The sequence below is a fragment of the Eretmochelys imbricata genome, chromosome 14 (assembly GCF_965152235.1).
Source record: "Eretmochelys imbricata isolate rEreImb1 chromosome 14, rEreImb1.hap1, whole genome shotgun sequence".
In the NCBI taxonomy this organism is placed as follows: Eukaryota; Metazoa; Chordata; order Testudines; family Cheloniidae; genus Eretmochelys; species Eretmochelys imbricata.
In genome coordinates, this window is record NC_135585.1 from 43,330,954 (window position 1) to 43,402,230 (window position 71,277).

A 71,277-nucleotide genomic window follows, 5' to 3' on the forward strand; every position below is an offset into this window, starting at 1 on the left:
ACCTCATAACAGTTTTGTTTGTTTGCTTGTTTGAAATCCCAAACCCAATTTTTTGGGGTCAAAGTCTGCCAAAAACTTTAGAAAAACTCTCTCTTTTTTTGCTCAAAATTTTTGGTTTTTAGGATTTCAGTTTTCCAGTGAAAAATCAGTTCTCAAGAGAAAATTAGACATTTTCTGAAAAAAAAAATCATTTAGTAAAAAGTCCAATTTTCCACCATAAATCTTTTGATGGAAAATGTTTAACCAGCCATAGCTGCTACTGGTTTTCAGGTACTGACTGTTCTCTTTACTGAGCACTGAGTGTAAATGGTGTACAGCGTACAGTGCTGTGATGCTGTGAATATGTATCTCTTTTTATCTACTAACCAACAGAGTCTGACACCATTATTCACACTGAGAATTCCCTTTTCCATGGGCAGTCCCATTAAAATCCATAGAGCTACTCAACATGAAGAAAGGTGGTAAAATCTGTCCCAAAGTGTATACTCAGTGTCATTCATACCTATTGAATTTAATTTCCCTTACTCCTGCAGAGACAACACCACCCTGGAGAGTCAACTGCAGTTCTCAAAAAGAAAAGGAGTACTTGTGGCACCTTAGAGACTAACCAATTTATTTGAGCATGAGCTTTTGTGAGCTACAGCTCATGCTGTAGCTCACGAAAGCTCATTCTCAAATAAATTGGTTAGTCTCTAAGGTGCCACAAGTCCTCCTTTTCTTTTTGCGAATACAGACTAACACGGCTGTTACTCTAAAAACTGCAGTTCTGTCAACTATGACCTAATGCCAGTTGTAAATTGCATCTTCAATTACACTTGAGCAATGCGGGTAGTTTGTATTGTGCCATTTCCATTAAAGCACGATTTGCCAGGACCCCTCCCTCATGCAGGACACAACATTGATGCATGGGGGGTTGTGTAAGCAACCACAAATCGGGCATATTCCAACTTTCACCATATATATATATATGTATAATAACAGGGTTTTGGATGCAATTTAAATATATTGTGAAAGCAATCAGTGGCAGATTACCTCACGGGCCAACGTGGCCTGTGCCCTGGCCCCCGGCCAATTTGGAGCCCATGGAAAAATCTCCCCCACTGTGGCCCCTGGGAGCTCTCGCTCCCCATCTTGGCACTGGCACAGAGCTTCTCCAGTCTCGTGGCTGCAGTGGGGGAGCCCCCGAAAAGGAGCAAGCAGGGGTTGTAGCCATGGGGGAAGGGGTGGAACAGGGTGGGGCCATGGGTTGAAGGGGCGGAACAGGGCCATGGTTCCAGCTCCAGGGCCCCCCACTTGCTCCGGCCCAGGGCCCCAGGCAACCTTAAGTCATCTCTGAAAGCAATGATCCAGTGTTCATAGCTTCATAGTGTTCAAGGCCAGAATGGACGGACAGATAATCCACTTTGACCTCCTGTATGCCATAGCCCACTAATCTTCACCCACATACCCCTGCATTGAGTCAAATGACTTAGTTAAACTCAGCATTTCAGTCTTTGGGAGACTAAACCATTGTGTTCCACAGGCAAAGAACAGGAGTGACCAAGGTGCCACTAGAGAATATTCTCATGGAAAATTTTGATTTTGTGAAAGAGAATTTCACATTAGAAAATTGTTCCAGTGGAAAATTCCCAACCAGCTGTACCCAGAACTCATGGAGAGCCTATGGACTCCAGTGGGAAGAAGATTGGGACATTGCTGGGGTATAGCATCTAGGCTTACTCAGGCTGAAAGAAGAAATATTCCCCTAAGCAAGAATGCATTCACATGACAGAAAAGCAGAGATGGGTCCAAATCAAGACTCTAATCCATGCTGGGATCCCAAATTCCTCAACATTCAAGAGAGGAGCTTTTGGATCTGAGGTCATGGATCTGCCGTGTCACTACAAAACCCACCACTAGCTGGATGGACAGACAATGTCCCCATTGCATGTTGGCACAATCTCTTTGAAGATGCAGGTCATGAGTGTGTTCTGGAGACTGAACTCCCCTTTGCACTGTCCAGATGGGCTTCAAAGGTCCGAGCTGGCTTACTGGTCCTTCAGAAGACTGCCCAGTTGGAGATAATTAGTGACAGCTCAGATGAGTGGAAATCATGAAATCAATGGGAGTTAGGCACATCTGAGGACCCCAGTAGGAACCCAGCTGAGTATTTAGGTTTCTAAATACCTAAAACTTTAGATAGTTTTCCACATCTGACTCCTCATCTCCTCCATTGACCCAGTGGAGGTTTATATCAGGACGTGTCATCATTCCTCAGGACACTTTATCAGGCACAATCTCTTCCCATTCATGTCTCCGTGTTTAAATTCTGCAGAGTGTGTAAAGGCTCAGGGATTCAGGTGTCAATAGAATAGAGGACACAGGCCATGTGGAGAATTCCCTGGGCGCAACGCCGACTGGGAGTGCAGAGCTGTGATTATCCTCAGTGGGCATTGCAGAGGATTCAGTAGTAAAACACTTGAGATTGGGTCAAATTCATCTGGTGAGAGCCCACTGGATTCCAGGGAGTTACACCAGGAATGGATTTTGCTCTGTGGGCTTATGGAGGAAATTGTATGCAGCATGTTGTACACTCAGGGCTGAAACAAGATGTTTTATTGGCTGAAGACTATACACTGATAACACTGAATGACCTGCTTTTTGGACAAAGGGCTTTCTTCCTTGTCCCCTCCCCTGCCTGTTCTGTTTTCCTTCTTCATCAAACAGCCAGATCAGCAGCCCATTGAAGAGGCAGAAAGCTGTAATTTTCAAAGGTGCCTAAAGGAGTCAGGAGTGCACAACTCCAGCTGAAACACTGTGGGACTTGGGTACCTAAATCCCTTAGGCTCCTTTGAAAACCTCAGTCTGAAGTCGATTTTTCAAAAGAACATGTAGAAGCAGAGATTGTGGCTAGATACACTTCCTCCACATCCTGCCCCTTGCCAATGTGCACCAGTCCTGCCCTGCAGGAACCCCTTTTGTGGGTGACAGGAGAATCCATTCTTATAGATTCACAGATTCATAGATACTAAGGTCAGAAGGGACCATTATGTTCATCCAGTCCGACCTCCTGCACAACGCAGGCCACAGAATCTCACCCACCCACTCCTGCGAAAAACCTCTCCCCTGTGTCTGAGCTATTGAAGTCCTCAGATTGTGGTTTAAAGACTTCAAGGAGCAGAGAATCCCCCAGCAAGTGACCCGTGCCCCATGCTACAGAGGAAGACGAAAAACCTCCAGGGCCTCTTCCAATCTGCCCTGGAGGAAAATTCCTTTCCAACTCCAAATATGGTGATCAGCTAAACCCTGAGTATTTGGGCAAGATTCACCAGCCAGATACCCAAGAAAGATTTTCTGTAGTAACTCAGATCCCACCCCATCTAACATCCCATTACAGGCCATTGGGGCTATTTACCATGAATAGGTAAAGATCAATTAATTACCAAAATCATCTTATCCCATCATACCATCTCCTCCATAAACTTATCGAGTTTAATCTTAAAGCCAGATAGGTCTTTTGCCCCCACTGCTTCCCTTGGAAGGCTATTCCAAAACTTCACTCCTCTGATGGTTAGAAACCTTCGTCTAATTTCAAGTCTAAACTCCCCGATGACCAGTTTATATCCATTTGTTCTTGTGTCCACATTGGTACTGAGCTTAAATAATTCCTCTCTCTCTCCGGTATTTATCCCTCTGATATATTTATAGAGAGCAATCATATCTCCCCTCAACCTTCTTTTAGTTAGGCTAAACATGCCAAGCTCCTTGAGTCTCCTTTCATAAGACAGGTTTTCCATTCCTCGGATCACCCTAGTAGCCCTTCTCTGTACCTGTTCCAGTTTGAATTCATCCTTCTTAAACATGGGAGACCAGAACTGCACACAGTATTCCAGGTGAGGTCTCACCAGTGCCTTGTATAATGGTACTAAAACCTCCTTATCTCTACTGGAAATACCTCGCCTGGTGCATCCCAAGACCGCATTAGCTTTTTTCATGGCCATATCACATTGGCGGCTCATAGTCATCCTATGATCAACCAATACTCCAAGGTCCTTCTCCTCCTCCGTTACTTCTAATTGATGCGTCCCCAGCTTATAACTAAAATTCTTGTTATTAATCCCTATATACATAACCTTACACTTCTCACTGTGAAATTTCATCCTATTACTAAAAAGAAAAGGAGTACTTGTGGCACCTTAGAGACTAACCAATTTATTTGAGCATGAGCTTTCGTGAGCTACAGCTCACTTCATCGGATGCATACCGTGGAAACTGCAGAAGACATTATATACACACAGAGACCATGAAACAATACCTCCTCCCACCCCACTCTCCTGCTGGTAATAGCTTATCTAAAGTGATCATCAAGTTGGGCCATTTCCAGCACAAATCCAGGTTTTCTCACCCTCCGCCCCCCCCCCCCCCCACCTCACTCTCCTGCTGGTAATAGCCCATCCAAAGTGACCACTCTCTTTAAAATGTGTATGATAATCAAGGTGGGCCATTTCCAGCACAAATCCAGGTTTTCTCACCCCCCCCCACCCCCCTCCAAAAACCACACACACAAACTCACTCTCCTGCTCTCATACACATTTTAAAGAGAGTGGTCACTTTGGATGGGCTATTACCAGCAGGAGAGTGAGGTTGGGGGGGGGGGCGAAAGGTGAGCTGGGCCCATCTCAAATTAATTTGCAATTTCCTGATAGAAATAGTCTTCTTCTGTCAGCCACACAACCCTCAGCTCTTACATAGCAGGGAAGGCCCGGTCCTGATCCCACTGCCGTCACTAGCAATAATCCCGCTGACTGCAGCAGTTCCAGGGGTTGATCATAGAGGTGCACGCCGTGTGTTCAGCAGAGCAAATTTCTCCAAGGAAATTTCTTCACTTCACAGGTTTTTGTTTCATTTTTTCCCCATTCCATGGAGAGGTGGCCACATCAAGCAAAGGACATTTGTATGGATGGAAATGTAGGTGGGGAAGGAAATGAAGTCCAGTGTTGCACAGTTAGGAACGGAGAGAGCTACAAACATGGGCTGGGGCTTCCAAGCTGTCTTACCCCAGTTCAAACAGAGAGACGTTAATGGCATCCCTGTGTGTTCCCCCACTGGTCATTGGTGCGGATACACTCCCCCCATGGAAACCAGGAGGCACCCAAATTTCAAAGCTATCCGAGTAACCATTCAGCTTCTAGTGCACTTCCAGAAACTGAGCTTTAAACCATACGAAATGGCGGGAATGGAAATCCTCTAGCCCTCCTTCTGTATTGGCACAAGCGCACAATCCAACACGCAGACTTTCTTAAATTCCATTCTCATTTCGGGTCCCCCAAGATTTCGTGGGGGCCGTGCACTACCTTGGGTAAAATGAGACAGATTGAAACCAGTTTGACCTGCCTCACATCAATAGTTTGATCTCTAGCTTTGAGCAAAATAAACAAAACCTAGAAACTTGTAACGGGGCTCATATCTCCACAACCCTCTCTCAGATGACCCCACATTTAGGTCACTAATCCTACCCTGCACCCTCCTAAGGCACATTAAATTTCAAAAGAATCTGACTAAGCATGTCTTCTGTTTTTTCCTTTTCTTTTTTTTTAGGAAAGGAGGACCTTTAAACAGAAATCATGGTGCAACCTCAACTAGAAGGGCGTTGCTGTGATGGTAATAATATTCATCAGTTCATTTACTGGTTGGGTACCCATCTTGCAGGTTTCTATGAACCCTGCTATTGGAATATTCCAGGAGCATTGAGATGGGATTGTGATGTTCAGCAATGAGAATCTCAGAGACAGGAACAAACAAAAGACTCAACATCACGGCACTGATATTTAGCTCATGTAACCTGGCCTAGTTCCATAGCACTCTGCCAATTTACATTCACTGAGGAACTGGTCTAATTGACTTCAGTGGGGCTGGGGCTGGGGCTGACTTACACAACAGCTGTTTGGGGATCTGGATCCTTTGAGTCCAAGGCAGCTAGAGGTGATTTACAGAAACTGGGGCACTGACCCATTCACTTCAGTGGAGCTACCCTGATTTGAACTTGCTGAGGATCAGAACCACTGATTCCAATTGGTCTCGGGCTGATTTCTACTCTCTGGCTCTTTGTATTTCATCAGTTTCTCTGACATGAATGTCTCGTGTAAAGTACACATTTTTAAACAGTGCATCTGTAGCCAAAGGAGCCTTTTATTTTAATGTTGTCTGCCGGAAGGAAAACAATGTTACTACTGCGAAAGAAAGAAAGAAAGTAAAAGACCTGGGCTATTCATCCCAATAAAAATTGAAGATCAGATGCAGAAAATCTCCACAACACTGTCCCCAGTTCTGTCCCAAGTGGGAATGAATCGCTCTGTCACCCTTACAAGTTATACTTGTAATTCATCTGAGTGGACAAAGAGCTAGGAAAGAGGAGCCTGGTTACGAATGTTTGACTCTTCTTTGGTTCAGTTTCACAGGCAAAGGATATGGGTTGGAAACTGCATCATGGGTCAGATCCCCAGCTGGTGTAAATGGATGTAGCTCCCTGGAAGTCAATGAGTCAGATCCCCAAGTGGTGTAAATAGCCCTCACTACTCTGAAGTCAGTGGAAGTGTATCAAATTACACCAGCCCAGGACCTGGTCCTTAGTTTTTAGTGTTTGTCTCTTAGTGAGGAACTTGAAGCAGCCAGGGCAGCCTGAGCTGTGGGTTCCTCTGGTGGCTGCATCCCAAGAGCTGGTGGTGCAATGCAGGAGAAAAACATCTCTGCTCCCCTAGAGGTGACTATGTGGAGTTAATGAAGGAACAGGCTATTCCAGGCCAGCTGAGACTCTGGTGCCAAGAGGCTCTTAGCTATTGTAGATCCCATGTCTGTGCTACAAATATATGTTTTATTTTGCCATCCTGTGGGGACCCCCTTTGTGATCCAGCCCTGCCTTGTTTTTAGCTAAAGGTCCTTCAAGAGATGCTGTCATCATGTGAGATGCAGGGCAGGTGCTGTTCCCCCTCTGGGGAGTTAGGGTCAACTAGGGCAGGTTGTCAGGATGCTTTGCTCCTGAGGTGAGAGCAGAGCTGGCCTCACAGCCCTGGAGACCAGATTCAGCTATTTAGCCCCAGAGCAGGGATATCTTGGGCTGTGACCTTATTTGAAGATGGCACAAACCAGGATCAGCTCGAGAGCTGGGAGTGTCTTTCAGTCCCTGATCCCATTTAGTCCATCACCTTTCACCCAAGCCTGCCCTAGGAGGGAAGCAGGGAGCGCCCATCTGTGCTAGGAACTGCAGAGAGACCCCTGCAACTCAGGACATCCAGCGAAGGGATCTGACAACAGCTGGTGAATACGACAGTGTTGGGGGCAGGAGAGAGAGAGAGAGAACCAAACAATCCTGGCAGTGGGTGAATAGATAGATAGATAGATAGATAGATAGATAGATAGATAGATAGATAGATAGATAGATAGATAGATAGATAGATAATGAGCAATGATTCCTAACACAGTCGGATCAAATGCATCGCAAATTGGAATAAAGACCAACAAAGTAAGTTTTCTATTTCAATTAAATATGTTAGAGTATTAATATATGGGGCAAATTTAATATCAGAAATATGAATTGCAATTAGAACTCTTGAAGACTTTTACTAACAAATTATGCAGATATCTAGAGATGATCAGATTTTTTTTTCCACCAGAAAAAATTGACTTTTCATTGAGGTTGTGAGAACCAAACAGTTTCAGCTGAAGACTGTTGGAACCTGAAAATTTTTAGGCATAATCAAAAAAAGTTTTCATTGTTATGGATATCAGAGACATTCCATGAAAATATATTCAGCTGAAAACTGAATTTTCCTTTGAAATAAAGTAGAAATTGTCTGACTACTCCTACCTGGAAACTTAGCTTTTTGCCAGGGTGGGGAACATGAATATTGTCCAATAACACCATAATTTCCAACCCCATTCCCTCTATTGCAAACGTGTTTGTCTGTTTCAAAGGGGTAGCTGCAGGATGGTAAAACTGAGTAAGTAGCAAAGTTGGTAGCCCAGAGAATGTGTTTTAAACATACTAACCTCTCTAAACTAAAGCTCTGAGAGTCGAAGCTCCCAGACAAAGCCTGTCTCTCTTTATCCTACCCAAGGACAGGCAGCAGGTTGATGGAACTAGAACCCAGATCTCCACTTCTACCATCATAGCCTCTGTCCCACACTGCTGCCTGCTAAACAAAAATACTGTCAATATGTGCACAGAACATGCACATAGGAAGACACAATCCATCCCCAAAAGAGTTCACATTCAAAGTACACAAGACAGACAAAGGGAAGGGGAGGAAAGAGAGGCAGCGGTGACTGCTCCATGGTCACAAAGTGACAGAGGCAAGACTAGAACAGAAGTCTCCTGACTCACACAGCACAGAAATAAAGTCACAGAGGGGAACCACACAACCTAGCAGTAACTGAGCAATGCGACCAGCCCATCATCACCCAGCAATGGGAGTGCAGCTGGGATCTGGTGCCATAAATCAACATGTAAGTAGACATCAGGCAGTATGTGGGATGTTGGGGTGGAATCATCACAGAAAAGCTGCCATGCGGGAAGCTGGGTGATTCTGTGCTGTATTTCTCAGTTAAGTGGGAATCAGACTGTGCTGACATTTTAGTATTTTAGTTGAGTTGGCCAAGTTGTGAGCCTGCTGTCTGTAGCAATAGGGGCATAATTTTGGCTCAAATTGTTGGATTTGGATTGTACTTCGTTCCATCTTTCATCCTGCATTTGATCAAGCCACATCTTGGGCCAGATCCTCAGATGGTGTAAACTGACCCAGCTCCAGTGACTTTAAGGGAGCGATGCCAATTTACACTCCTGTCATAACGCACCAGAGTAGTGCTCTGGTTGTGAGCGGTGAGGAGCCCTCACTACTCCAGACAATGGAAGTGACAAGTGCTGTACACCTTTGACATTCACATCATGAGACATCATGGAGAGGGGAATCAGAGTCATTCCCTCTCTCACTATAACCCTGACCATTGCTTTTCTCCTTTCCTCCACAGCCATCACACGAACTAAGAAAGAAAATGTCCAACCAAACCACCGTGACCGAGTTCCTTCTCCTGGGATTCTCTGATGTTCGAGAGCTGCAGATTTTGCACTTCATTGTGTTTCTAGTGCTTTATCTGGCAGCCCTGACAGGGAATCTTCTCATCATCACAGCCATAGCTCTTGACCACCACCTTCACACCCCCATGTACTTCTTCCTGATGAGTTTGTCCATCCTAGACCTCGGCTCGATCTCTGTCACCATCCCCAAATCTATGGCCAATTCCCTTATGAACACCAGGTCCATTTCCTATTCTGGATGTGTCGCCCAAGTCTTTTTCCTCATCTTCTTTGCTGAGGCCGACTTTGTCTTACTCACCATCATGGCGTACGATCGATACATCGCCATCTGCAAACCACTGCACTATGAGACTATAATGAACAGGAGAGCTTGTGTCCAAATGACAGCCATTGCCTGGATCAGTGTAATCCTCTATTCTTCATTGCATACCGGGAACACGTTTTCGATAACCTTCTGTGGAGGCAACATGGTTGATCAGTTCTTCTGTGAAATCCCCCAGCTATTCAAGATCGCCTGCTCTAACTCGTACTTCAATGAAGTTGGGGTTATTGAATTTAGTGTGTGTTTAACTCTAAGTTGCTTTGTTTTTATAATTGTGACATATGTTCAGATCTTGACCACGGTATTGAGAATCCCCTCTGAGCAGGGCCGACATAAAACCTTCTCCACATGCCTTCCTCACCTCATTGTAATTTCCATGTTTCTTTCCACTGGTGTCTTTGCCTACGTGAAACCCATCTCCAGCTCTCCGTCAACTCTGGATCTCGTGGTGGCTGTTCTCTATTCCGTGCTGCCGCCAGTGATGAATCCGATCATCTACAGCATAAAGAACAAGGAAATCAAAGCTTCCCTGAGGAAACTGACTGGGTGGAGGTTATTCAACAAGAATAAAATGTCTGCGTTTCTCTGATGAACGTGGTTTTATCTGTGTTGTTTTAGCAAATACAATCAACTGATGACATTACTGTCCCCATAAGAATATGGTGTGTGATTTTTTTTATGCAAAATGCTGTCTGTATAGTGGTAAATCCACACTAACTCCACTAAGTCAGTGGAGTTCTTCCAGGTTTATAGCAGTATAAGTAAGATGAAAATCTATCGATCTCATGCTTTTATACTGCCACCCCTCACCATGTTATCTGAGTACCTTCCACATAAAATCATTAGCCATTAGATTTCATGGAGTCTCTGGTTCTTCTCCTTTTTGGGGGTCAAAACTTTGCTTGGGGTATGATGGCTTTTGGGTTTCTGTTTGCTGGTGTGACAGAGTGGGATACGGCAGCATCAGATCATGAACTCTGTGTTTTGCTGTCTGGGTAAATATTGACATGGTGACTGCAGAACTCTGGCCTTGCTCAATAGCCGTCTATCGCTCTTTGTTCATGGCAGCTCTCCTACCTGAGAAAGGTGCATGTTACTTTACTGAAGAAAGAAGAGAAATCACTCAGAGAAATCAAAACTGAAGGATGGGGCCTTTGATTTTTGTTGCCTTTCACCTACAGGCCCTGCTGCATGGAACAAGTCTTTTGCTGTATAGGGAGTCTGGAAGTGATGGGTGGGGGGGAGGAGCATGGCTGGTGGGTCTGGAAGTCTTAATTTTAGCACATGACAAAGAGACAGGGACCTATTTAAGTGCAGAGTCCTACTCTGTGTCAGGTGCCAGCCATAATCCCATGTAAGAAGGACTTGCAGGAGTTTGTTCTATCTAATCTAATCTATCTGTCTATTGTAGGATTTCACACTGTCACCCACCACCATGCTATCTGAGTACCTTCCACATAAAATCGGGAGCCATAGCAAAGCCCCTAGTAGACCCTAAGGAGCCAGAGACTCCATTCCTTTTTTTGTTCTTCCCCTCAGGGTAAAAGATATGATTGTGGTATCAGTGCAGTTGTTTGGTTCTTGCTTCTTTCTCAGATTTTTTAAATTTTATTTTAGGGTTTTTTTTTTTTGTTTTTTTTTTACTGGTGGATTGATTTGTTTCTTTATGAGGTGGGAGTGCCTGGGGACAGGAGCGCTGGAAGCTCCTAGAAGTGGTCGGGGGGCACCGATACCTGAACCAAGGCCCCACCCCCACACGGCCTCTTCCCCCGAGGCCCCACCCTCGTGCCACCTCTCCCCCCCAAGGCCCTTCCCCACGCTTGCTCCTCTCTGCCCCCTCCCCACCATCGGTCTCCCTTAAGGCCAGTAAAAAGTGGGAGAACATACCCTTCCCACTTTTAAAAGTGATGGGGCCATGGCCCCCTGCCCCCCCACCCCCATCTCCATTCTGGTTCCTCTGCCTGGGGAGAGGCTGAGTGTTTGGGTAGACAGTGTTGTCAGTGTTTTCTCCTTTATTGGGCGTGCCCGTATCTCATCTCCTTGCTGGGGTTTTCCGAGCAATGGGTGAAGTAACATCCTGTATTGGCCCAATTTCTGTTGTTGGGAAAGACAAATTTCCAAGCTTACACAGAGCTCTTCCTCGGGTTTGGGAAAGGTGTCACAGCTAAATACAAGTTTCAGAGTGGTAGCCGTATTAGTCTGTATCAGCACGTTTTAAATTTTCATCCAGATTTGGGATAAAAACCAATTTCAAAATATTGGAACTTCCTCTACAATGAAAATTCCAACCAGCTCTAATTAGGGCTGGGACTTCCAAAGATGCCAAAGGGACATAGGTGCAAAAATTCTATTGAAACTCTCTCAGGTTCCTTTGGTAAACCCAGCCTACGTCTTTACGCTCCTTTGAAATCCCCAGCCTTAATAAGTAAAACACTTTCCAAAAGGTAGGGGGATACAAAGGTAAAAGTTAAAGTTTATTTACACTTTGATGATAAGACTGGTCTAGATATAAATATACAAAAATAGAAATAAGTCAGGCATCAAGGGCAAGATATGTAAAGGTATTTAGGAACCTAGTGGGATTCTCAAAAGCATCTAGGCGTCTATCACCCATTAAAATCAATAGGTCCCATCAACAGATGATGACACTAAACTGGGAGGAGTGGTAGATACGCTGGAGGGTAGGGATAGGATACAGAGGGACATAGACAAATTGGAGGATTGGGCCAAAAGAAATCTGATGAGGTTCAACAAGGACAAGTGCGGAGTCCTGCACTTAGGACAGAAGAATCCAATGCACCGCTACAGACTAGGGACCGAATGGCTCAGCAGCAGTACTGCAGAGAAGGACCTAGGGGTGACAGTGGACGAGAAGCTGGATATGAGTCAACAGTGTGCCCTTGTTGCCAAGAAGGCCAATGGCATTTTGGGGTGTATAAGGAGGGGCATTGCCAGCAGATCGAGGGATGTGATCGTTCCCCTCTATTCGACATTGGTGACATCTGGAGTACTGTGTCCAGTTTTGGGCCCCACACTACAAGATGGATGTGGAAAAGCTGGAGAGAGTCCAGCGAAGGGCAACAAAAATGATTAGGGGGCTGGAATACATGACTTATGAGGAGAGGCTGAGGGAACTGGGATTGTTTAGTCTACGGAAGAGAAGAATGAGGGGGCATTTGATAGCTGCTTTTAACTACCTGAAAGGTGGATCTAAAGAGGATGGATCTAGACTATTCTCAGTGATAGCAGATGACAGGACAAGGAGTAATGGTCTCAAGTTTCAGGGGGGAGATTTAGGTTGGATATTAGGAAAAACTTTTTCACTAGGAGGGTGGTGAAACACTGGAATGCGTTACCTAGGAAGGTGGTGGAATCCCCTTCCTTAGAAGTTTTTAAGGTCAGGCTTGACAAAGCCCTGGCTGGGATGATTTAGTTGGGGATTGGTCCTGCTCTGGGCAGGGGGTTGGACTAGATGACCTCCAGAGGTCCCTTCCAACTCTGATATTTTATGATTCTATGAACAGTTATGTTTTGAGAACTATCAGTTAGCCAGTTTTTAATCAATTTACTGTTGTTTTTGTGTAGTGTTATTTTTTTAAATAGTGTGATGTTACCCTGAATCAAACCTTTAGAAAAATGCAAGTCTATTACATAAACACCATTGCCTTTATCAATCAGAAATGTCACAGTTAAATCAAGTTCATTTGATAAAAAACATTCTGTGAAAACATATTGATCACCATTAATTGAACTTCTTTCTCCCTTGTAATTCCTTTTGGTTGAAAAATGACCATTTTCAAAAACGAAATTGTTTGTAAAGAACTGTTGATTTAGTGAATTTTTGTTTTCTTTTTTTAATTAAATTTTTCATTTCAATTTTCGACAACATTTAAATGGAAAACTTTATAAAAAACATTATTGACTTGTTTCAATTAACCAACATGTAGGATCCCCAAACTTAGAACCTTTAAAAAGGGAAATAAATTTGATTTTTTGAAATTCTTCACTAATTAAAAAAAAAAATCCACCATCGTTGTTCATCATTCTGTATTTCCTGCATGTTGTTCTTTAGTCTGCTGTTTAATAATTTTTCAGCTATTGAACAAGGGAACAGACACAATGTTGTGTGAGTTGGCCAACCAGTCATACATCACAGATAATGAAAATTCTGGAGTTGCTACAAATTTAAACTTAGAACAAACTTCTGAGTGCAGATTCAGTGTCACTAAGGTCTTGATCCTGCACACGCTTTATGCCCAAGCTTTCTTTCCTAGTGTGAGTAGTCCCGTTAGAGTCAACTGGACGACTCAAAATAATATAATTTAGCACTTGAGTAAGGATCTCAGGATGGGGGCCTAAATGTGAATTGCTAAAAGTAATGTCCACATAGGGCCTGATCAAAAGGCCATTTAATTCAGCTGAAAGATGTTCGTTGATGCCAATGGGCTGTTGATGAGACCTCTCAAGAGATTTTAAGGGACAGATTTTCAAAAGTATTTGTAGCTACCACTGAAATCAATGGGATTTTGGTGCCTCATCTGCTGAAGTGCTTTGGAAAAGCCCACTAAACAACTATCTGCATCTTTAGACACCTAAATATCTTCAAAAATATGCCCCTTAGGAGCTCACGTCTGATAGATTTTCAATAAAAATTAGGCTCCTAGAAGCTAGATCTTTAATGGTATTTAGGGGTCTATCTGAATCTTTAGGTGCCTAAATTCCTTTGCAAATCTGGCCCTTAGGCACTTCTGAACATTTTACCCAAATACCAAAGTTGTAAATGTAAAATTGGAACCAGGATTAAAAGAACAACAACAAGGACAGTTACTACCAAAGGGAACATGAACACAGGCTGAGAATCAGACCCAGTAACATCTAAGCCATTCAAAAACAACTTCATGGCCCACTGAATACCTTCCATAAAGTCTCCTTCACCTCTTCGTTTCTCAGACTGTCAATGAAGAGGTTTAACAGCGGAGTTACAATAGTATTCAAAGTGTTGACAGTCTTGTTCATGTCCAAGGCATTCTGTTTGGAAGTCCTGACATACAGGAAGATGGTGGAGCTGTACCATATAATCACAAGAGTGAGACAGGAAGAGCAAGTGGAAAAGGCCTTTTGCTGGCCTTGGGCTGACGGGATTCTCAGTATGGTGGAGAGGGTGTAAATGTAGGAGACCAGAATTATTGAACATAATCCCAGGATGACGATGATCGAGATGATAAAAGCTGCCATCTCAAACACATAGGTGTCTGTGCAGGAGAGAATGATTGAGGAATCTATGCTGCAGGAGAAATGAGTAATGACATTAGTGCCACAGAAGGACAACCTAACTCTCAGAGATTCTGGGATAGAAATAGCCAGGAAACTACACACCCAGGAGCCAAGGGCCAGCTGAGCAGACAAGAGGTGCTGTTCATGATGGTGCTATAGTGCAATGGGTAGCAAATAGCCAGATAGCAGTCATAGGCCATGGCAGAGAAGAGGAAATATTCTGTGCCGCCCAGGGAGAAAATGAAGTATATCTACAGGATGCAGCTACTAAAGGGGATGGTTCTGCTTTTCCCCAGGAAAATCGCAATGGTCTTGGGAACACAGGCTCTGGTGTATCATATCTCCAGCAAGGAGAGGTAGCAAAGGAAGAAGTACATGCGGGTGCGGAGTTGATAGCTGGCCCTCACTAGGACTAGGATGGCAACATTTTCTGCAACTGTCAGGACATACATCATGGCAAACACCACAAAAAGAGAGATCCGCAAATATTGACTACCGGGGAAGCCCAGAAGGATAAATTCCTGTATCCTGGACTGGTTTGCCTTCTCTTTTCCAGTCACAGGCTCCATCTGTCAAGATACAAGAGACCATAATTCAGGAGAAGCTTTGTTACCTGGATTGTTAGACATCACAGATACAGTTTTCAAGGGTGCCTGTCAAGGTTCCTTCCCCACTCTGAACTCTAGGGTACAGATGTGGGGACCTGCGTGAAAGACCCCCTAAGCTTATTCTTACCAGCTTAGGTTAAAAACTTCCCCAAGGTACAAACTTTGCCTTGTCCTTGAACCCTATGCTGCCACCACCAAGCGTGTTACACAAAGAACAGGGAAAGAGCCCACTTGGAGACATCTTCCCCCAAAATATCCCCCCAAGCCCTACATCCCCTTTCCTGGGGAAGGCTTGATGAAAAACCTCATCAATTTGTACAGGTGAACACAGACCCAAACCCTTGGAACTTAAGAACAATGAAAAAGCAATCAGGTTCTTAAAAGAAGAATTTTAATGAAAGAAAAGGTAAAAGAATCACCTCTGTAAAATCAGGATGGTAAATACCTTACAGGGTAATCAGATTCAAAACATAGAGAATCCCTCTAGGCAAAACCTTAAGTTACAAAAAGACACAAAAACAGGAATATACATTCCATTCAGCACAGACTATTTTACCCACCGTTAAACAAAAGGAAACCTAATGTATTTCTAGCTAGATTACTGACCAACTTTTTACAGGAGTTCTGAGCTGCATTCCTGATCTGTTCCCGGCAAAAGCATCACGCAGACAGACAGACCCTTTGTTCCTCCCCCTCCAGCTTTGAAAGTATCTTGTCTCCTCATTGGTCATTTTGGTCAGGTGCCAGTGAGGTTATCCTAGCATCTTAGCCCTTTACAAGTGAAAGGGTTTTGCCTCTGGCCAGGAGGGATTTTATAGCACTGTACACAGAAAGGTGGTTACCCTTCCCTTTGTGTTTATGACAGTTCCTAAATGATATAGAAGCCTAAATCCCATTACAAAATCATGTAAGTTGCTTAGGAGCCAAAAAGCTAGAGTTTCAAAAGTGTTTAGATGTCAACGTTGCAGACTGACAAAAATGCTTAAGCAGGTTAGGCACCTAATGTGGTTAGGTGTTTTTGAAAATCCCACTGAGCATCTATCTGAAGCTTTAGACATCTTCATACTTTTGAAAATCTATCTCTGAAAGATTAAAGCTCTTTTGAAAATTGGATTTAGGCTCTCTTGTCACCCAGGGCCAGATTTTAAATGGCATTTAGGCATGTAGTGAGATTTTCAAAAACACCAAGGCACCTAAACACGTTGAATTCATTGATGCATAGATTCCAAAGTCAGAAGGGACTATTGTGATCATCTGACCTTCTGTATAACACAGGACATAGACCTTCTCCAAAATAATTTATAGAGCAGATCTTTTGAAAAAACATCCAATCCTGATTGAAAAATTCTCAGTGATGGAGAATCCACTGTGACCGTTAGTAAATTGCTCCAAAAGTTAATTACTCTCACTGTACGCCATATTTCCAGTCTGATTTTGCCTAGCTTAAACTTCCAGCCATTGTATGGTGTTATCCCTTTCTATGCTAGACTGAAGAGACCATGAAGGAATTTATTAACCTTCTTTTTGTTAAGCTAAATAGATTGAGCTCCTTGGGTCTGTCACTATAAGGCGTGCTTCCTAAACTTTTAATCATTCTCATGGCTCTTCTCTGAACCCTCTCCAATTGCTCAACGTCCTTTTTGAACTGTTGACACGAGAACTGGACATAGTCTTTTTCCTGTTTATGCATCCAAGAATTGCATTAGTCCTTTTGGCACAGCATCACACTGGGAGCTCATGTTCAGCTGATTATCCACCATGACCGCCAAATCTTTTTCCGAATCACTGTTACCCACAATAGAGTTCCACATCCTGCAAGTATGTCCTACATGCTTTGTTCCTAGATGTAGACATTCACATTTAGCCATAGTAAAATCATATTGTTTGCTTGCGCCCAGCTTACCAAGCGATCCAGATCGCTCTGTAACCCTGTCCTCTTCATTATTAACTACTTCCTCATTTTTGTGTCATTTGCAAACTTTATCAGTGATGAGTTTATGTCATCTTCCATATCATTAAAGAATGTTAAATAGAGTTAGGATATGAACAGAACCCGCTTGGACCCCACTGGAAACATACCTGTTCCAAGACAATTCCCTTTAACAATTACATTTTGAGACCTAACCGTGAGCCAGCTTTTAGTCCATGTATTGTGTGCCATGTTATTTTTGTATCCTTCTAGTTGTTTAGTCAAAATGTCAGGCAGCACTAAGTCAAATGCCATAGAGAAGTCTATTATATCAACACTATTGCCTTTATCAATCACAATTGTAATGTCATCAAAAATGATACCAAGTTAGTTTGACAGGATCTATTTACCATAAACCCACGTTAAATGACATTAATTATATTACTTTATTTCTTTATTAATTGAGTCCCTTATCAGTGTAACGATGCTGGTTCTGGCGGGACCCAACGGAGAGTGCCCATTCAGGACAAATAGCTTCAAGCAGGGCAGTTACAGCCCAAGGCTGGGGTTTCTGTGCACACCAAGGCAAACCAAACCAGTCAGACAGAGAAGACTTTGCTTTTACCCCACTGGCTAACCACAAGTCACACAAGCAATTCCCTTAGACACCCCAGTTTCCCAGTATCACCACCAGTGCCACTCGTTATGGGGACAAATGGTGATGAAAACCAATAGCCCAGTAAAAGAAAAAAGGTTCTCTCCATCCCAAAGGACCAAGCCTCAAACCCAGGTCAATATACAAATCAGATCTGACCCACAAATCACACAGTTGCCAATCCTTTAGAATCTAAAATCTAAAGGTTTATTCATAAAAAGAAAAGATATAGACGAGAGCTAGAATTGGTTCAATGGAATCAATGACATACAGTGATGGCAAAGTTCTTGGTTCAGGCTTGCAGCAGTGAGAGAATAAACTGCAGGTTCAAATCAAGTCTCAGGAGAACATCCACAGCTGGGATGGGTCTTTCAGTCCTTGGTTCAAAGCTTCAGTGTAGCAAAGTCCCTCCAGAGGGATGAAGCAGGACTGAAGACAAGATGGAGGAGCTGCAGCAGCTTTTTATAGTCTCTTGCCATGTGGTCTTTCTTTCTTTGTGCCAAAGAGAAGCTGTCCATCACCTGGCCTGGAAACACCTGAGAGTTCTGTCCACAGGCAGGTCCCTGCATACCTTGCAGAGTCCCAAGGCGTGTCTGCTTTCTTTCAATGGGTCAATTGTATATCTGGTGGTCCTTAATGGGCCACCAAGCAGCCTAGGCAGAGCTGACACCAGCTTGCCTGGGGTGTCACGGAGAAGCGTAGCATAAGTTTGAAATACAGACAGTATAGAGCCAATATTCATAACTTTAACAACAAAAATAATACACACAAATAGACAGCATAATCAGCACCAGCAAACCATAACCTTGTCTTTGACACCTTATTTGACTCCCTTTATACAAGATTTGGTGCCACTACAGGACTTTGGTTGCAACAATGATCTATACGGTCCCAGCTTATGTCAATCACCTCACAATCAGCCACTCCCTTATCTTGCCTGACAGGCCTATAATTACCTTGGTCCTCCCATTTACCCTTTTTCAATATTGGCACAACATGAGCTTTCTTCCAGTGTTTCAACAGTAAAGGCCCAGTGAGCTCCTCAGCTAGCATTTTTTACACTCCTGGATGCGGGTTATCTGGATCTGCTGATTTAAAAATGTCTAACTTTAGTAGCTTCTGTTTAACATCCTCCTGAGGTACTAGTGGGTTTGAGTGGGTGTTAGCCACCTAGATGCTTTTGAAAATCCCACTAGGTGCCTAAATACCTTTAAAAATCTGGCCCTTAGCTGCTGTTGAAAATTTTACCCCACCCCACACAGTGACCAAATTCATTTGGTCCACAGATCTTCTAACATCTGGAGAAATAAATGATACTTTGTATTGAATTCTGTTCTTCTCAGTCCTCCTGATGAGAAACAATCTCATCATCCATGGGAGTGGACGCTTCCTTCTGTATGCAAATAGCAGCAATAGGGAAATCCAGGACTCAGAGGGTGAAAACCAACACACCGAATCAGTTTTCCATCTCCACCCCAGTCTTGAATTCTGTAGGTCACAAGAGATGCTCATGGAGTTAAACAGTTAAAATGCATTATTGGATGTTCCTTGAATGTTCAAGTCAGAATCCTAGTGCCTGAATAATTATTACCACCTCCCCATCTCCCTAAGCCTCAATCAGCTACAACTTACAACTAGAGTTTGTCAAGAAACAGGGCAAGGGAAGGGAAGGGGATCCTGATCATTTCATCATTTTTCCCATTGACACTGGAAATGTTGATGGCACTTTTGATCTACTAATTGTTCATTCAATCTTCAGCCAGTGCTATTCCTTGTCAAAAGTCCCTCCACGCTGTTAGCTGGGATTTTCAAAGGGGTTTAAGAGAGTTTGGTACCCAATACCCATTGAACTCCATTAAGTTACGGACACACGGCATGTAGAGTTTCCCTTGATTCTGGATGTCCATATTTAAGGGATGATCTTGACTTGCAGTCTGGAGAATCACTGATATGCAAATCCCATTTTAACAGATCTGCGGAATTTAGCATGAAGAAGAATAGGAAGAAAAATATCCCAGTTTCCCTGAAAATTTCCTTTCTTCTAATATTAAGGTAAATGGGTCAGTCTTGTCCTCTGCTATTTTCTCCTTCATGAATCTCTGCTGTGCTCTGCGGCAGGCAGGACTTGTCTTTGTTCCTCAAAGGCTCTACGATGAACATTTTACATCGGTATATTCCAAGGCAGAGAATCCTAATCTCTAGTTCCAGCACAACATTGCCAAACTTGAACTCCTAATCTTTTCTCCTAGATTCTCCCTCATTTTCCATTCTCCAGCTCATTTCAGAACTCAGCTACCCTTCCCAATACACACCTTTGGAACGCTGGGGTTATTTATGTGTCTTCTTCTGAGTCCAGGACCATGATTTTTGTCTTTGGTGAAGATTTTCAGAGGCAAAGAGGGCAATTCTGTGGCCCAACTCCCATTGAAAATCCTTTGACAATCTCCCCATTTGTATCAAACATTAAAACTGATTTTACATTTTGCCCAGGATCAAATTCTAACAACCAAGGAACAGACGTCATGGCTAGGCTTGGAAGGATTAGATTTTTATTGGTGAATGTTGATAAATGTCGATTTCAACACACACACACACACAAACTGATGAAAATGTATTTCCATCGATAATACTCAAAATTTACAAATAGGCAAAGTAAGAAAAATACTGCGGGAGAACTTATTAGAGTCAAAATCCAGTGATTTAGACTTTTGAATTCGGCTTACAAATGGATTAGTGAATGAATAGTGAAAACAGGTATGATCTGTTGAATTAAGGATATTTACTTTCTATAGTTTAACACGTGATGTTGACAATTTGTATTTTAATGGTTTATAGAGCTTTCACTTTTTGAATCTCAGTGTTAACTATCATTTGTCTGACAGTCTCCCACGCCCCACCCCCATAATTTTGTACAACTATGAACACTGAAATAAATAAAAAGTGGAGAAAATGCTTGAAAATAAACAGTGACAGTACCCATCAAAATTATAAAAAATAAAAATAAAATGCTGCCAAGCCTATCCATGACATATTAACATACAAGTGAGAACAGAACAAGAATTTCATACAGAATTATGTACCAGACAGTGCTTAATTGACAATGCTCTTTAAGTATAATCCCTAGCTTTTGTGCAATGCTTTTCATCAGTAGATCTCAACGCATTTTACAACCGGAGTCAGGGTCATTGTCCCCATTTTACAAAAGAAGAAATTATAAACCATAATAAATGTATCTGATTTTGCAGTGCCGGACCTTAGAGGCACATTCCATGCTCAGCTGAGACAGAAATAAGGCTTTGCCCTGAAGGATAAACGGTTGATTATCACTGTGCAATGGGATTTTCAAAGGAGTTCAAAGCAATTAAAAATTCAAATCTCATTGTGATTCAGTAGAATGTAAATGCCTGATTCCCACAAACTCTTTTAAAAATCGCACCCATAATGATTATCCTCCTTATGCTAATCTGAGCTAGTCTGGCAAAGATAATAATACTTTGTACTTATAAACCTCTTTACATCTTCAAATCAATGTCCAGTCCTAAGCTATTTTATTCTACAACAGGTTGAAAAGAACTCCCTTTGTAGCCATAACTTCAGTGTTGTTTGGAATGGGCCCAATGCCCCTCTGTAGTAAATAATTAATCATTATCAATCCTCTGCCATATGAGGAGAAAGTAGGGCAGAGGGGTAAAGGATCTTGCTTAGGGATGCATTGGAAGTCAGGGGAAAAGCCCGGAACAGAGACCAGGATCTCCTGCCTTCTAATACCCTAAACTTCATAGTTACAGAGGGCCTGATCCAATGACAGAGGAAGTCAAAGTTATTCTATTCATTCACTCTAGTAAACTTGGGAAGAAATTCATGGTGCTTTTTCACCTGTAGATTTCAAACCATTTTACCAAGGTGGGTGAATGGTATTATTTCATTTATTTACAGATGGGGAAACTGAGGCACAGACCGTTAATCTGACTTTCACACAGTAAATGAGTGACAGAGTTGGGACAAACTCCAACTCCTTATTTCCCATCTACCAGACCAGGCTACAGCTGAGATTTCAAAAGCTGCCTAAGGGATTATGGGGCAAATTCTTAAAGGCTTGTAGGTGCGTAGTGGGATTTTTCAAAGCAGCTAGGTGTCTAATACCCATTGCAATCAAGGATTTTTAGGTGCCGAGATGCTTCTAAAAATCGCATTAGGTGCCTAAAAACCATTAAAAATCTGGTTCTTAAACAAACAAATGCCCGTGAAAATGAATGAGGAGTGGGCATCCATGTGGCATTTGTGGCTATGGAAACCTAAGTCTACCTCTAAGAGAAATATCCAATCCATTTTTACATTCTTATCTATGCGGCTCAATAAATTACAGCAGCAGCGAGTGCCACAGATCTATCATATAGTTATTTTCTCTTCTGCATTCAAGAGTTGAAAAAGATGAGTGAAATTTAGAAAGTGAGAAAGTAAGTGAGAGAGAAGGAAGTATGTTACAGATGAACCAATTACTCACTGGGAAACCTATTCCTTCCAACCAGATATGGCCCAGTAGGTCACATTACCAAGTATACAAAAAATAGATCTTAATACAAGTGGTTTAAAGTATATTTCTGGGATCCTCTCTCTCTCTCTCTCTCTCTCTCTCTAGTGGACCTAACTTATTAGCTTTTGCTGACAGATCTAGCCAGAACAGACCCCCTTCACACATTATATTCTCTCCTTAGAATGAGGCGTTCTTGGATTCTGAGGAAAAAAATGCATTGCGAGCCATATTTTTTCCTCCAGCTATAAATCAAACATTTAAAGGTTTCATACACAAAATCTTCCTACTTATTGCATAAATTTCTATATTGATTAGAGTCTCATTGCATTACCATTTTGTCATCACCCTGCTGTCTTTTTCCCTTACCTGCTTCGTTTATGTATGGCAACTCAACAGGTCCAAGAAAAAAGACAAATTTATGTTCCTCAGAAGTGCTCTTGGGATTTGGTCTCAACAGAATTTCACTGTCTTCTCAAGAATGTGCCAAACCCCTGGCTTAGTAAGGACGGTGTCCTTGTTTAAAGAAGAGCATTGGAAGTTAGGAGACCTTGGTTCTGTGTCTCCATTGACTTGCTGATGGACCACTGTGAAATTGTTTAAGTTCTTTGTTCCTCAGTTTCTCCATTTGTAAAAGACAAAAGATCAGATTTCTCAAGATATTTAGATGCCTATTGAAATTTCCAGAAGCACCTCGGAACCTACAACTCATTGATTTCTGTGGATGTTAGGTGCCTCTGTCCTTTTAATAATCTCACTAGGTGACTAAATACTTTTTAAAATCTGGCCCTAAGTGGCTGCCCAAAGTTAGGCAACTACGTCCACATTTAGGCAACCTAATAGGTGGTCTAAGATACAGAAGTATAAAGCACCAGAGGCTAAAGACATTTAGACATCTGAAGATAGGCAGATAGGCACCTAGTGGGAATTTCAGAAGTACCTACGCAGGTTAAGCACATAACTCCAATTGAATTCAATGGGGTTTAGGTGCCTAGGCCTTTGAAAATCCCACTAGACACCTAATAACCTTTGAAAATCTGGTTCTAAGACACTTTGGTGCTTTTAAAATATTTGCCTCTAGTCTACACAAAAAGTTGTACTGACATAATGAAAGGTGTGATTTTATACCAATTTAGCTAAAAGAGTGCAACTTTGTATAGGGATATTATATTGGTTTAAACCTCATGTATATCAATTTTCAGGTGCAAACTGAACTGATATAACCAGTTTTCAACCTAAGAGTCCACAAAGGCACAAAAGTTGCAGTGGGCTAAATAAAGATATTGAAGTTAAGTTGCTGTGTCTTCTCTGCATAGACAAGCCCTAGGGCCAGATTTTTAAAAGTATTTAGGCACCTAGTGGAATTTTCAAACCTTCTAGTTGCCTAACATCCATTGAAATCAATGTTTGAGGTACCAAGGTGCTTTTCAAAATCCCACTAGGTGCCTAAATACCTCAACTAATCTGGCCCTAAATCACTTTTGAAAATAGGATGGACAGTTAAATTTTCAAGTGCAGCTAATTGACTAAAGAGCCAATGAGACTTGAGCTCCTATGTCCTTTGTTCTTTGGTCCTCTCTGGCCCTGAGCTTTGCTGTAATTGGCGCATTGCATGGCCTTGCACACCTCAGTCTCAATTGGTCAAAGGAGGTTGCAACTGACTCATTTTCAACTACCCAAAATGAATGCTGGTTTATAGATGTAAATGGTTATTTATGCTCCAAAATTGAGTAGCTGTCCTCTGAACTGCAACTTTGTATAACATCCCCACTCCAACTTGGGACTTCAGCAGGCTTAGAACCTGAGACTTTCTGCATAAAAAGAATTAAAGGTCCTCTTGCATTGTAGGAAGGAAATTGACAGGTACAAATCTCACGTGTTCAGTATTGACCTAAGTCTGCTCCCACTGACTCAATGACAAAAATCCTATTGACTTCCTTCCTCGGGAGCAGAAATAGGCCTATACTGAGAACTTTTGAAAAGCTCACCCTATTTAGCAGGGATTTTCAAAAGAGACGATGGGGTTTTGTTCACTTCTAAAGGAATCACAGATTGTGCTGAATGCCTAACACCCATAGGTCTCATTTGAAAATGATCTGGCTCCTGAATCCTGAAGAATTTACAGGAAAAATGTTGTTTTTTCTGTTGAAATTTTTCAGGGTTTTGTCAAAAGGACAACCCCCACCCCCCACACACACCCAGAAAACAACTTTGTATTTGAAAATTTTCAATTTAAAACAACAAAAATATCAATTAAAATAAAATCAATCTTGGGCTTTGGATGCTGACCATGGAAAAAACATGTTTCATTGACAAAAACTAAAAATTGTGTTTTTCAAGGAACACCTGAAAATGGAATTTCTATCCTGAAAGTTTCTTTTTGGTCCAAAAGCCACTTTCCACTGGAAAAAAAGTTTCCACAGGAAAATTTAGGACAAGCTTAAATTCACCCTGTGAGCAGGAAGGCTCCAGAAATGTAATAGCAATAGGATATTTTCAGCCTTAAACCATTATTTCCTGCCTCTTTTAATTATCTGCTCTTTCTGTGCATCAGAATCATCTGTATCCCACAAAGCCACGGTTGTGTTTAATCAGTTTAATTTCATGTCTTCATTTGTTTTGGCAGGTAAAACAGCTGACCGCACTGGAAAAGGGCTATCACACCAGTGTGAAGGAATTTATTCTCCTGGGATTCCCTGCGACCCAATATTTGCAGATCTCGCTCTTTGTGCTCTTCCTTGTCACAGGAAATGTGGCGATCATAGTCCTAGTGGCAACCAGCCGTCCCCTTCGCACCCCAATGTACTTCCTTCTCTGCAATTTCTCCTTCCCGCAGGTATGGCAGACCACAGCTTGTATCCCAAAGACACTTGCCAACCTTGTGTCCCAAAGCAAATCCATCTTCTTCGTCAGCTGTGTCCTACGGATGTATTTTGTTTTCTCCCTAGGATGCACAGAGATTTTCTCTTGGCTGTCATGGTCTACGACTGCTATGTGGCTATATGCTATCCTTTGCTCTACAGCTCCATCCTGAACAGCACCTTGACTGCTCAGCTGGCTGTTGGCTCTTGGTTGTGTGGTTTCCTGGCTATTTGTGTCCCAGCATTTCTGATCACCAGGTTGTCCTTCTGTACCCTAGTGTCATCCATCACTTCTCTGGGGACCTAGCACCGTGGATAGTTCTTTCCTGCACAGATACCTACCTTATTGATCTGGTGGCCTTTATCATCTCCTTCATCGTCATCCTGGGCTCCTGTGTCATAACCCTGCTCTCCTACCTTTACATCATCTCCACTGTACTGACAATCCCATCAGATAAGGAATGGAGAAGGGCCTTTTTAACTTGCTTTTCCCATCTCACAGTTGTGATTATCTGGTACGGTTCGACCATTTTCCTACATGTCAACCCTTCCATGCAGAACTCATTGGAATTGACCAAAATAGTCACCGTCTTGAATACTATTGTCACAGCCCTGTTGAACCCTTTCATCTACACACTGAGGAACCCAGAGGTAAAAGAAGCCCTGAAACATGTATTCAGGGAAGCGATGTTTTTCAAAATGTGCTGGAGGTCATTGGCTGTCACAGAAAATGTGGTGAAAGAAAAATGAGTCTGCACATGAAAGATATACCAAAGTTGATAGGGCATTGAAAAAACAACAACAATCCCTGAGGGCCAGAAGTCTAAAGATAATTAGCTGCCCAACTCCAATGGAAATCAGTGTGAGTTAGGTGACTAAATACCTTTAACAATCTGGTCCTTAGTGTCTCACATCCTTGAACATTTACAGCCAGATTGTTAAATGTATTTAGGTGCCTAATGGGATTTTCTATGAGTTTTAAGGGCCTAGATACTTTTTAAAACCCCATTAAGCACCTAAATACCTTTCAAAATCCAGCCCTTATGCATTTTTATCCTCTTACTTTGTATTTAATTTAAAATGAAACAAATTGCACATATGCCAATTATTTATTTCTATTAAAGCCTGGCCTGTGGAGAGGATAGAGATATCGACAGGCTTGGCAGAATTCAATTTTTATTTTTTTATAATTTTGACAGAGAATATCAAGGTTTATTTGTGAGCATTTTTTAAAAAAATATTGTCTATTTGTATTTTCACACTTGTGGGAAATTACTGTGGCGTGTCAGACAACAAGGTGGGTCAAAGAATAATTATTTAACGACAACTGGTTTTTTGGACCTTTTTTTTTTTTGGGCGGTTGACGTTCTGCGTGGCGAAACTGGCATTTCCCGACATTTACTGATAAAAATTTAACCCTTCCAAACCAAGGTAAGATAAACCCACAGGAACCTCAAATCAAGACCCCAGTGGATTTTGAAGGGGATTCAGAATAAAGTTCCGGTTCCAGTTCCAGACTGGGTAAAAACCCAGATGGGTATTTTTGTAGGCTTCTTTTTTTCTTTGTTTTTAGTACACGGGCATTCCAAAATTTTGGAAAGATTGATTTCACACGGATTCTGCTGGTTTGGACTGAAAATATGTGAGAATAGCTTACAAAATTTTGATGATGTCAAAACTGAATCCAGAATCTTAGTCCTGATTCACCTTTAAAATCACAGTGTGAGTGGAGGGGGATCCCCACCCCCCCCCACTCCCTGATACCCCCTCACCCTCGCTGCGAGCATCTCAGCAAGGAGAGGAGACGTCATTAGAAATCATGAGATTGGCTTTAAATAATAAATGTTGGGTTCTTTTGATTTGCTGTCTGGTTTTTGAGTCTGTAGGGTGCACTTCATGTTTTTATGCTTTTCTCTGTAACCATGAGTGTGCCCTGGTGGCAAGAGGACTGGACTGCGACTAGGAGAATGAAGTGAGCTGTAGCTCACGAAAGCTTATGCTCAAATAAATTGGTTAGTCTCTAAGGTGCCACAAGTCCTCCTTTTCTTAGTTCTATTCCTGGCTCTGCCATTGGCTTGGTGGATGACTTTGGACAAGTAATGGTGTTAGGGGGCTGTATAATCTGCAGTCAATCAGGAAGTGAGTGGGTGGGTGGGTGGGTGTGTGGGCAGGGGGAAATGGGAACTGTGGATGGGGAAATTGGAATCATGTTTGGCTAACGGCAGGAATGGAAGAGGGAGACAGGTCTAAGGCTCTTTGGTATCAGAGCTGGGAAGAGGGACACTAAGGAAGGAAACTGGAATCATGCTTGCTGGAACTTTACCCCAATAAACATCGAATTGTTTGCACCTTTGGACTTCGGGTATTGTTGCTCTCTGTTCATGTGAGAAGGACCAGGGAAGTAAGTGGGTGAAGGAATAAGCCCCCTAACAAATGGCTTCTCTCTGTGCCTCAGTTTCCACATCTGTAAAATGGGGATAATGATTCTCACCTCCTTTATATAGTGCTTTGTGATCTATGGGTGAAAAGAACTACCGAAGAGAGAGGGATAATGATTATGTAAAAGAAAATATGAAAGCTGATCTGTTGATTCAAGCAGTTGAGATTTGAAGAAAAACAACAAATATTGTGAGACAGACATTAAAAATCATAAGAAGATCCTAGCCACACTGACGTCAACGACAGAACTTAATTTCAGTGGGGCCAGGATTTCACCTTACATTGTCCAGAATTTTATCTTAACCCAACATTCAAACCCTTTGAGGCTTGCCTGCTGTCTTGGCCAGACCTTCAACTGCCAATTTACAGTAGATTAGTATCCAGTCTACCAAATGTACTTAAAACATAAGGATCTGTTATGTACAGTTAATATCGCTTCATAAAATAACATGGAACTGGTTAAGATTTTGTGCCATCTGATTTACCTAATATTCACATAAAGATCATTGTAAGTGGTCACTCACTGATTCACATAAGCAGTGTCCATGTTTCCATTGAATCTTGAGCCCATTGAGTTTCATGAGTGTAAATTCTAACGTTTCCATGCACTCACAGGTGTTAGAATCATGAAATGCCACCGAAATGTGGTGCTTTTGTGGATAGCTATCACTTTGGGCCTGGTGGAGGCTGTTTCAAAATGTTAAAGATTATGAAAGTGATATGTACAAGGAAGATTAAGTCCACAAATCATTCTCAACCAATTTAGTTTATTCTGTGAATTCTACTTTTGTGAGACACTATGCACTTGATTAGTCTGAATATATTTATTGTTGGAATACCTAGGTAGTACGATAAATTAGATTAGATAGATAGATGTGTCTGGGGACACAGAGAGAGATAATTTTTGTTAACTGTGATCACCATACAGTTAATACACCTTCATTTCCCCTGATACTTGAACAGAATTTTACTGGTAGCTTTGGTTTCTCTTGGCAAACATGGATGTTTCAAATGGAATTTCTAGATTGTGCTTCACTGGACCATCGGAGCACCTGAAACAATTCAGGCAATGTCATTTGATGGTTCACAAGGATAAAAGAATAATTCAAGTTACTGATTTCACAACATACTCAACTCAGTGTACAGTGATAGCAAGACACAGAAACACAGCAATTAATGTGAATGAGGGACCTGATCACCTCATACAATATGATTTTTATTGTGAGCTTTTTGTCTAATATGCAATATAAATCCCAGGCTCATGGTTTGAGGATCTGAGTATTTAAATTAAAGACTTATTTATCCTTCCTATGGAGTTATTATCAAGTTGGGATACAAGCTTGGGTACTGATGTTACAAAGGGACATTGGACCAAATTCACATCTGGTGTAACTCACTTGACTTTGGAGAATTTGCCCTAGTGTCTCACAGGAACAGAGTGGTGGACAAAAATCTCCTTCAACATGAGCCCTATGTAAATACAAAAGAGGGATACACATTACACTTTAAAGTAAGAGGACTGCAGTTACAGTGCAATGGCCCTCTGAGCTGAGCGGTGACTGCGCCTAAGGCTGTGACTTCCTCTGTCTCCATCAGAGGGGAAGGGCCCGTCCCCCTCCCTGCACCCAGACGGGGCGGTGGCTGAGCTGAGAACCCAGCTCCCACCCCAGAGCAACCAGCTCAGGATGGCACGAACTCTCCTTCTGCTTGTGCTGGGTAAGTGACCTCCCTCGGCCCGCATCCCTCTGTCTGTCTGTCTGGAGATCCCCCCGTCCAGCATCCCTCCATCCCTCTGCACCCCCATCCCCTCCCTGGAGCTCTCACCCCTTCTCTTCTCTTCCCTTCTCTCTCCAGATTCTCCCCAGGCCGGAGTCCCCCGCAGGTAACAACCTCTTCTCTCCTTGCTGAGAGACTCGCAGCGAGGGTGAGGGGGTATCAGGGAGTGGGGGGTGGGGATCCCCCTCCTCTCACACTGTGATGTTTGGAACTGCAAGGAAGGGGGGATCCCTGGGTGCCCCCTGTGTCATCCCCTGGGTGGGTCAGGCTGCCCCGTTCACAGGTGCCTCCTATGAACCTGCCCCAGCAGCAGCTACGGTCCAGAGCCACTTCCGTGGGGGTGGAAGAGCGACCCCAGCTGAAGCCTGCTTGTGGGGTCCATTTGGTGGGTCCCAGCTCAGGCCGTAGGGGAGAAGATGCCCCCATCCCCCTGGGCACTACCTCATTGGCAGCCTCAGCAGAGAGAGCGAGGTCTGGAGGGGCCATGGAGACTGACCTCCTACCTCCCCATTACAATGAGTCCCCCCAGGCCAGAGACCCATGGGTGTGGGGCTGGGTGTGGAGGGGGGGGCTCTCTCTGCCCCAGCTCTGGGCTCCCAGCCACAGAGGACTCAGGGCTGGGGGGGCAGATCCAACACCATCCAGCGGGACATTAAAAGAAGGCTCTGCACAGACCCCAGAGGAAACGCAGTGGGTGGAAAAACTCCCCACTCCCTTCCCCACATGCCGCAGAGCTTCCTCATGCTCTTGGATGCCTTCTCACTACTGAGAGACCGGTGTGAGGGTCGACTGATGGGTTCTCCCCCGTTTCCACCACTGCCCCCTGGATGGAGAGTGTGGGGTGAATACCCTGATGGGAAAGGGGTATCTTGGAGTTGAAACATTTGCATCCACAATCCTCCCCGCTTTTTGCACCATAAAGAGGCAGGAAGGAGCAAGGGGCAGTTTGGAGACCCCCTCTCCCCAGCCCCAGTTCAATGCGGGGACATAGCAGGATGTGTGGAGCGAAGAGTTTGCAGACAGTCCCTGGCTCCCGGCTGGGGGGGCGTTGAACTGTGCAGACGGTCCCTGGGTTATAGAAGCTGGGGACGGGGAGCTGGCAGACGCTCCCTGGCTGGGTTGGGTGGGGGGGTGAGGCGTTTGCAGACGCTCCCTGGCTGGGTTGGGTGGGGGGGTGAGGCGTTTGCAGACGCTCCCTGGCTGGGTTGGGTGGGGGGGTGAGGCGTTTGCAGACGCTCCCTGGCTGGGTTGGGTGGGGGGTGAGGTGTTTGCAGACGCTCCCTGGCGGGGGGCGGGGCTCGTGGGGACACTCTCCCTCCCAGCCTGGCTCAGGGCTTCGCTGCTCAGAGACCGAGGGAGAAGGTACCGGGGGTGCGGATCGGGCCCCAGTCGAGCCCCCTCCTCTGGGGGGCCTGGCCCCAGCCCCCCCTTCCCCTCCGTGTCCAGGGCCCCCCACCCCCTGGTCTGGGCCCATCCCCCGACTCAGGGCTTCGCCCCTGCAGAGTCTCCCCGCCCTGGCTGCGGGGCCCTGCGTGCCGGGCGGGTTTGGGGGTGTTTGGAGGGAGGTGACCCCGAAATGTTTCTGCTCCGCCCCCTGCCCCGATCCACCCTCCCTTTCCGCGCTTCTCCCTGCGTGGGTTTCCCAGGGGCCATCCCCGTGGCGCCCGGCCGGTGTGACGACACAAATCTCAGCCCTCCCCTTTTGCACCGGGGGGCACCGGCCCTGACCTGCTCCCCACAGGCTCCTGGGGTCCGCTGGGTCCCGTGAGGGGTCGGAGCTCCCCACCCCCGCCCACCCCGCCCTGCGGCTCCGCCGCACCCCAAGAAGCAGCTGCTGCAGCAGGAGCCGCCGCCTGTGAATCGGCCGAAGTTTCACGCCGACTCCCTTCCTCCGGGCGGGGAATTAGGCATCAGAGTTCAATGCCAGGAACAGCCGACCCGCCCCCGCGCCCCGCTGGAGCCCTGCCCTGGCCTCAGCCCTTTCCCAGCCTAGGGAGCGCAGCCCAGAGAGGCGGTAAATACCTGCGGGGGGAACGTGGCCTGTCCTGTGGCTGGGAGTTGCAGGCAGATGAATTCAGGCGAGGAGGGAGGCTCACCTGTCTGGCGGGGAGGGGTGGAATTAGCTGCTGGCCCAACTCCCCGGGGGCTCGGGTGGATTCTCCATCCTGGACCATGTGTGAAGCCGGGCGGGAGGTTTGTCTAGAAATCTGCCTACGTTCCCCCCCCCCCCCCGACCCCCCAGGTGATCCCAGTCTCCCCGTCCCACCTTCCAGCTGGGAATTCTCCAGGGGGCTGGAGTGGTGGCGAGCAGAAACGAGGCTCGGAGAGTGGGGTTGGGAGCCCCTCTCGCTCACGGCAGCTCTGGCGTTCCTTGCCCCCATCCCACCCTCAGCTCCCGCTCCTCCGCAGAGACTCCCTGCGCGCCTCAGAGCCAGATTTCTGCTGCGGGAGAAATCAACCGGCTGCCGTCCTCTAACCCCATCGTAAGGCAGCAAATCCAAGGCCCAGGCCAAACGGCTCGGGGGCGTGGAGCAAGAACGCCGGGAGCCCCTGGGCACGGCCAAGGGCTGGATTTCACCCCCGTTGGGGCGGGGGGTCTATGGCGACTGCTCCAGCCTGGGGTGAAAGCTGAGTAAATAGCAGGGCCGTGTCCCTGCCAAGAATGGCCAGGAGCTGGAGCCTGCTCCACAAACCTCTGCTTCTCTGCAGGGCGACAGTGGGGAGAAAGGCCTAGCCGGGTTAACAACCCCCCAGTGACCGAGCCGGGTCCCCTGCAACCCCTGTCGCTGTTCCAGGGGCCCCCCCAGGGGCTGGGGATAAAACCCAGCAGTCCTGGCTCCCAGCTCCCTCATTCTAACGCACGAGTCCCCCATCCCCCTTCATTCCGTCTGTCTGTCTGACCCCTGCACCTCTCCTTCCTTCCATCTGTCCATCCATCCCCATACACCCCCCTATGTTTCTCTCTCCATCCCCCAACTGCCAGCTGTACCCCAGTCCCTGCCTGCCCCTCCCTGCGGGGGGCTGGCGCAGTTGCGGCAGAGCCGTGACTCTGATCTTAGGAGCTTGGGCCTGTGGGACTCCCTGCCACAGGACCTGGCTGAGCAGAGGGGTGGGGCTGGGGTCTCAGAGCCATCGCCGAGTGTGTGTGTGTGTGTGGGGGGGGGTGTCAGGGCACCCTGTGCCCATCAGATTCCATGGGAACCCCGTATCTCACCCCCCAACCTTCCCCTCACACAGATCCCCGACCCCAGAGCCGAGATGATGAGTTGCGGCCTCCTGACCAGCTCCAAGGAGCCGGGTGAGTCAGGGCTGCGGGGGAGGGTTGCCCCATGGCTGACGTGGCTCCTCCCCCCCGGTGCCCGTGGGGGGCCTGTGGCTGATGTCCCCCTCCCCCCAGTGCCCCTGCACTGCAGCTCGGTGTCGGTGTTGATCCGAGGCTTTGTGGCGGACATGGGCTGCCAGTTGCTCTGCAGGAACGAGGAGCCGGGGCCCGTGGAGTCTGTGTTCAAATTCCCCGTGGACGCCGAGGCGGCTGTCGACGCCTTCCAGGCCTGGCTGCAGGGGGCCTGGATCCAGGCCCAGCTCCAGGAGAAGAGGTAGGTGCTGGGGGCAAGGGTCCCGGGGGGGAGAGAGGAGGGGACCGGGCTGAAGGGATCTCGGGATGACCCCATCTCTCCCAGCGGGTGCATGAGCTGTACAGGGATGTGCTGGTTGGGGGGGGCAGGGGATCTTGGGGGACAGGGATCTCGGGGTGACCTTGTCTCTCCTGGCAGGCACAGGAGCTGTACGGGGACGGGGCCACCCGCTACGTGCTACCGACCATGCTACACCCTCGCTACACGCCCCACAGTGAGACCCACAGATCCCCCTGCGCCTCTGCTACATGCCCCACTGTGAGACCCACAGATCCCCCTGTCCCCACTCCGTGCCCTCCGGTGAGACCCACAGATCCCCTACCCCCATCACTGTGACACCAACAGACCCCCGCCCACCCCGCACATGCCCCATGGTGAGACCCACAGATCCCCCCATACTCCCCTGTACCCCAGCTGCGTGCTTCCAGCCATGCTGCACCCCTTTTACATACCCCATGTTGAGACCAGACCTTTAGGTGCCCTAGATCCCGCATAGCTCCCTGTACCACGTAGCCTCCAGAACCCCAGCTACACACCCCACTGTGAGTGACCCCGCAGCCTGTACCCCCTGAAACCTCCATAGCCCCTTCTACGTACCCCACAGTGAAAGACCCATATAGCCCCCATAATGCCCCATAGGCCACTACTGTCTTCCCTGAGGTAAGTGTGCCCCACCCCCCCAGGGTCTGCAGTCCCCGCCCCAGGGTATATGACCCACCCCAGCCATCCCAAAATCCCCTGATATCCAAGCCCAATACCCCCCCAATAACTCATACCTCCCATCTTCCCCCCACTCTCCGAGCCCCCTGGCCCTCACCCCTGTGTCTCTCTCTGCAGGGTGGGATGGGGAGAACATCACCCAGGAGGTCCCACGGGTCCTCCAGGGGGAGCTGCCCTACACCCTGAGCCGAAGCGCCATGCTGCAGTCGCCCCACGGCATCGACCACGTGCTCTCCAACTGCCCCCTCACCCCCCTGAGCTATACAGCCGGGAACCTAACCACTGCCCAGGTAAGGGCTCACCTGGACACCTGGGTCCCAGCCATCCCTGCTGGGAGGAGGGTGCTGGGGGTGGGGCAGGGGGAGGGTTCTGGGCTGAGGGGTGGGTTCCAGGGAACGGGGCTGTGGGTGGGGGGAAGGTCCCGGGGGTGAGAGATGTGGTGTAGGGCGGGGTGGGTCCCGAAAGGGGGAGCATGGGCCAGACTCTTTGGGTGATTGAGGGGGTGGGGGATCCAGTGACAGCAACGGATCTGGGGAATTTCCCAGAAATCTGCCAGTTTGGGGATGAAATCCCTGGCAGTCGCTGGGCTCTGTAAGTCTTTAGTGTCTGGGATTTTCCCTCTCCTTGTTTCTCAATGGAAGTAAATGGAGGTGGGGGGACCAGGAAAATGTCACCCCCAAATTGGAAAGATTTAGACTCCCCCAAAATGTCAAACTTTTGCAATTTTTCACCAGGAAAAGCCAAGTTCCCACGTTGGCCTTTGGGGTTGTTTTTCCTTCTCTTTTCTCCACCTAACCCGGGGGGCCCAGCCAGCGTTCCCAGGGTCTGCCCCTCACCCCGTCTCCATTGGGGGGTGCCGAGCCGGGCGCGAGAGCCAGCGGGACCCTGCCCCCCCCGGAACCGTGTGGAGGTGACTGTGTGTCTGTCGCCCCCAGGTGTCGCTGGCCCAGGCCCCCCCGTGGGACAGGGAGTTGGAGCTGCTGGTGTATTACACGGAGCCACCCAAACCCAGCGCGGTGCTGGAGGCCGGGCTGCCCGGAGCCGAGCCAGGTGCGGGAGGGGATCCTGAACCCTACTACCCCTGGGCGGGGGCGCAGAGGGGGATCCATAGGGTGGGAATCTGGGGAGGGTGAGGTAGGTGCTGAGCGGTGACATAGGATCGGGGGGGGCATGGTGCAATGAGGGGGATGATGGGGGAATGGGGAGTCCTAGGGCTGCTGTAGGTGGGTGCTGGGGGAATCTGGAGGCAGGCGAGGGTGGGGGGACAGGAGCGGGAAATCTTGGCAGAGCTGGCGTTGGCAGGACGGGGTGTCTGGGAGCAGGCGGGCACTGGGGAGCACTGCAGGTTTGGGAGGCATGGGGGAGAACTGGGGATGGGAGAGCAGGCACTGGGGGGCTGGGTACGGGGGTGGGGGGGATTTAAGGGGAGAGGGGGTGGGGAGGGACAGAGCAGTGGGGGTGGGTCTCTGGGGACAGTCATGGGGCTCTGAGGGGGTGGCTCACAGCGTTTCGACCCCATGCCCACCCTGTTTGGGGGCTGGCCCCCATCTCCCCGCAGGCTCCCGATGGGCGACCTGGCCGTGATGATGACCCTGCTGCCCAGAGTGCCCGAGGTGGTGCCGGCCCAGAGCCAGCCGGGGAGTTCGTCCTCCTGCTGGGCCGCTCCGGCAGCACGGCCTGCCCCATGGACGCAGAGACCTGTCTCGCCAGCGCATCAACAGCACTAAGGGACGCGCTAGATGGGCCTGTGGGGCCGTGCCGGGGGAGCAGCCCAGGCTGGCTGGGCCCGTGGGGCTGACTCTCCATCCGTCTGTCTGTCCCCAGGAGACCCTGGTCCTCCTGTTGAAGAGTTTGCCCCTGGGCTGTTATTTCAACATCTATGGCTTTGGGTCTGAGTTCGAATCCTTCTACCCGTGAGTCCGAAGGGCAGGGAGGGGGCTGTCTGGGTTAGGGGGCAAGGCTGGTTAGCGGACAGAGGGTGTCTCTTAGTTAGGGGGCAGGGTGTGTCTGTGGGTTGGGGTCAGGGCATGTCTGTTTGTTGGGGGCAGGGGGTGTCGGTGGGTTGGGGACAGGGCTGGTTAGGGGGCAGGGCATGTCTGTCTGTTGGGGGCAGGGCTGGTTAGGGGGCAGGGGGTGTCTGGGGCTTGGGGCAGGGCTGGTTAGGGGGTGTCAGTGGGTTGCGGGTCAGGGCATGTCTGTTGCGGGCAGGGCTGGTTAGGGGGCAGGGGTGTTGGTGGGTGAGGGGGCAGGGCTGGTTAGGGGGCAGGGTGTGTCTGTGGGTTGGGGGCAGGGCTGGTTGGGGGACAGGGGTGTCGGTGGGTGAGGGGGCAGGGCTGGTTAGGGGGCAGGGTGTGTCTGTGGGTTGGGGGTCAGGGCATGTCTGTTTGTTGGGGGCAGGGCTGGCTGGGGGACAGGGGTGTCGGTGGGTTGGGGGCAGGGCTGGTGAGGGGACGGGGTGTGTCTGTGGGTTGGGAGTCAGGGCAGGGCTGGTTAGGGGACAGGGGTGTCGGTGGGTGAGGGGGCAGGGCTGGTTAGGGGACAGGGGTGTCGGTGGGTGAGGGGGCAGGGCTGGTTAGGGGGCAGGGTGTGTCTGTGGGTTGGGGGTCAGGGCATGTCTGTTTGTTGGGGGCAGGGCTGGTTGGGGGACGGGGTGTGTCTGTGGGTTGGGAGTCAGGGCAGGGCTGGTTAGGGGACAGGGGTGTCGGTGGGTGAGGGGGCAGGACTGGTTGGGGGACAGGGGTGTCGGTGGGTGAGGGGGCAGGGCTGGTTGGGGGACGGGTGTCGGTGGGTGAGGGGGCAGGGCTGGTTAGGGGACAGGGGTGTCGGTGGGTGAGGGGGCAGGGCTGGTTGGGGGACGGGTGTCGGTGGGTGAGGGGGCAGGGCTGGTTGGGGGACAGGGGTGTCGGTGGGTTGGGGGCAGGGCTGGTTGGGGGACAGGGGTGTCGGTGGGTGAGGGGGCAGGGCTGGTTAGGGGACAGGGGTGTCGGTGGGTTGGGGGCAGGGCTGGTTGGGGGACAGGGGTGTCGGTGGGTGAGGGAGCAGGGCTGGCTGGGGGCAGGGTGTCCCTGGCTCCGGCTGTCCCAGCCCCAGACCTGTCGGCGCCCCCCGCAGGCAGAGCGTGGAGAATACCCAGCAGACCAAGGCCGAGTCCCTGCAGCGCCTCCAGCTGCCCCAGGCTAACCTGGGGGCACCGAGATCTTGGAGCCGCTACGAGCCGTTTACCGCAGCCCCTGCCGGGACGGGCACCCACGCCAGGTGCTGGGGCACCGGGGCCAGCCGGAGGGGCATCCTGGGGCGGGCCTGGAGAGTGATTGTGGGGCCGAGGGGTGATGGGGGGGGTCTCAGAGAGGGATGCGGGCCTGCGGGGACAGACTCACAGACTTTCAGGACAGAAGGGACCGTCCTGACCATCTCATCAGACCAGCTCCTCGCTCCCCCCGGGGACAGCCCCACCCCTCAGGCTGAGTCACCGGCACCCCCAAACCCTGAGTTACAGGCTTCAGATCACAGCGACTCCCCCAGTTGCTCCGGTTCAAAGCAGTGAGTGCCCCAGGCTGCTGAGGGAGACCAACCCCCTCGGGTCTCTGCCAGTCTGAGCCAGGGGAAAATCCCTTCCCCACCCCAAACGTGGGGGTCAGCTTGCCCGGAGGATGGGGGCAAGACCCCCCCCAGCCAGCCCCCTGGGAAGGATTCTCTGCAATAACTCTGAGCGCCCCCCCACTCCCAGTGCCCCGCTGCCGCCCATGGGGTGTTTGCTCCCAGCTGTCGCTGTGGGCCATACGCCATTACAGGCCCCTCTTTGCCCACCTTCCCCCCCACACTCCCCTCAGAGGCTGTTCAAGGGGGAGACCCTGGGAGAGGGGATCGGAGAGGGGCTGGGGGCCCTGGGGGGCAGCCGAGCGGGGCCAAGGGGTTGCTCGGAGTGGGCCTGGGGCTCTGGGCCAGATGGGGGGCCACTGCCCCTGGGGGTGTGAGCAGGGCGTGGCACGTAGCAACCCGGGGGGGAGGTACCTCTGTATAGAGCTGGGAGGGGCAGCGCTTTGTGCTGTGCCCAGCTCTGGGGGGTGCCCTACAGCCGGGAGGGGCAGGGAAGTCACTGGTGGGGGGTCAGGAGGGAGCTCCTGGAAAAGTGGCCACAGCAGTCGGTGGGTTCTTGTCTCCAGGGGCCGGTGAACAGGTGATGGTTTGGGGTCATGCCTCGGAGTTGGGGGTCACAGAGATGGGGGAGGTCAGCAGTCCCCGTCTGTCAGCCCCTCAGGGGAGATGTCTGGGAGGGGAGGGATGGGGCTGGGGGTCTCTGGGAAGGTCAGTGGGGCAGACTCTCCAAGGGGCTGCTCCCGTTCCCAACAGGGAGGGGGTGTCTCTGAGGAGGTTGGGGTCCCTGGCTCTGACAGCGTCTCTCCCCCGCTCAGCTGTTCGTGTTTACGGATGGGGAGGTAGAGAACACCCAGGACATAATCGCAGAGGACCCACAGGTAACTGGGGGTGCCTAACCCCCCCCCAGCCCTGCCCCCATTAGCATTGCCATCATGTGGACCCCCACCACCATAGTGCCCAACATCTGCCCAACCCTTTGCCTCACCCTGCCTCCCAGCCCCACGAGCATGGGTAGCCCCCCCCCAGTCCAGCCAGCCCTACTGGCCCCCCTCCAACTGCCCTGCCCCCACCCAGCACTGGATGGGCCCCACCAGCTCTGCCCCTCCCCCTCCGGTCTCTGCCCCCCCCCCCCCCCCCCAGGTGCTTCTCCTTCGGCATTGGGGACAGAGCCTCCACGGCTCTGATCAAAGACATTGTTCGGGCAGTCGGGGGCAGCACCAAGTTCATCACCGGACAGGACCGCATGCAGCCCAAGGTGAGAACCCAGCAATCCTGGCTCCCAGCTCCCCCACTCTAGCCTACTAGACCCCACTCCCCTCCAGAGCTGGTGACAGGACCCAGGTGTCCTGGCCCACCATGTGTGTGCCGGTTCCCCGCCAGGTGCCGCAGTCTCTGAAGTGGGCCCTGCAGCTGGCAGTGACCGGGATCTCACTGAGCTGGGATCTGCCCCCTGGGATCCAGGCGGAGCTGCTGCACTGGGACCCCGAGGTGATCTTTGCTGGGCAGCGGTGCCTTGTCTACGCCCAGCTCCGCGGGCAGCCCCAGGTGGGAGAGCGAGGTCCCCCGAACTGGGGTGCCCCCAGGGCTCGGGGTCAGTGACTGAGGCAGGAGCCCCACAGTCCCCTCCTGGGCGATAACTCTGGCCTCTAATGATGGCCATTGGCTGGAGCTCCCCGAGCTACCCCAGCCCCATTGTTCTGAATGGGGAGAGTTCACTCTGACCCCTAACGATGGCCATTGGGCCAGGGATCTCTGTGTTACCGCAGCCCCATTGATCTGTGTTGGAATTGTTAAATCTGACCCCTAATGATGGCCATTGGGCGGCAGGTCTCTGTACCAGCCTGGCTGCATTGATCTCAGGGCAGGTCTACACTATAAGTTTTCATCGGTGCAGCTGCACCGCTGTAGCACATCTGGTGAAGACGCTCTAAGCCGACGGGAGAAGCTTTCTTGCCAACGTAGCACCGTCTGCACAGGGGGCTAAGGTCCGTGTAACTACGCCACTCATGGGTGTGGATTTTTCATGCCCCTGAGCGATGTAGTTCTACCAAGGTATGTAGTGTAGACGAGACCTCGGTGGGGATCGATAACTCTGATCTCTAATGATAGCCACTGGGCTGGAAGTCTCTGAGCTGCCCCAGCCCCATTGAGCTCAATGGGGATTGTTATCTCTGGACCCTAATGACGGCCATTGGGCTTACTAAGCCAGCCCCCCAAGTGGTGTTCATTGGGTGTATTTGCCCCCTTTGTTCTGTAAGCTGGGTCTGAGGGGTCCCAGGGCATCTTCTCCCCCCTTGCATTCTACCTCTGACCACCTTTCTTTCCCCACAGCCCCCAGACATTCCCATGGGGGGCATCACCCTGCAGTATCACATCCAGGACCAGACCTACTAGAAGACGTCGCAGTTCTCCCTGCAGCCACAGGATGGAGACAGGTGACAGCAATGCTCCCCTGGCTCCCATCCCCCACCCCAGGCAGCTGGGTCCTGCCCCCCCACGTCCTCACCCCAGCAGAACAGAGACAGGATGGGACCAGCCCCCCTTCTGTGACCACTAGACCCCACTCCCTTCCCGGGGCCAGGATAGAACCCAGGAGTCCTGGCACCCACCCACCCCCATCCAGCTAGACCCTGCTCCCCTCTCCGTAGCGGCTAGAACCCAGGTGTCCAGGGCTGACCCCGTGAATCTCTCTCCCTGGCACAGGCTGCCCGTTCATCGGCTGGCCGCCAAGTCGCTGCTGCTGGAGTGGGCTGTGGGCGCGGGGTCGGAGGGGGACGCGCGCCGGGCACTGGAGGCCAGCCTGAGCTCGGGGATCGTCTGCTCCCTCACGGCCTACGTGGGGGTGGACATGGAGCGGGGGCAGCTGGTGAGGTGGGATGTCCCGCTGGCAGGTAACCCCCAAAGCAGCTGGGGCTCCTGGCGCCAGGGGAGGACTCAGCATGTGGGGGGAACTCGGGTGGGAGGGGGAACCTTGCACTGGGGGCGGTATGGGGAGGTGGGGGGAACCTGGCGCCAGGGAGGGATCCCAGCACAGGGGGATCCCAGTGTAAGAGGGGGGGACCCAGAAGGGGCATGCAGGGGGCATCATGTTTATGGGGTAATGTCCCTTTGCCCCTCTCCCTGCCCCCCTGACTCCCGGGGGCTGTGCTGCCCCCTCCCTGCTCCAGGGTGACGGCGACCCCAATCCCCATACCTCCGGGACATGGGGAGAGCAGGGGCACTAGCATGGTGAGACGGGGAGTAGCACCGCCCCCCACCCCAGCCGGAAGAGAGGGGTCTGTGCCAGACAGACAGACACAAGTAGACAGGCATGCGGAGACCCAGAGTCAGACAGGGACAGAGACCGAGAATCAGCCGACAGACCCAGACGGGGACAGGACGGAGAGACGCAGAGAGAGAAACAGAGCCAGTCAGACAGACAGACCGACCCGGGCAGATGCAGGGACAGGAGGGGCGGGCACATTGCTGTCATGAGCAGACCTGGCTAGTAGGGGCCTCTCGCCCCCCAGCATTGTGCCCTCATCCATGGAGTGCAGCACCCACCCCTGCATCCCCTGCGGCTGGAGGAGGCGTCCTGGCTGGGGGGAGAAGAATGGGGCTGTGGGGACTGGATCTGGGGGTCACAGCCAGGGGGGAAGGGGCAAGAGCTGGGAGATCCTGGCTGTGATGGAGCTGCGGGGAGAGGAGGATGGGGCTGGGTGTGGGGGGGTCCCAGCTCGGGGAAAGGGGCTGGGGGGTATGGAGGAAGGGTCCCAGCGGTGTGTTGGCTCTAAGTGTCTGGGGGGGGACGGAATTCTCTTCCCTCCCTTTGCTTCTCTGGGTCTGTTTTCGTGTCCGTCTGTCTCTGTGTCTGTCCATCTACTCGCTAAATTTCGATTTCATCATGGACTATATGGAGGTGATAGACTGGGTCTCCATAGACCCCATCTGCGAGCGGCCGGCGAGCGGAGTGCGCCTGGACGAACCGAACCAGCGCAGCGTCTTCGGGCGCTTGTCCCGTGACTTGGCTGCGGCACGTGAGTACCTCTGCCCCGCATGCCTGCAGCTCCCAAAGTCCAGCGCCGGCCATCTCCTCCCTCGCAAGCGCCTGTCCTGGCTCCGTGGCCTCCCAAAGCTCAGCCGGGGGGGCCCAACACAAGGGCAGACAGTCCTGCAATCAGGGGGCCCCACCGGAGACGGCACCCCAGAACGGTGAAGGGGGCTGGGAGTCAGGACTCCGGGGGTGGGCAAACGCCAGGGTGACGCTTCATCGGGTTAGAGACCCATATGCCCCGAAGGTCACGGAGCTGTGCAAGTCTTTAAAAACGACATAGAAAACGAAGGAAATTCCTGGGTGAAAAACCTTTGTGTCGCTGAGGGAGGGGGAATTCTTGGCTGTTTTTTTTAGTGTTGTGAAGCAAATTATCTCGAAAGAAAATGAATAAAAAAATAAGGAAACCCCCAGGCAAAAAACTCTGTGAAGGTGGAATTTGGGGTGTGAGTTTGTGTCAGTGAGCTAAGGGGGTGTGTGTGGGGCGGGGATCAGTAGTTTTTCGTAATAGGAATGTCTCTGAGCAGTTTTCTCTGAAATAAAGCCAGAGGGAAATTCCCAGGCAAAAAAACCTTGTGAAGCTGGGTCTGAGCTTGGAGGTTTGTACAGGCGAGTTCAGGGGCAAAAGTCTTTCTTGGCACCTTCTGGTTTATAAACGAAGAAACCCACGAAAGGCAGAAATTTTAAAGTTACCTTAAAACCTGCATTTGGAGAGTCTGGAAATACAAAGTGACTGTAGCCCAGATAACTTTAACTCTGCCCCGTAACCCTGGCCCATGCATGGCTATAATATCATATAAACTCTGTAACATCCCATCCCCCGCTACCCCTTTAGACTCTCGTGTCTCTCTCCGGCCATAGGTCTGTATCGCAGGTTGTAGTGGGGGATAGTCCCAGGGACAGACTGTGTTTGAGAAACACCGTGGGGTTGTGGAATTAATGCCTGGGCAGGAACAGTCACAGGGAGTTGGGTGCCCATCTTGGATTGAAAGTTAATTGTCATCCCATGGGTGCAAGAAGGGGCAGAGTTAAGGATGACTGTGGTGGGGTTAACGGTGCAGAAGAGCAGGTTAAGGACACCCATAGAGGGACAGAGTTAAGGCCACACAGAGGGTGACCGTTAAGGCTGTTGGCTGTCCCCCAGCCTGGACAGGCCATGTCGCTGTTCTGTACCCACAACCCTGTGCCAGCCCCATCTCCCTGTGTCTCTCCCCAGAGCGGGCACCGGAGGAGTCTCCCTTGCTGAGGCTGGTGTCTCTGCAAAATGCCGACGTCTTGTGGAACCTGGACCCCTGGCTGGCTGCTGTGCTGGGGGTGAGCGAGACCGACGCCAGGGGGAGGATACCCAGTGCGGTGAGCGGGGGTGCAGAGGAGAGGGGAGAGATCTGGGGCAGGTGCCATTGATTGGGCCTGTTCTCTGCTCCCAGATGAGATTAGGGGCGACCCATTCGGGGGGGAGTCTGAGGGAGACTGGATTAAAGGACCCCTGAACCTGGAGCCCAGTGGGCGAGACGGGCCCAGATCGGGGGGCTGGGAACCCCCTAACAGGGTCGGAGCATTGGATCATGGGGGCCCAGGGCCAGATGGAGGCGCCCAAGTTGGGCCCTGTCTCAGGCCATCTCTCTACTCCCTGGACATGGCACTGGGCATCTGGGTAGAGGGTCCACGGTGCTGGAGCGGGGGCTATAGGAACCCTCCGAGTCGGGGTGGGGGGATGGAGTAGGGGGTCCCTAGGGAAGGGGGAGGGCTGGGTGAGGGATGGAGGTCAGGGGAGGGGGCCAGGCTGGGCGCTGACTCAGGCTGTCTCTATCCTGCCCCCCACAGGACGTGACCCCCAGCATCTGGGCCACGGTGCTGGCCATGGTCTGGCTACACGACTGGGCCGTGGGGTAGCGTGATGAGTCGAGCTGCTGGAGGCCAGGGCTGTGGTCTGGGTACAGGACTGAGCAGGTGAGAGGGGTCCTGGTGGGTGGGGGGCAGGGACAGTGTCCAAGGTCTCAACCCTGAGAGTCCCTGCCCCATGGGGCCCCTGAGCCTGGGCCCCAGGAACCTCCATCCTCACGGCCCAGAGCCATGAGCCTGCCCCCCATGTCCTATAGCCCAGCCCCCTTCAGGGCCCTGAGAGCCTGTGCCCCATGGGTCCCCATTCCTGAGATTCCTGCCCCCCAGGGCCCCAAAGCCCAGCCCTCGAGATCCCCCATCCCCAGCCTCTCCCCATCCCAATCCCAGCACCCTTTCAGGGTTTCCATGCCCCCCTCCCAGCACCTTTACTTCCCAGCTTCCCAACCCCCACACCAGTCCCGCACGTGCTGTGAGCTCTGTTCCCTTTGCCCCCAGGCCCTCCCCTCGTTCCCCGGGCTGGTGTCTCTCCAGTGCTCCCCTCTCATTTCAGGGGCCTGGCTGAGCGAGTGCCTGGAAGCCGCCAACGCCCTGCTGGGCTGCAGCGTTGGCCCTGCCATCTTCGGGCTCTGAGCCCCCTCCAGGATCCCCGCACCCACTCCCCATACTACCCTGGGCGTCCATCTGGGAGCCCGAGGGCCAGCAGGGGACATTGGGTTCAGACCCACCTGGGCAGCCTGTGCCCAGCCTGGAGCAAACCCCCAGCTGGGATCCCATCTCTGCCACCAGTTCGGATGCATCTGCCTCCCACTGGCTGAAGAGGAGCGAGGGCTGCCCCCCAGCTCCACCCCACTCTGACCCACTCTTGAGTAACCCCCACGCTGCTCACAGCCACCGCCTCCTCTCTGCGTTGTGGGGGAGTCCTCGGGATCGCCTGCATCAATGTTGCACATCTCTTCGCATTTTACAAATGACTGAGGGGTCCCTCTGTAAACAGCCCCTGGCCCCCACCCCAGAGGTGGCTGCACTGACCTCGCCCTGCATGAGCCATCCAGTGTCAACCTAGTCCCATCTGCATGGAGTTCACCTACTGGACAGCCAGCCAGACCAACAGGATCTTTCCTTGTCCAAACACAACCTCACTTTGTCGTAATGGCAGTTTTCTCTTCGCTGGACAATCCTGAACGCAAACATGAGCACAGTGATTGGCTTAGTTCTTCATTTCCTCTCTGCCTAGGTCCAGACTAGAGCTGGTCAGTCATTTTCCAGCTGAACACTGCTGTGTTGGCAAGTGCAATTCTGTGGTGAAGGCTGAAAGGTGGAATCAGGCAGCAGATGGAGGAAGCTTGCCCCGTGCTGCGTGTTGTGAATCCCTCCCCATTCACCAGCTGCTGAATTCTCTACCACAGGAAGAAATGCTTCAAAACCTGACCGTCCATCTCGACGGTTAATGCTCACGCTGTGTCCATCCTGGGCAGCACCGGGCCCTTCTCAGGACATCCTGGGACTCTAGCAAATGATGAAAGACCTCAGCTGGTTAATTCCCTGGAAAGAAAGTGCTGTTTTTATCAAGAAACTGCAGGAACATACGGAAGAAGCAAACAGTTTTCCCACTTCATGTTAACTAGCACTGACCCCCTTTGAACAGCTTTCAGCCTATAACTCTGAGCTGGGTGGTGTCCCTATTTCAGCCTTTCCGTGTCTGAGAAGGCAACTCGGCAAATTCAATTTACAGCCACATTGCGCAGCGACTGCAGGGAAGGATTAAGATACCAGGTAATGGATTAATTGCCTTAAGGCCTGAAGGAATGCTGCCCTGGGACGGAGATTTCCCCAAAGGCCAGACGGAATTCAGAGATCTTAATTCTCACTTCCCGCTATGAATAGTGGAACTTCAATACCAGCAGTGACACCCTGGTCCATTGAAATCAAAGGCGGTTTTGTCTTCGACTTCAACGGGCACAGTATTTCAGCCCATATTACGAGGCTTTTGCAAATTGAAAATCCCAACCTACTATCCTGTTCCAAACCCAATGAAGTCAGAGGAAAGGCTCTTTCAGAGAGAGCTGGGGAACCAGCTCCCATTGAAAACTCCAGCCAGAGTGAGTCTTTCCAGTGGTCTTTAGATAAACTCCGTTGGTAGAAGCTGATTGCCTAGCTCCCTTCGGCGCCTTTGGATATCCCAGCTTCTAGCTGACTCCAGTGGACTTTGAAGCAGACCCAGTCTGTATTTCTGAGCCTTTAGATAGATAGATAGAAAATCCACACACAGAATAACAAAATAAAATAATACGACCGTCTGTACTCACACGTATGTGACCATAAATAGCCTCACGTACTGTAGCACACCCATTAATGTATGAACCCTCCATCCTGTAATGCCCCATCCGTTCCCATCTGGTCCTGGCTCCTAGGTCCTCTCCTTGGCTCTGGCTGGGCTTGGCATGCTAGCAACTAGAGCAGGGGACTGGCCCATGGCGTTCCCGGGTTCTGTTTTGGTTCCTGGAGGCAAATGTGGCCTAGTGGGTTGAGTAGGTGGGACTGGGACTCAGGACTTCTGGCTTCTACTGTGGTAAAAGCATCACAGAGAAACCAAGACAAGAAACCAATGTAAACACACTGAGCATAGCAGGAGTCACGGGTCAGTCTTATGGGGCCCCAGCAGGTCAGAGTCTTTCCAACGCTTCCGCCAGCCCAGAAGGTCCTGTCCATCGATGGGTCTGAGTCAGTTCAAGCTCATCCTTTCAGAGCAAAAGTCCTTTCTTTGTTTCCTCGTTTCTGGAAAAGCCAGCTTGACCCAATGTGTGCGAATCCCCGTGAGGGCGTGGAACTTCTGGGGAGCGGATCAGTTTGCAGTGGGGTGTCTACACTGCATTGTAAACCCAGGCTTGTGGACTCGGTGTTTCCGAGCCCGTGCTTGAGTGTCCACGCTGCATTGGAAGCCTGGGTTTACAATGCTGGGTGTGGGTTAGCTGTGCTAACATGTCCATACTGCACTGTGCAGACCTTCTGACTCGGGTCTGCGGCTTGACCCACGTCCACACTGCACAGTGACAGGGCTTGGACACGAGTCTCAGTGGGAGTCGGGCTCTGACCCATCCCCCGAGCAGCATCCTAGGACCCTGGCCCTGAGTGCTTCCTGCCCTGAGTCAGACTGACCTGTGTGCACGCAGAAGGGGGCCTTGGGCTCAGACATGAGTCAGAACCCGGGCGTAGGGTGCAGTGTAGACATAGATGGTGAGTTGCTTTGCTTTACTCACCCCTCCCCTGGTATTTTTGGTTCCTGGAGGATCTGGTATAGCCCTTTCCCATGGAGTTACGTACAATTCCTGGCCCACAATGATACATAAACTTAATACAGTGTGGTCCTCAAAATATTGATGGGGTGCGATATCTAAGACTGGCCTGCAGAGAGCATCCCAGTGATGCCCTGGATTGGGGAACATGGGTGCTGAGTTCGATTCTCAGCTCTGTCACTGAATCATAGCGTGATCTTGGGTAAGTCTCTTCATTGCTTTGTGCCTCAGTTTCCCCTTTGAAAAATAGGGATGAGGATGATATTCCCACTTCCAGTTGTGCTATGAGGATAACTCGAAAAATACTTGGGAGTCAGACACGACAGTGCTGGGTGCGGTATAATGCCTAGGGTAGATACATGATGGGTAACATCTTGGTCAGTTACTGCAGCAGAAATAGTTCTGAGCAAGAAACTTCACTTATCAAATGTATATTTCACACCTCCTCTTGGAATAAATCCTTTAATCTTTACTCTCGCTGACTCAAACCTAGACCATCCCTGACAGGTGTTTGTCCAACCTGGTTTTAAAAATCTCCAGTGACGGGGATTTCACAACCTCCCTTGGAAGCCTGGTCCAGAGCTCGATTACCCTGAGAGAGAGAGAGAGTTTTTCCTAATATCCAACCTGAATCTCCCTTGCTGCAGATTAAGCCCATTGCTGCTTCTCCTCCCTTCAGTGGCAATGGAGAAAAATGGATCACCGTCCTCTTCAGAACAGCCCTTCGCTTATTGGAAGCCTGTTGTCGGGTCCCCCTCAGTCTTCTGGTCTCAAGGCGAAACATGCCCAGTATTTTAACCTTTCCTCACAGGTCAGGTTTTCTAACTCTGGTCATTTTTGTTGCTCTCCTCTGGACTCTCTCCAATGTGTCCACATCTTTCCTTAAGTGTGGTGCCAAGAACCGGACACAGTACCCCAGCTGCGGCCTCGCCAGGGCCGAATAGAGCAGGACGGTTACCTCCCGCGTCTTACACACGACCCTCCTGTTAATACAGCCCAGAATGCGACCAGTGCTAGGGCCTGTGTTACACACGAGGGAAGATGAGATGGTCCCATAGTTTCCAAGGCCAGAAGAGACCAGGGAGTCATCCCCTCCCGTCCACTCCCTATAATGCTGCTTCCCTCTCATTCCTTATCCTTTGCTGCCCTCTGGCGACTGCATGAAGCAGCCAGAATTTCATGGAGATCTGCTGTATTCTCCATCTTTTCTCTTTACCGGTTCGCTTCCAAATGCTTCCCATTTGTCAGTCAAAACTCCTGAGCAACAAGGGCTGGTTGGGGCGCTTGGACTGTGGATGGGATCACAGCGCCCCAGGCACCCGCTGAGATTTGCCTTTGTATTAAATCACCAGCAAGGAACGCACGTAGGCCCCAGTCCTGGTGAGACAGGGCCAATGGGAGGTTGGCCTTTGATCTCAGTGGGGACAGGTTTTGCCCCCACTGTCTATCTAGGTAGGTAAATGCCTCTGAGCACTGTCGTGTCTGAGGACACGCAGGGATGAGATGAGTCCAGTGGAGCTACGTCCAGGTCACACCACCTGGGGATCTGCCCAGCTACTCCAATGGAGCGACGACTGATTGTGGGCCAGATCCTCAGCTGGAGCCAGAGTTTAAGGTTGATATTTTCCAATCCTGACAAGGTGATTTGGACACACAATTCCCATCACATTTAGTTTGAAAACATCAACCTACGTGACGCGCTCAGTGCCACACAGGGAGTCTGGGGCAAAGCCAGGAACTGAGCTGGGAGTTCCGAGGGCCAGTCCAATGCCTCCAACACGCTCAGCCGTCACCGCCTCGCTGGGGTCCGTGGGTGAGGGTCTCTGGCCTGTGCTATGCCCAGAACAGACTATATCACAGGGGTCCCTTCCGGCCTTGGAACAGCTGGGAACCTATGAGTCTCCTGGCGAAACTGTGATCCGTGGCTGTTCAAAAGAATCGTTTAGCATTAAGCATCCTTCTCCTCAATGAAAATTGCAACCTCTGCTTTTCCCAAATGAACAGCTTTAGGAAGATTGATTTGTGGCCAACATTTTCAAATTGTGGGACCTAAAATTAATAATAATTAGGCTGGAATTGGGCACCTAAATCCGACTGAATTTCAATGGGATTTGGACATCTAGCTTCTATAAAGCTGCTTTCAAAGTGCCAAACTTAGCTCTCATCTGGCCCAACCGTAGACCTCAGCCCCATTTGGCGAAACTGAGGCACAGAGAGGAGATGGGTCATAGTTTCAAAAGCATCTAATCCTAGTATCCAGAGGGACAGGTTTGTAAAGGTATTTAGGTGCTTTGTGGAATTTTCACAAGTGCTTAAAGAAGTTAGATGCCTGACTCCCCTAGAAATGAAGAGAAATTGGGCATCCAAATTCCTTTGGCAGTTTGAAAATCTTAGCCTTAACGTCTCTGTTTTAGTCTGGGTGTGTTTTTCAGGATTGCTGGGCAGCCCTAGCTCCCAGACAGGTCACTGAGAAATGCAGGTGCCCAACACACCTACAAGTCTGGCCACTTTGATTAGTAAGGATTTTTGCTGGCTAACTTTAGGCACCTGAGTTTGAAAACTTTTGCCTAAGTGATTTGGCTGAGGTCGCAAAGACAGTCAGGGCCAGCTCCGATATTAAAGCTAAGGTCTCTGGATCCCCATCACGTGCTCCAGACTATGCTTATGAATTCTTCTTCTTCTCCAAACTTACACCAGTGAGACCAAGGTTAGAAACTGACCTCTGGAGGCAAATCAGGGTCTCAGGTGCCCCAATGCATTAACCCCACTTAAGTCACGGAAGGTGAATTCTGATTCACACTATGAAGACCCAGAACTGTAACAGAAATTTAACATTTTTGGTGATATATTGCTCTGTGTGTAAGTATATATGTGAGGAAGGGGGAATTTTTGGTAATATTTTTACGACCTCACTATGTGCCTCGGTTTCCCCTCTATGGCACATGGTTACCCAGTGTGGGGAAAAGGACTCCGTGTGTTTTCAGGAAAGGCTAAAAGACAGAGGAGTGTGCCTGTCAGCTCCCTGTCTGGGTGGCAGGAAGAGTCGTTAAGGAACTGGTTGAAAGTGACCCAGATGAACAAGGGGGCCAGGGAGACAATGCCAGCGCTGCCTGGATTTCCTCCCTTCTTGCAGGGAAGCTGAGCCAAGACACCCACCTGCCAGCTGGAGAACGGAGGACTGGGCAGTGGTGAGCTGGGGGGTCAGAGGCAGCTTCCGGACGCTCTCTTTCCTGGGAACTGACTACAGAGGTTCGACAGACACACAGACACAGCCTGGACATGGGGTTCACTGCGGCTGGGCGGGACCCCAGGCTCACCAGAACGGACAACGTTTTCACCTTCATTTCTCTGTGCTAACCGAAGAGCTTCCTAGGCTGTGTCTACGTGACTAATCAACCCGGCTGTTTTGCACACGCTGCCCGAATGTCACCGCGAATCCTGGGGGAGGCGCCCGGGTCCCTGCACAGTGGACACGTCTCTCTCTGGAGTCTGGCTCCGCTGGACAGAGCTCACGGGATGAAGCAGGGGGGCTGGAGCCCCAGAGGGTCAGTCCAGGAGGTGGTGAGGCCACGTGGCCTCCCCTGAAGGGAGAGTGAGACCCTTTGGGGGTCTGGCCCATCAAAGGGGATCCTCCAAGGGACTGTTCCAAAGCTGGGGGCGCACCACAGATCCTGTGGATCTGGGACAGTATGTGTGTGTGAGGCTGTGGGATCTGCTGTGTATTTGTGTGTGTGTGTTTTGTTGTTGTCCCCTGCTGGAGGGAATGAGGCCTGCTCAGTGTGTGGGTGCAGGTGCGTGCATCCCTGCTGTCCTCTTCTCTCGCTCGGGTGTGGGAGGCGGGATGCGTATTTCCCTTCTGCGCCCTCTCGGAAGGAAGGACACTTGTTCTGTGAGAGTGGGTGGGTGAGGGGGGAGAAGTGCAAGCTGCTTTGTGAGGCATGGAGACAGCTCAGTTCTGGCCTGGGCCTGGCCTGGCAGGGGCTGCCGGAGCTCAGAACTCCACAGAAATACCAGAGCTCTGAGGACGCAGGGCCTGGGCCAGGCTCCTTCACCTGCGTGCTGCAGACAGGGCAGGAGCATGGCAGGAGGAGAGCTGCCGGTCACAACTGTGGTGCATTGACAGAGCTCTGGTGGGGGGTGGACTTGGATCGCAGAGGGTCAGGACGGACGGGAACTGTCAGCGCTGTGTGTTTGGGGCAGGGCAGCAATGACAGCTCCTTGCTGTGATGTGTGGGCAGCGTTAGGACGGGCACAACAGGGGTATTGTCAGTCAGGGCTGAGATCCCTCAGCAGAGCTGTCAGGGAGTCAGGGCTGGGACCGCAGGGGGCTGCGGGTCGGGATGGAGGGGCAGCAGCACAGCTGTGTGTGTGTGAGCCCAGAGATGGAACAGGGTGGGGGAAAAGGGGGCTGTGGGTTAGGACTGAGGACATCTGCAGAGTTAGGGGTTGCGGGCAGGACAGCAATGCCCATCAGTCACTGAGGCCTAGAAACCCGAAATTGCCATTTGCTCAGTGCCCCTGGGCCGTGACGCCTTTGCTAACCTCGTGGGAAACTGAGGTTTGTTTACATGTCTGTTTCACTGCACCCCCCCCCCCATCCCCCAGCCCCTCACATTCCCTAACTACCTGAGGGTCTGATGGAATTTACGAAGAGGGGGATCACCTGTCACAGGCACTGGGAATGAACGGCTTGACTGCTTTGGATTTACCCATCGGGGCTATCTGCATAGGAACAGACCCGTCCCTTCCTTTGTCTAACTTTAATCAATGCCTCTGAGTTTCTGTTCTAATCAGCCCCCACGAGACTGCCACCGAGACTGGCATTTCCCAGCAGTGTTGCCATTCTGATGGCCTGCAGCGGGACCCATTAAAGCAACGAGTAACTTTGTTTCTGCTGCTGGCCCGTAATTCCTCGAGAGAGTTGTCAGCTTGCCAGGCTGGGCCCAGCCCTGTGTTGGGCTGAGCCCTTCTCTGAGTGCTCATTAAGACATGCGAAGTTGTAATGACCAGTGTGTCCTCCTGTCGGTCTCGGTACACTCACAGACACTGCAAGGCTCATTGGAGAGAGTTCTTTTTAGAAGGAGCTTTGCTAACAGGAATGGTTTTAATGAGCACAGAATGAAGCAGCCTTTTGGGTTGGTTTGTTTTTCTGTTTGTTTTTTTAAATATTTTTGTCCTAAGCAGAGCGTCCGTGAAATTAATGTGTTTCAAATGAAATGGATCCAGGCTGTACAGCAGGTCACCATCGCCTCCTGCAGCACCCCTTGCAGCTGAGAGGGGCTCTGCTGGATGCTGCTTCTGTCTTCCCCCCGGAGATCACGTTAACTTTAAGGCTAGTAGGGACCATCATGATCATCTGGTCTGCCCTCCTGCACATCGCAGGCCACAGAACCTCACCCCACCCACTCCTGGAATAGACCCCCAACCTCTGGCTGAGTTACTGAAGTCCTCAAATCTTGATTTAAAGACCTCAAGTGACAGACAATCCACCATTTACACTAGTTCAAGCCAGCAAGTGACCCCTGCCCTGCACTGCAGAGGAAGGCGAAAACCCCCCAGGCTCTCTGCCAGTCTGACCTTGGGGAAACCCCCCCAAAAACCTGCATGTTCCCACGTCAACTTTTGAATTAATCACACATGTATCTCTGTTAGTTAACGCTCCATTCACCTTAGTTCATAGCACTGTCAGGGTGCTCACGGCAAGAGAATCTCTCCTGTCTCATGTCAAGGAGAATAAACACATGCAAAAAAAAAACAAAAACAAACCCAAACATTGACATAATATCCCCTCTCTTAGGGTTGGATTTTCAAAGGGCTTTGAGAGCGATATAGAGGCCCAGCTCCCCTGGAATTTCAGCTGGCCCCTGTGAGGCCCTTTGACAATCCTGGGCTCTATCATTTTCTTCACTAACTTGGTGTTTATATCCTGGGAGGCAGTGGCTGGGGAGCTGGGAGCCTGCTGTCTATTTCCATGCCTACCACTAACCAGCTGGGTGACCCTGAGCAAATCACATGACTCCTCCGTGCCTCAGTTTCCCCATCTGCAAAAGGGGGTTAGCCATGCTTCTCTTTCTTGTAAGGACTTTGAGCTCAAGAAAATTGCACTGGGTATGTGGGTGTGATGGGGTGTCCACCCCACACAAGCCCTGAGTGGGTTAATGTGGGCTGGGAGGGGCCAATTAACCTTCGATGCTGCACCTGGAGGGAAACCAGGGCTTGATAGGGCCTAATGGCAGGTGAAGCCCAGCTGTGGGAGGAGCTGGGTGAGCATTATCAAGCCAGAAAGCCCATGCAGGAATGAGCTGCTGGGAGGCAGGATGTCTGCAGTTGTTCCTTGGAGAGAAAGGGGAGTTGGCCTGGGACAGGGAGGAGATCCAGGGGGATAAAGAAGCCCTGGAGTTATGCCCTGAGCCAGGGAGTCTGACAAGAGATCTAGAGGAGTGAAGTAGCAAAGGGGCATGGAGGAAGCTCCAGGGGTGAACCCAGGGGAAGGCAAGGAGATAGACCTGGTTGCTGCAGCCCAGCGCTCTGAGACTGAGCAGGCCTAGCTTCCAAGTCAGAGGGTGCCTGGGTCCCCCCACCGGCAAAGTGGCCCAGGACCTGGCGTTGGGACAGAAGCTGCCTGAGAAGGCAGATGGATAGCTTGTCGGCTGGGACTGCGTTACCCTGGGATGCCACATAGTGACCTGGCCGGAGGGCTGAGTCACAAGAAGGGAGCACCCTGAGTTATAGGGAGGGGTAACAATGTGAGCAACTCATGGAAGAGGGCACCAGATGGGGAGAGAACTGATTCCCAGACCAGCTAGGAGGAGGTGTGCCTGTGTTGAGTCACTCCCTTCCCAGGGAGATCAGGCTGAGATTTCAAAAGTGCTGAGGGGATTTGGATGTCCACAACCAGCTGAATGGCAGTGAAAGTCTGTGTGTGTCTGTACTAAGGTCAGGGCTCGCTCATGCGCATTTACAGAGATGTCCTGGTCACTCCAATTTATGGTCCCCACACAGCTCTGCAGTATTTTTTGGGCCCTGCCTGCCTGCCTGCCTATGGGGGTCTGACCCCTTCTTCTAGTCTCCTCCTACCTGAATCAGGTTCAGGTGGAGCTAGCCTTTCTGTGGGCCAGGATCAGGGAGCCCTTGCCCCTCTGGATGGGGGAGCTGAGAACAGGCAGGTTTGGGGCATGTACCAAGGACACACTGCTGAGAAGGGGGGTGCTTGACACACCAGAAACTCTCCAGCCCTGGGGTGGGGGGAGGGGAACCCCCAGTAAAGTGAACAGGGGCAGTTCACGTGCCTCAGAGCTGTGCTTTCAGGCTGTATTGAGCCCTCCTGGGTGTTCTCTTTCAGCTGAGAACCTCTCAGGGAGATGAGTGGGCCACTTCCCACCTCTCTGAGCCCAATCTGCTGCAGATAGATGGGTGGATCCTCTCTCCTTCATTCTCCCCCTGCTTCATACAGTAATGGAGTGCCAGGGTAGCTCTGCCCTAGCCAAGGTTGGGAAGCCCTTCTTGTTAAGTGGATGACTCCAAGTGCTCTAAAATTCACATGCTTATGCAGATTGTGTTAAAACTTGCCATGGCAGTCCTGGTAGCAACTGCAAACATTGCAAGGCATTGCTATTGCACTAAACCAGTGGTTTTCAGCCTGTGGTTCACAGACCGCTTTGGGGTCCGTAGTCTGCGTAAGATTTCCACAGGGGTGCATACCTTCCTTGGAAATTGTTTAGGGGTCTGCAATGAATAAAGGTTGAAAGCCACTTCACTATAACCAAAGTATGGGGAGGAACACTGCGGAATTACAGAGCAACTGTGTGGCTGAGGGGAAAGCTTGTGCCCTTCCATACCATTGCGTTCAGCAAAACTCAGACTTTGGGTAAGGTAAAAGCCCGAGTCACCTTAACTCTGCCCTCAGTGCGTGCTGCCCCTCCCCCATGACCATAATACACAAGCTGCCTCTCTACCTTGTCATGGCAATGGACGGGTATATCTACAGCTGCCTGGCCCTCAGTGCTGAGCCAGGCCCTGTAAAATGTAACCAGACTTTTACAACTATGATGCTTCTCGGGGTGCCCAGGGCTGGGAGTCACCTTGTTACCCCCTGCCTCCAGCACGAGGGAGTCCTGCCTGTGCTGGCTGAGTGAGAGCTCCGGACACAACTGGCCGCTCAGACGCTCTCCTTTGGTCTCCACCAGCCCTGCAGCCTCACAGTCGAAGCACCCCAGCTCCTGAGTCCCTCCAAAGTGTCCCCTTCTGGCATCCACCCCAATCACTGGGTTCCTTAGTTTCACCTTACCGCCCCCGGTGCTCTGTCACACAGCACTTGAGTTCAGTCACAGTAAAACAAAAGGGAATTTATTTAAGAAAGAACAGAGATTCACACAGAAACAAGTGTGAGTGACAGAAGCAAATGGCTACATACAAAACAAAATCATAAAGCACAAACTAGGGCCTAAGCTTACTCATGGTCACCTTTCCTATCTAATAAAGTAGATTCTCACGCCAAAGTTCAGTCTGTCACAGGGATTGCAAGCCCCACGGAGCTAGGACCTGGTCTTTCATAAAGCACCCCTGCTCGGCCAGGTACCTCCTCAGTGAATGAGTGCAGTCTCTTTCTCCTGTCATGTACGGAATCAGTCTTTTGTCTTTATTCCCAGACAGGGCCGTCTCCTCCCTGTCATTTCATCTTTTTTACTTCCACGGGGTTTTGATGTTTATAGTGTCTTTGGCTTTCCATTGATTGTTCTGGATTGGTAAACAATTGAGCGATACATTACATAATAAATGGGCCAGGGAGGGATGAAAACTCCCTCCCAGTTAAATGGGCCATCACCAAGACACGATTCCTTGCTGACTAACTCTTACTCCAAGACCATAAGGGCAAAACTTTTAGTATAGCTACATTATTCCCTATATGTACACCTCGCAATAATTGAGTATCGGTACATTACAAGCTTTCAGTAGACACCTTGGATGCTACCCTTTATGGATAAACACGTTGAAAAAGATGTATTAGTTGTAGTGAGTTTGTCAGGTCTGAGACAGGAGTTGCTTGTAAACAGCAAACTCTTTGGCAGTTGGCACCAAGGGGCCCCTCTGTCACAGCAATCCCTTCGCTGTTGCATGCATGATACCAACTAACCCTATACTTTCCCTACCCATCATTAAAGCCGCAGACCACTCTCACATCCTATCTCACTGCTGTCAATACCCGTTCCAATACAGAATCATTTAGGGGTCAGTGGTTTTCAAGCTTTTTTTCATTTGCGGACCTCTAAAAAATTTTGAATGGAGGTGCAAACCCCTTTGGAAACCTTAGACATAGTGTGCGGATCCCAGGTTGAAAACCACTGATTTAGGTTGTGTCAATAGCAAGGCACTGGGGTCATCTTGCGCCGGGCAGTGAGGACCTCTCAAGGTTCCTTCCCACCCTGCATTTCTGTGATTCACACAGGAACGTAGAGTGGAGCAACTCCAAGCTTGTCAGCAGCAAGGAAAACACCCTTGGGGTTCACAATGCCTGAGACAGATACTCAGGCTCCCTGGACAATGAATGGGGAGCGACAGGACTAAGACTGGGAGTCACAAAAGCCAGCGTGCTCTGCAGGCAGGCGCCTAAGGTAGCCCCTGGGAGATGCTAAGAGGAGTGTGTCCCAAACCTGCCCCCTCAAAAAGTTCAGCACCTAAATCCTGGCTGGAGGGAGGTGCATACTTCTGACTGGGGCTCTCAGCCCCTCTCTTTGAATCAGACACAGCTGCCCCATAACTCTGAGCCTCAGGGGGTACAGCACTCCCCAAGGACATGGGAGACCCTGGATCCAGTCCCCCTGCTCTAAAGGCATGTTCATTATTTAAAGTCAATCAATTATGACCCTACTTGGAGTGTAGCTTTTAGAAGGAGACTCCAGCCTTCCTGTAAAGTCTCCAGATGATGGCAACTCCACCACATCCCTTGGTAAATGGTTCAGAGTTGCTCCAAGACAGAGGTAGGCAACGTGTCCGTACATGGAGACAAGTGTCCGTAGTAAAAATTGTGATGTCCATGGCAATTGGAATCCGGGTTGAATAACTGAAAGACATAATCCTTCCTGCAATGTCTGTCACTAAGTCCAGTAATTTTGTCAAGTGTCCGTCGCACAACATGGTGGTGCTGACCTGTGCTCCAAGAACGATTTGGGGATCTGGAAAAGCAACCTTACAGTGAAAGACTCAAGAACCTCAAACTATGTAACTTAACAGGGAGAAGGTGAGCAAAGCATTCACAAAGAGTTGACTTGAAGTACCTACAGGGAGGGGTTGATGGTTGCCAGGGACTCTTTAGTCTCCTAGACAAAGGCGAAATGAGAGCCAATGGCTGGCAGCAGAAGGGAGACAAATTTGGGTGAGAAAGAAGGGGCATATTTTTAACAGTGAGGGCAATTGGCCATTGGAACAGTTTGTCCAGGGCTGTGGTGGATTCTGGGTCATTTGCAGTCTTTAAATCAGGGCTGGATGCCTCCTTCTAAAAGATCCTCTCTAGCTCCGGGACAAGCCAGGGGTGTTGCCAGGGGTGGGCTCGGGCTAGAGGGGGTTCACCCCCTGCCAGATCTGAGCGAGCCTCCTGCTTGGTGAGAGCCCGCTGGCTGCCCAGCAGGAGGACGTGCAGGGAGAGTCCCCGTGGCCCAGTGTGGTGCCGCGGGCAGAGTCCATCCTGAGCATGCCCAGCGTGCCAGGCCTGTCCCCGGTGTGGGGAGTAAGATGGAGGGGGGGGAGGGGAGGGGAGGGGAGGAGGAAGGGGCTGCAGGGGAGGGAGGGAGACAGACACAGCCAGCTGCTGCCATCCGCACTGCCACACGGCTCCCTGTACTCCCAGCCCCCCACCGCCCTTCCCTTTCCCCCTCCAAACCCCCATCATAGACCCCCCAATTAATCCCTTCCCACAGTGCCCCTCAACCCTCTCCCATAGCCCCCCAACCAACCCTCTGCCATAGACCCCCCAATATTCTCCTGCAGTTCCCAGCCAACACCCCCACCACAGACCCCCATATAACCCCCAACCCTCCCCACAGCTCCTGTTTAAACCCATCCAACCCCCTTTTACCCCATCCCCAAATAAACACATCCACACACCCCCGGAGAAACCCAAACCCCACAAAATCTCCTTCTGCCACATCCCCCACCCACCACACTACACCAACCCCCTTCTCCCCACATATATCCACCTCATGGCACACCCCTCCAACTACACACCCCCAGAAAACATCACCCTGACAGCACCCCCTCACCCCACCCAGACCTCCCCCCACCGCTGCTCATCATCCCCCCAGCCCCATTGCCTAATAAACCCACCTCTGAAAACCGTCCCTACGCCCCCATCCCCCACCATCCTCAAACCATTTCCTTCCCCACACCTCCCTCTGTCTTCACCCCAGCCCCTCCTGCCACTGCTCCAGCACCCTGACTCCCCCCAGGGCCCTTTTGTGTCCCCCAACACCCCAGTCCATCTACCCTACCCATCAGCCCGAATGCCCCCAGCTCCTGGCTACACCAACCCCCCTCTCCCTTCTTCAGTCGCTCCGGTCCCCTGGGGCTCACCCCGGAACCCCCCACAGGGCCCCTCACCCCTTTACCCTGACATCCAGCATCCTACCTTCACCATATGTGGGGCTGGGGACCTTTTTCCCCCTCCTTAGCCCTCCCCTTCCTTGTCTCCTTGGGGTGGTCGGAGGTCTGAGCCCCACTCATTGGAATGAGCCGCCCAGCAAATCTGAGAGTGGGGAGAGCCAACAGACCAGAGCAGGGCGCCGGGCCCAGCCCCACAGCACGCTGCTGTGGGGTGAGCATGGGGCAGGCTGGCTCTCCAACCTCCCTCCCCTCCTTGCTGGGGCCTCATCTCCGCACCAGGCTGGGATAGAGACAGCCACCCCGACACCGGAGAGTGGGGCCTGACCATTTCCCTGAGCTCCCCCAAAGGGTATCTTCACCAGCCCCCTAGGGCGATGGGCCTGAGGGGGGAATCGCTGGCTGGAAAGCTCCAGCCTCTGCTATGCGGGAGATGTGACTAAAATGATCAGAATGGATTTTTTTCACCCTAAAATCTATGTATCTAGGAGCTCCTCTCCCCCCTCCTCTCCCCTCTCTCTTTCCTCAGCTGAGTAGAAAGGAGCACAGTTCAAACCACCTCCAAAGATTTTGACAGAAAACTGAAAACAACAGAACATTTTTTTTTTTTGAGAGAGAGAGAGAGAGAGAGAGAAAAGGTGGGTGAGGTGTTATCTTTGATTGGTCCAACTTCTGTTGGTGGGAGAGACAAGCTTTCATGCTTACACAGAACTCTTCTTCAGTCTGGGAAATGTACTCGGTATCACAGCTCAGTACAAGGTGGAACAGATAGTTTATCGTAGCTCACACACATTTCAGGGGACCGTTCAAGTTGAAATGTCCCATTTAGTCGGGGATCGGTCCTGTGTTGAGCAGGAGGGGTTGGATTAGATGACCTCCTGAGCTCCCTTCCAACCCTGAGAGTCTATGATTGGGGACAAAACTGTGTGAGCGAACACACTGCAATGTCACTCCAAGCGACAAAAGTCTCCTGTTTTTGCAGCAAAATAAAACCGCCTCAACGAGAGGCGTAGAGCTTTTTGTGGCAACGTTTTGGCAATAAACTGTCAGTGTGGACACCACACTCAATGATCTTTCCCAGTGTTGTTCCTCGCTGTGAGCAGACTGTCTCCAGGGCAAGAAGCTTCACAGCTTCCACCTTCCTGGGTCTGACCTCGGATCATTCAGCATCCCCTTCCTCACCGTGTGCCTCCCGCAGTGAGTCCGCACAGGCGGGGCTCCCGCAGAAGCCAGAGGGCCCTGCACCCCAACTCTGCCGTCAAACGTGACTCTCAGCCAGCCAGTAAAACAGACGGTTTATTAGACGACAGGAACACGATCTAAAAGAGAGTTTGTTGGTACAGAGAATAGGACCCCTCAGTCAGGTCCATCTTGGGGGGCAGGGAAGCCAGACCACGTCTGCGCCTCCCTCCGTTTCCCCAGCCAGCTCCAAACTGAAACTCTCCAGCCCCTCCTCTGGCCTTTGTCTCTTTCCCCGGCCAGGAGGACACCTGGTCTCTTTGTTCTCTGACACCTTCAGTTGGCACCTTGAGGGGAGGGGCCCAGGCCATCAGTGGCCAGGAGACAGGGAATTAGCCAGTGTCTATGCTGAAGGTATGACACTGGCCCTCTGGGGCTCTGCAACTATCATACCCCCTTATCCCCCCACCAAGATACTTAAGAAATGCATAGGGGAAACTGAGGCACCCACAGAGGATTCAGAGAAAACATAAAGAACAGTCTCACTTCGTCACAGTGCTACATAAAAAAAAACCCTTAATAATAATAAAAACTTTTTTGTTCTACACATAAAAGCACACAACTCATATTTTAATATCCATAGTCTTAAACTTTCTGATGCGATGGATGTGCCCTCTCTCCACCACCGCAGCAGCCCCCAAGCTGGGGTTGGGAAGAAGTGGGGTTCTCTCCCCCACCACAGTAGCCCCTGAATTCGAGCTGGAAAGGACGGGGGGTGGGGCGGGGGGCTCTCCCTTGCCAAAGCAGCCACAGAGCTGCAGCTGGGAAGGAAGGGATACTTTCAAATCTGGGGGCGGTGGAGAGGCTTTGTTTGTGTTTGTGTGTGTGTGTGCGTGTTCTCTTGGGAAGCAGAGAAGCATCAGGTCAGAAAACCCCTCCTCCATTATAGTCTCCAAAAAAAGTCTCTCATATTACAAAAATTGTAAGTAAAAGCCAGGCAAGGCATGTTAGATTATCTTTTGTTTTTGCTTGTGCATTTTTCCTTGGCTGGAGGGAGGTTTATTTCTGTTTTTTGTAACTTTGAAACTAAGCCTAGAGGAAGTTCTGATGGGTTTTTGAATCTTTTGTTACCCTGTAAAGTTATCTTCCATCCTGATTTTACAGAGGTAATTTTTACCTTTTTGTTTTTAAATAAAATCCTTCTTTTAAGAACCTGACTGATTCTTCCCTTGTCCTAAAACCCAGGGGTTTGGGTCTGTACTCACTTTGTAACCAATTGGTTAGGATATTGTTCTCAAGCCTCCCCAGGAAAGGATATTTTGTGGGGAATAGGAACTCCAAATGGTCCTTTCCCTGATTCTTTGTTAAATCACTTGGTGGTGGGAGCATACCGTCCCAGGGCAAAGAATTTGTGCCTGGGGGAAGTTTTAACCTAAGCTGGTAGAAATAAGCTTAGAGGGCTTTCATGCGGGTCCCCACATCTGTACCCCAGAGTTCAGAGTGGTGAAGGAACCTTAACGGGCCGTGGGGGGTGCAGGCTCTGGGGTGGGACAGGGAAGGGGATGAGGAGTTTGGGGTGCAGACAGGGTGCCCCGGGGCAAGGGCCAGAGAGAAGGATTCCCCAGCCCTCTCCATGCAGGCAGCAAAGAGCTCCGGGGGTGGGCCCCCTACATTCCCCCCCACATCCCCCTCCCGCACCACACTCACCTCACACCACTGTCACTGCACTTGCTCCCAGGGCCCCTCTCAGGTACAGGAAGCCCACTCGTCTCCCCCGTGGTGGGTGTCACCGAGGGGGGGAAAGCCTTCGTGGGGGTGGGGCTGCCCTTGCAGGCGGGGGGACCCCCTGTGCTGGTGGAGGGTCCTGCCAGAAAATGAAAGGGTCTGAGGGGGAAGGGCAGGCTCAGGGTCAGTCTGCCCTGGCAGTGGTAATTGGGGGGCACTAGGGCCCTGCGATGGCAGGTGATGCAGGAAGGCAGCATGGAGCTGCATGGGAGAGACAGGGATACTCTGGGCTGGGGGGGGAGGTGCACAGGAGCAGCAAGTGGGGGCCAGGAGACACTCGGGGGAGGCACATGGGGGCGGCAGGCGGGGCCGAGGGAGAGACACGGTCCCGAACCCAGGTGGATCCGGGAGCCCAGGCCCTCAAGATTACTGGAGCCCAGGCACCATGGGTCCATACAACTTGCCGCCCCTGTCCCCATGGCCATGGCGGCGGGGGGTTGCTGGGGCGGCAGCATGCTCTCCAGGAACCCTCCAGCCTTCCCTATCAGCTCCGCAGCAGCAGAGCCCGGACTGGAGCAAGGGAAACGCAGAATCCTTCCCTCAGGGCTGTCTAGGGTGACCAGATGCCCTGTTTTTATCGGGACAGTCCCATTTCAGGGGACTTTTTCTTATATAGGCACCAATTACCCCGCACCCCCTGCCCCGTTTTTTCACAGTTGCTATATCTGGTCACCCAAGGGCTGGCGCATTGAGAGCAGAAGTCCCTCTGGCAGTTAATGTTGCTCTAAACAAAGCGGGCGAGGGGTGTGCAGCTTCTTGACACACCATGTAAAGTGATCAGTTTGTAGGGAGGCATAAAGCCCTACACTGATTGCTCTGAGAGGATTCCCCCGAGCAATTGGGGAAGGCAGGACTTTATTCCTTACCTCTTGTAACAGGGCAACAAAGGGCTAAGGAGCTGCTCTGGCCTCACCCAGCCCCACTCCAACACACCTGCAGGGCAAGCACAGACTGGGGGGAGGATTTAAAAGGGAGCAGGAAAGCTCTCTTGTGGGTAGACTTGGCAAGAGGTGGAGGGAGAGAGGCTGTCTGGGTCGTTGGAAGCACTAGGATCTGGAGAGAGGTCTCTGGATCCTCAGGATGTGCAGGTTAGGAGACATGTGGTTCCTGCCTAGGCCACATAGGGGCACTGTTTAGGGGGGAGCAGGGAAGGGCTCTTGCCCCCATGTTTTGGCCCAGAGGCCTGCTCACAGGGCATGCCCTAGGCCCAGATGAAGCTCCTAGCTTCAGCACAGCTTGAGTGTGATAAGTTCTGTGCTGCTCCCAGCTTCCCCCTTTGAGCCTGGGAGTTTGTTTATAAACAGAGGCAGGGTGATTAAGATCACAAAAGGCTTGTCATTCAATTCAATTAAGGATCATTGGATGATCCTGAAAGCATTGCCAGGCAGGCCAGTTAAAAGATAGGAAACAAAGGTTAGGAATAAATAATCTGTTGTCAGACTGGAGAGAGGTAAATAGTGGCGTCTCCCAAAGGCCTGGCCGGGGACCAGTGCTATTCAGCATATTCCTCCATGATCTGGAAAAAGGGATAAAGAGTGAGGTGGCAATATTTGTGGATGATATGAAATTACACAAGATAGTGAAGTCCAAGACTGACTGCAAAGAGTTACAAAGGAATCTCCCAAAACTGGGTAACTGGGCAACACGATGGCAAATGAAATTCAGTGTTGATAAATGTGAAGTAATCCAAATCCCAATTATACATACAAAATGACAGGATCTAAATTAGCTGTTAGCTGGCAAGAAAGGGATCTTGGAGTCCTCGTGGCTAGGTTCTGTGAAAACATCAGCTTAACAGGCACCGCTAATAAAAAAAGCGAACAACATGTTGGGAATTATTATTTGGGCTCTGCCTCAGCCTGCAGCGCCCTTGCTGGGCTTGGTAACCCTCTCTGGGTGCATGTATGCCCCCTTCTTTGGGGCCAGTAGAGGAACCCTCTCCCACCTTGACACAGGTAGCAGCCCAGGCCTCTGTACTCAACAGCTAGGTCTGCTCTTTTCTCTTTGCTGCAGGTTTCCCTGGGCACATCCTACCTCTCTTCTCAAGTTCCCTTCTCGGCTTTCCTTGCGGCTTTCAACTTCCTACCTAGTTCTCATTCCAGTTCATAGCCCAGCTGAGCTTTATCACTGCTGAACTCTGGTTCTTTTGGGACCAATACATGGTCCCTCTGAGATAGGACTCATTCTGTAATCAGTTGAGCTAAGCCCCAGGCTCTGCAGCCCAGGGGAAAGCATTCTCCTTTCCCTGTTACACACCTGCTCTGCCCAGCCCTGCTCTTATTGGGTGGAGGGGGTGAGTCTTGCCCACATACTCAGTGTTTAGCTGATGGCCATATTTGGGCTGGGGAAGAAATTTTCCTCCAGGGCAGGTTGGCAGAGTCCCTGGGGGGTTTTCACCTTCCTCTGCAGTATAGGGCACAGTTCACTTGCTGGAGGATTCTCTGCACCTTAAAGTCTTTAAACCATTATTTGAGGACTTCAATGGTTCAGACACAGGTTAGGGGTTTATTACAAGTGTGGACGGGTGAGATTCTGAGGCCTGGATTGTGCGGGAGGTCAGACTAGATGATCATAATGGTCCCTTCTGACCTTAAAATCTATGAGTCCATGAGTTCAGACCTCTCCACTTCAGACCTGGTTTCCAGATGGGCTAAGTTCACAAAGGCTCGACTGGCTGCAGTTGGAATTTTCTTGGTTCTGGTGATTCTGACATTCAGGCCCTTCATCATTCAGAGGCTGACAGGTTTGTTGAGAGGATAGTAAAACCCCATTGCTGATCAGAAGGAGGTCAGAGTCCATTCTCTAAGAGCTGAAGGTTCATTTGTCCTGCTGTGGGAAATGGAGCTGGAGATGTTATGTGAATGAGACTGCATGATGGAGTTGGAGACTGAGGGACGGGAGCCTCCTCCCAGAAATGCTCCCAGGAGATCAGGTTGAGGACATCTCTGGGGAGGCTCTTGCGAGGAAAAAAACAAGGGTGGCTCATTGATGGAGATGTCTCTGTCCTAGGGATGGGGGAAGCTCCCAGCCAGGCTATGCAGCAGGGATCCTATTTCTCCCCCAAGAAACCCATATGCCCAAATAAGTCAATGGCTCTTACCTCCATGAGAGAGCGGGCTCTTCCCTCTCAGCCTCTTTGAGAACTACCACTGCTTGGTTTCATAGGAAAAGGTGAAGTGTCCCCACTGCTCCCTGAGGTGGCTCAGCTTCTGACTGCACCCATCTGGGAGGCTGTCACACAACCCGGGGCCTAGAAGACATGGGGGGAGGAAGCTCCTCTTCATGTCAGACTCTGAGAGCCCAGAGAAGGGTCAAAGGAAGAATAAAGGGCAGGAGATGAAGCTAGCCCGGAGCCTCTGTCCCATCCTCACCTCCTCAGATGTGGAGCTTCCTGAGCTTCAGTTGGGCAGACAGTCTGTAGCCCTGACACAAAGGTCCTTCTGCGCCATATGGGGCAGGAAGATCTCTGCCTGGGAGCACAGGGAATGGGATGGGGGTGACATCAAGGAAAGAGGGGAGGGGTATGGGTGTGAAGGAAAGAGCTCCTGCCTCAGATGAAGGAATTTGGGGGGCCGAGGGAAGGACCAAGGTCCACAGAGAGGGGAGAGAGTTTCTGTGAGTGCCAGGGGCCTCCATTTCCGCTTCCACTAGCCCCCCATTTACAGTGAGACAGAGCAGTACCTGCAGCAGGGAGCGGGACTTGCTGAACAGGGAGGGGAACCTTGAAGAGCATCAGATGAGCCACAGCCCTTGCAGCGCCTCGGGTATCTGGTGCAAGTGCCGGATGACGTGAAGCTGACCCATGACCTTGGCTGTGACATCCTCGTGCTGCAGGGGAACGAGAACATGTCAGAGACTGAGACACTCCCCAGGAATCAGGGAGGATTAAGGGCACATGGAACCAGCACCTGGTCCCTGAGCTCCCACTTCACGCCGCCCCTTGCCTCCAAAACCCCGCCCCGCCCCTCCCCCCCCAGCTCCCTTCTCCCCCCACTCATCCAGTCGCTCACACTTATGGCCAGTAAAAAGTGGTGGGCCCTGGTCCCCCCTGTTCCGGCACCCCTGGAGGAGAGTGGGAGAGGATGAAGAACTCCTTTCAAATATAACCTCCCCCACCTCCCCCCGACCTCAAAAAAGCACAATTTGCCAGCAACTGCAAAACACGCACCTAACCTATCCGGGCCAGTCACGTTGTGTTGTGTGTGACATTCCCGTCCTGGGGCGGTTTATGTCTTTGAGAATGTGAGCCCTGCAGGCCTGGGTGTTTCTCTACGTAATGTGACCTTAGTGCTCCTGATGAGAGCCATTGTTTGTAAATGTTTCAGTAGCAGACATATTTATTATTCATGTACATACAGACATTTATTCATAATTAGAACTGGTCAAAAATAGCAAGGGTGGAGAGGTTCATGAAAGTTGAAGAAGAAACCACTCCCCCTTCCCCCCCGCCATATTCTTCAAACTTATTTGCAAATGTTTTTAATGATCAAATTTTTGTTTAGTTTTGATGGGAAAAACTCCACCTTCTCTCTCAAGTGGGCAGAGAAATCCAAAATGTTTTTTTTTAAAAAGGGAACTTTGTTCAAATGAACAATGTAATCCAAAGTGGCATTTTTAGTTCAAAGGTTGCATTGTCAGTGTAAAACCCTTTTGAACCAGCTCTATTACTGTATAACAGGATGAGTTTATTTTTCATGATGCATTGTTTGGGCCAAGTTCCAAGTGGTATTTCAGTCTTTGCACAGCTCTTCTCTTCTTGCGTCTGCACCTCTCATAAACTGTGGCCTTAATCTCGGCTTAACACTTACATGCAGGTTTAACTTTAATTAGTGCTGTGAATAATTCCATTTCAATGGGACAACTCTGAGGTCGGGTTTACGCTACGGCCCTATATCGGTGTACTACGTCATTTATTTAATTTTCTTTCTTTTATATATGAAAGTTCTTGAGAGGTTAAAGCAGGTAAAATACATGAACAGGTTGGGACAGTCCAAGTTTGTCCGTGCAAAGTGACAACAGAGATGTGGGATCTGCTAGTTTTCCATAAGTCTCTCAGGGTTACCCAGGATAACTTTGGGGATCTCTGTCTTGCATTGGGAATGTTCCCTGAAAGTGTCCAAACAGCTCAGAGATACAGAACCATTCCCTGGATCCATTCTTATAGCTGTCTTCCCTGGAAAAGAGTCTGGCAAGTGTTCCTGTCAGCTCATTGCTAAGTTATCTGCCAAAACACTAAAGTTTTCAGGTGCCTAAGTAGCCCCTGGAATCATGGTGAAATTATCCTCCCCGCCATCACCAGAATTGGAAATGGTGCCCCGGAGTGCACGGTACCCTACCGTGCTTCCCACATGGGAGCTGCAATAACAGGCAACTCTGCAAGTTATCTGCATGCCTCTGCACGTGACCCCCATGCCTGTCCATTTCCTTGGCCACATGTATCCTGTCCCCATGCTGGCGGCTAATCCAGAAAAAGAGGGAAAGAGCTCACCACTGCTACCACCTGAGGGATGTGTTGGGTTGAGATCAGCTGGTCAAAGCAGGCAATAGGGACAGAATCTGAGACTGAAGCTCCTCGAGGGACCTCTGACCTTTCCAGACCTGCCCTTCAATCACACACAGCGATTGTAAAGTTGAATGTGATAGTAACTAGACCCATTTTAAACCCTTCACCACACAAGACAAAGCCCTTAGGATTCATCATGAACTATTTATTTCTCCTCCCCTGGCTCCCTGCAGCCACCAGCCACCTTGGCCGCTTTCCCTCGTCTCTCCCAGGCTGGGCTCACTTGATTGCAGGAGCTCAGCGGATGGTCCAGCTTTGCTCTTTCGCTTCCATTCTTCACATCTTTGGACGGCTGCATTTGCAACTGAGCAGCCAGATGGAAACACTGAGTCCTCTGTCTCGGCAGGCAGGCCCAGCCACCAAAGCCAAAGACTCCCTGAGAACAGGGGGAGGTTTGCCTGAACTCTCAGGAGTGGAGGCTGGGCCAATAGAGTAGGGTTACCATATTTGAACTTTCAAAAAAGAGGACACTCCAATGAGGCGGGGGGAGTGGTAGCCCTGCCCCCAATCTCCTCCCTACCACTTCCTGCCCCCTGACTACCCCCCACAGAACTGCCAACCCATCCAACCCCCCCTGCTCCTTTTCCCCTGATCGCCCCCTCCCAGGACTCTGCCCTCTATCTAAGCCTTCCTTCTCCCTGTCTCCAACTGCCCCCTCCTTAGACCCCTCCACCCTAACTGCCCCCCCCAGAAGTCCACCCCCTACCTGTCCCCTTACTGCCCCGCCCCCTATCCACACCCCCGCCCCCTGACAGACCCCCAGGTCTCCCACACCTATCCAACCACTCCCTGTTTCCTGACTGCCCCCGCAGAACCCCTGACCCATCTAACCCTCCCTGCTCCCTGCCCCTGACTTCCTCCCCAAACCTCCGCCTCATCCAACCCCCCCTGCTCCCTGTCCCTTGACTCCCCCGAACCCGCTCCCTATGCCCACCCCCTGACAGGCTCCCCCTAGTACCCCTGACCCATCCAACCCCTTGTGCTCCCTGTCCCCTGACTGTCCCTTGGGACCCCATGCCCCTTCTCCAGCCCTCCGGCCCCCTTAGCCTGCTGCTCAGAGCACTGTGTCTGGGGTGCGGAGCCAGACATAGTGCCGCGCTCCCCTGCAGAGCATGCAGGTCCCCGCCCCCGGCCTCCAGAGTGCTGCATTGGGAGGGAAATCCTGGACCTTAGGAGAGTTTGACAAATTCCTCCCGGAGGGCGATTGAAAACCCAAAAAGCCGGACATGTCCGGGAAAATCTGGACGCATGGTAACCCGACCAGAGGAACTCCAGGATCTGCAGCTGTTGCACCTGTATGGTGAATCCTCTGACTCAACACCAAACAGCTCTTCCACATTCTGCCACCCGGCCCCACGGTCTGACCGTGCAGGAGAACAGAAACCATTTGGGACAGCAGGAGAGTCTCCTCAATGCCGCACTTTTTGCTTGGCTTCCCGCGGTCACCGTGAAACACGACTACCCTGCCCCCAGGAGTCTCTCAAGGAGCTGCCGGCGCAGTCACTGGGCACCCACTCCTAATGGTCTCGGGCAGTGGCATTGCAGAGGGAGCTGAGCAGACCGTCCCTTCTGTGACTTCCTGAATTGCTGCCAGGACGGATTCTCCTCTGCGCTAGGGAGAGTCCCCGAGGAAAAGAAGCTGTGGTGGGGGCAAGACAAGCATTCCCCCTGAGCCCTTGACTAGCAGGCAAGCAGGACTCTGGGAGCCAAGGGATCGATGTGTCTTGCTGGGAGAGCAGAGCTGGAGAGCAGAAAAGGGCATTGAAGGAATTGAAGAAAAGTCACTGTCATGGCTGGGTCATGGGCAGCCAGACCTAGTGGTCAGAAGCAAAAGACCAAATTGTGTTCAGAATCTCAAGTCAGATGAGTCACCCCGAGTCCGGATGCCAGGAAATCAAGCCTGGGGAGTGGGAGCAGGAACAGCCAACACACGGTCCAGAGCCGGGGAGGAGCTCGGCTGTTCAGACAGCTTCTTGTTCCTGCTGCTGGTTTAAGGAGGTCCCGGGGGGCCGATAAGCTGCTCTGGGACTCTGCCAATAGGAGCCTCAAACTGGGTCTGGACTTCGTCAGTCCTAGGTAAGCAGTTTTTCGTAGGCTTCCAGGTGGCATGCTGGAGGCTGGCTGCTCCCAGGAACCCTGCAGACCCGGGTTAATGACCCAGGGGTCAGGACAGTGAGTGAACTCTCCCCGCTCAAACCTCCTGCACGAAACAGTCTCCAGGGTCCCGGACGCATCCTCTGAGAAGAGAAAAACACAGTCATGAGGACAAATAGGCGATGGAACAGGAGCCCCCTCTTTCTTGCAACAGCCCCAAGTGCCCAGAAGAGTGGACGGTTCTTACCTCCAGGAGATGCCTGGGATCTTCCATCTAAGCCTCAATGGGACCCATGTTGCTTGGTCTGATAGGAGGAGATCATCTGTCCCCACTGCTCCCTGCGCTGGGTTGGCTGCAGCACATATCTGTGTAAGAGGCTGGGCCAGAGAGATGTTACAATCAGGGTCCAGGCACCCCAGAAGGAGAACAGAGGGTTTGAAACCAGAAGACGAAGCAATCAAATCAGCGGATTCGACAGAGAAGTTTTCTACCCTACAGGGACATCAAAGAAGGTCTGTTAGGAAAGCTGAGACGTTCATCTGGAAACTGATAAGGCAAAGATTGTGACTTGTTAAGATTCAGTTTTAGTCACTACAAAGTGTGTTGTGTTTTGTTTCTCTCTTTGAAATTTGTCTCTTTCTCTTGCTTAGTATCACTTAAATCTCTTCTTTGTCACTATGCTTCCCGAACCACCTCAGTGTTGTGTGTTCGAGTGAAGTTTGAGTCTCCAGCCTACCCAACAGGCTGAGCTGTGCCCTGTCTCTCTGAAGGTAGCAAATAATTTATGACCGGTGCTGGGACCAGAGTTCGAGGGCAGTTCACCAGACATCTCGTGTCAAGCACAAAGAGACCAAAGGAGCTCGAGAGATTCCGGCCCCACTGACCCATGGGAACTTCCCACAGAAGAGGCTACACAGGACTCCAGACACAGCCACTTTGGGTGTGTACAAGAGTTCACTCACCGCTAGATGCTGGCCAGGCCCCGTGTCACCGCTTTCTAGCTGGGCTAGCAACCCCGCTGATACTCACTCTTGCACTTTGTTGGCTGGGAACTCAGCCCTCCAACCAGGTGACTGTCCTTTACTCCACTCCTTCCTGGGTCGTGCTCCTTGCAAACAAAGTCCAAAAATGTCTTGAACAGAAACAAGGCCTTCCACCCTCGTGGGGAGTTCTTCCTCAGCCTGATTTCGGTTGGGCCTGCCCTTCTTGGGTTTCTAGGGTCTTTTATATCCCCTTCCTTAGGGACGGTGAGAGAAGCCAGTCCTACCCTGGACTCCAGGGTTTGGCCCAAGGCCGTCTACTGAACAGCTCGCTCTGCTTCTGTACTTTTGCTGCTGTTTTCCCTTGTTTCCTCTCAGGTGGGTCTCACTTGTGGTCATCAATTTGGCCTAGCCCCAGGCTAGGCAGCCATAGGCCAAGCCACCCTGTTAGATACCCTCCTCCTTCAAATCCGGTCCAGCCCAGCTAACAGGTTGGCTGAGGGGATGGTGAAACCCCATTGCTGATCAGAAGGAGGTCAGAGTCTGTTCTCTAGGAGCTGAAGGTCCATTTGTCCTGCTGCGGAAAGTGGAGCTGGAGAGCGGAGATGTTAGGTGAAAGAGACTGCATGATGGAGTTGGAGACTGAAGGACGGGAGCCTCCTCCCAGAAACGCTCCCAGGAGAACAGGTTTGAGGAGGAGTTCTCTGGGAGCCTCTTGCTAGGAAAAAAACAAGGGTGGCACATTGATGGAGATTTTTCTGTCCCAGGAATGGGGGAAGCTCCCAGCCAGGCTATGCAGCAGGGATCCTATTTCTCCCCCAAGAAACCCATATGCCCAAAGAAGTCAATGGCTCTTACCTCCATGAGGGAGCGGGCTCTTCCCTCTCAGCCTCTTTGAGAACTACCACTGCTTGGTTTCCTAGGACAAGGGACCTGTCCCCACTGCTCCCTGAGGTGGCTCAGCTTCTGACTGCACCCATCTGGAAGGCTGTCACACACCCCAGGGCCTAGAAGACGTGGGGGGAGGAGGCTCCTCTTCATGTCAGACTCTGAGAGCCCAGAGAAGTGCCAAAGGAAGAATAAAGGGCAGGAGATGAAGCTAGCCCGGAGCCTCTGTCCCATCCTCACCTCCTCAAATGTGGAGCTTCCTGAGCTTCAGTTGGGCAGACAGTCTGTAGCCCTGACACAAAGGTCCTTCTGCACCATATGGGGCAGGAAGATCTCTGCCTGGGAGCAGGGGGAATGGGATGGGGGTGAGATCCAGGAAAGAGGGGAGGGATGTGGGTGTGAGGGAAAGAGCTCCTGCCCCAGATGAAGGTATCTGGGGGGCCGAGGGAAGGACCAAGGTCCACAGAGAGGGGAGAGAGTTTCTGTGAGTGCCAGGGGCCTCCATTTCCGCTTCCACTAGCCCCCCATTTACAGTGAGACAGAGCAGTACCTGCAGCAGGGAGTGGGACTCGCTGAACAGGGAGGGGAACCTTTAAGAGCATCAGATGAGCCACAGCCCTTGCAGCGCCTCGG

At 50.8% G+C, this 71,277-nt stretch overlaps 1 protein-coding gene and 2 pseudogenes across 1 annotated transcript; all 3 read left to right on the forward strand.

Moving 5' to 3' along the window:
* The first annotated feature begins 9,027 nt into the window (after positions 1–9,027).
* On the forward strand, positions 9,028–9,981 carry LOC144275120 (olfactory receptor 14A16-like). Its single transcript, XM_077834254.1, has one exon. The coding sequence runs from the start codon at positions 9,028–9,030 to the stop codon at positions 9,979–9,981; it is 954 nt and encodes a 317-aa protein (XP_077690380.1).
* Positions 9,982–17,032: 7,051 nt separating this feature from the next.
* On the forward strand, positions 17,033–25,980 carry LOC144274091 (olfactory receptor 6F1-like; annotated as a pseudogene).
* A 3,757-nt stretch (positions 25,981–29,737) lies between these two features.
* LOC144274092 (von Willebrand factor A domain-containing protein 5A-like) lies at positions 29,738–43,899 on the forward strand (annotated as a pseudogene).
* Positions 43,900–71,277: the final 27,378 nt, after the last annotated feature.

Excerpts from the sequence above, each read along its gene's own strand:
- LOC144275120 (XM_077834254.1), top strand. The coding sequence starts at position 9,028 with ATGTCCAACCAAACCACCGTGACCGAGTTCCTTCTCCTGGGATTCTCT.